Below are 58,371 nucleotides of genomic sequence, written 5' to 3'. Positions count from 1 at the left end.
TTTTTTTTTATATTTCCAATATTAGAGTTTGTTGAAATGTGAACACATGCCATCTTGTTTGAAAATGATTGTGTGATAGTTTTTATCAACTGCTGCTGCATCAAGCCAGACCCTAAGACAGAGACAGAGGGAAGTTAAGTAGTTAATGCCTGGCCCCTTACTACTCTGAGACACTAATCAGCTGGAGAGAATTCTTTGATGCCAATATCAGATTTGTAAATAACTATACAACCCACCATGCTATCTTCCAGTTCCTATATTCTTGCTGTCTGCCCCCCTGTAAAGGTCTCTGAGCTTTGGAGGATGAATTACCCAGGATTTTTTAGAGCAGTGGTTCTCAGCCTTCCTAATGTATGACCCTTTAATATAGTTCCTCATGTTGTGGTGATCTCCAACCATAAATTATTTTAAGTGCTGCTTCATAATTGCAATTTTCCTACTGTTATCAATAATGTAAATATCTGTTTTCCAATGGCCTCAAAGGAGTTTTCACCCACAGGTTGAGAACCACTGCTCTAGAGGAACAGAACTGATAGGATGAATCTATATGTATTAAAAAGGGATTTTACTAGAGTGGTTTACAGGCTGTGTAGCTAGTTCCAAAATGGCTGGCTCCTTATGGAAAATCGAAGATCCAGTAGTTGTTCAGTTCATGAGGCTGGAGGTCTCAGTTGTTCTATAGTATACATTGGAATCTTAAAGAAGTAGGGTTTTCTTTTTCTTTTTTTAAGTCTTTTTAATTGATAATGGATTTTTTTCATACAGTATGTTCTGATCACAGTTTTTCTACACCTAACCCCTCCAAGATCCACTTTTCACCCACCAAAATCATCACAGTTTCTTTTCCTCTCTCATTAGGCATCTGAAATGATGATGATGATAATAATAATAAACCAGAATAGGACAAGTAGTATGTTCTAATACCAGAGTAGGAGTGCCTCAGCAGCTGCATAGATGAACCAGTGTGTGAGAGTGGGGGCAAGTAGAAAAAAGAAAAAGCTTCCTTATCCCATGTCCATTTATATAGTCTGCCACTAGAAGTTGTGGCCCAGATTTAGGGTGGGTCTTTCCACCTCAAATGATCCTTCAAGAAAAGTCCCTCAAAGGTATGTTCAGCTGTTTGGGTTTTGATAGACCTCAGATATAGTCAGTTGATTAGCCATCACAGAAGCAGAAGTCTGGCTATGATCTTCTAACTCATGTTCCTTTTATTTACCTTACTGTTTCTATAGCATGGTTGATGATCAATAGAAGTAGTTCTTTCAAGTCAAGTGAGAAATAGAAAGGGGAACAGAATGATATCCAAAAGAACTCTAACAGCTATAATGGCCTGATGTTACAAAAATAATATTAGGAAGCAGCTTAGTCAGTATATTGTATAAATCACAGTTGTGTGCTGTTTTTACAAATGGGCTCCTGCCCATAGGTTTTGCCTAAGTTTACAGTACCAGGGGAAAAAAAAAAACAACAACAACAACAAAGATATATGAATGATTTCTACTGTACTCCTGCAAAATAGTCTTCGGTGTTGGGAACTTCTGTAGTCCCTTCCCTAACAGAGTGGCAAGGAGTATCTGCAGGTGAGAACCATGCCAAGTGCATGAAAAATCAGATGTGAATGTCCTCCTGGGGAGAAGGCTTTAAGTTTAATCAGACAACTAGTTCTGTCTATATCCACCTAACTACTACTGCACTAGCTGGCACTATTTGGCTCTTTCATTATGAAGCATGCAGAATCCATACCTGAGTAAGACTTTGGGCTATAATTCTCCCTAGCAATCTTAATAGCACCTGCTGGTACTATCCCGTTCTGGAATGTAACCAACATTAATGACATTGCCTGTATTCTTTTAGAGGCCACAGTAGCCTCCCTGGCCAACATCTTCTTGGGAGGTAACCTATTCACAGCAGTGGATTTTACACAAACTTAACAACAACATTCTGGTAACACTTGCTTTTATTCTCACAAGATATACTTGATAGCATTTATAAATTGATTTCTTAAAAATCCTTAGTCCTTTAGATACTCTTGTTTGTCTCTTTCATGGGTCTTTAAATCTAAAAATCGCTTAAAGGTTAGTATTATGTTTTGTGTATCTAATGAAACTTTTAAGAGAAGATTGCCAGGGCAACAATGTAAAGTCTAGAACCACCATCCCATAACAAATGGTGTGGTTATGAAAATGGCCTTGGTGAAGCACTCTGAAAATCAGCTATTGAACAAGTGTCAGGAGATCAGAAGCTTACAGCTCAGAAGATTCTAAACCAAACTGATAGCAAGGTTTAATACATGGGAAGATTTTATCCTTTGTTACAGTTTTTCTGACTGTCTCACTCTGCATACATTTACAAAGCCTCTGAATGTTTTTGTTATTTTTTTCAACCCTGATAAACTTAGTGTGTCTACCTATAGTGCACAAGGAAATAATCACCCAATTTTTTGGCTGTGCTGTACCTGTCTCCTTGCTTCTGCCTATTCCTCTCTCTTCAGCTGAATGCACTATCTGCATACTGCAGAGAAATGTATATGATCTACTCAGGAGACAGGTGACTACCATTTGTCAAGCTTAATCAATTTAGCATGTCTCGTTTTACACACAAGTGTACTAAGTGATGTTTATTATATTACTGATCCTGGGCCCTAACTGTAATCAAAGCACAGCTGCTTTCAGCATCAACCAAAGCCCAAATATTTTTAACATTAACGCAACATTGGTTTTTCGGTCACTGTGCATGGTTCTCACCTGTAGGTATGGCACTCTATACCACATAGAGGAAGACAGTCTCATTGGAATGTCCATATTCTTTTCTCAGACTTATTCTGAATAAAGCATTCAGCCTTAGTTACATGACTCCATGCCCACTTTGGGACCATGCAATTGCTGGCACAGCAGGGATGTGCATTATCCATACCACAGGGAAAGGTAGCCATGTAGTAACCCTGCTGCAAGTTTTTCCCCTGTCAGGCTGCTCAGACCATGCAATAAAATCACTACCAGTATCTTAATTAGAGCTTTATTGCTATAAGAGATGCTATGACCACAGCAACTCTTAGAAAACATTTAATTGGGGCTGATTATACAATGTTAAAAGTTTAGTCTATGATCTTCATGGCAGCACACAGGCAGACATGGTGCTTGAAAGGTAGCTAAGAGTTCTATATCTAGATCAGCAGGTAGCAGGAAGAGAGTAGGCCTTGTTTGAGCATCTGAAACCTCAAAGTATGCCAGTGACATACTTCCTCCAATAAGGCCATACGTACTCCAAGAAGGCTACATCTTTTTTCATTTTACATACCAATCGCAGATACCCCTCTCATCCCTCCTCCCGCTCCCACCACCACCTATCCCCCACCCCCGACCCACCCTGTCATCCACTCCTCCAATAGGATAAGTTATCCCATGGGGGACAGCAAAACCTGGTACATTCAGTTGAGGCAGGACCAAGCCCCTCCCCACTATCAAGGGTGAGCAAGGTGTCTGACTGTAGGTAATGGGATCCAGAAAGCCAGCTCATGAAGGCCACATCTTATAGTGCCTCTCCCTATGGACCTATGGGGGAACATTTTCGTTCAAACCACCACAACCAGTTAACTTGATCAGCCTAGTGTATCACTATAACACTGAAATATATATAGTAGTGTCAGATTCCCATGGGAATTTCAATCTCACCCATCATCCCTTATGTCTGCTTTCCATCTTTCAGTGCCTGGATCAGATATTCCATTTTTGTACTATTTTTTTCAGTAAACAAAAATGAAAATTTTCATTATGTAATGTCTTAGAATTTCTATTGCTATGAAAGACACCATGGCTATGGCAGCCCATATCAAAGAAAACATTTAATTGGGGTGGCTTACAGTTTCAGAGGTTTAATTTATTATCTTTATGGTGGGATGTGGTGAACAGGAAGACATGGTGCTGGAGCAGGAGCTGAATTCTACATCTTTATCCTCAATCAAGTTTCTGTCCACACTGGGTGTACTTTGAGCATAGGAGATCTCAAAGCCTGCCCTCACATTGACAGCCTTCCAACAAGGCCATACCTACCTTAGCAAGGATACATCTCCTAATAGTGGCACACCCTATGAGCGTAGGGGGTCAGTTACATTTAAACTACCACATGTCACAATAGGCAGATCTAAATGTATTGCTTCCTGAAACCTTAAGCTTCTGTCTCCAAATAGTTGGAAGATCTAAATGTATTGCTTCCTGAAACCTTAAGCTTCTGTCTCCAAATAGTTGGAAATATGGATGTGTGTAATCAACACAGGTATTGTGTAAGTTTCAAAGGTTAAGGGCATAAAAGCCATATGGGCACATACTGTTTGTAATTAAATATAATTTTAAATATATAGTATTTGAGTGGAATTACTCTGATTCCCCCAGAGATCAAAGTTAGCAAAGGAAAGTGTCAGGAACAGATGGTGAGATACGTACTTTGTTCTTGGTTAAGAAGATCACAGGGATTTCCCTGAAACTATATACAATTATTGTTTCTGGTTCCTATATTACTGAAGAAACCTCACATTTTTGTTACAAGACATAAAAATCAAGCTTCACTTGAGCTGGAAGCTCCTTCCTTGCTGGTGAGCTTTCATAGTAATGAAGTTCTGTGCAAAATACTAGTGGAGGAGTCATCAATGTTCTTACCCAGATATAAACTGTGCCTACCACTATACTCACTTGCCAAACAAGAACTGTCCATTGATACCATAGTATTGCATTATAGGATGCAGCATATTTCTTGTTGGATATGAGCCCTAATCGTTCACACATCATATTGAAGAATTAGTCAAATCTCCATTGTTGTTGCACTGAATGGGTTATCTTTATCTTCCCACCCCAAAGAACATTGTGAAAAGCCCAAAGAGCATTGTAAAAGAGGGAAAAAAATATGAGGCCAAATATTGGTAGAATTGCTGTCTCTTAAGTATGATCTGGTTACTGCAGTCATGACATCATAGCCACTGTTGTTACATGCACATGAGGGCCTCATAAGGCCTAAACACACTTAAAGGAGTTGTTAGCAGTTAATGGATAGTGGATGTTGGGGCATCAGCTTCTTCAGAAATAGAACTACATGTAAATTGCCAATTGTCTTCGAAATACCCTTTCACATATGTTTCTGCAAGCAATATGGATTATACTTTGTGCATCTCAACAACAGCAACAATGTATGAGAGTCAAAGAAAGATGAGAGAAAGAATGGATTCAGCAGGATAGAGGGGGATTAGAGAAGGAACTGGAAGATCAAAATAGATTATACATGTACATGAAATGTGTGAAAATCTAAGAATAAATGTGTTTAAGTAAAAAGGAATTGAAGAGCAAAGTGCTTAGAATCATATTCATTCCAAAACTGACTTGTTACATAAAAGGAAAATGAATTTTTGTCTTTCCCATATAATTTCATAGATACTGAATATTTGAGCCAGGCATTAAAGATGGATAGGAAGGTGACATAAGAGATGATAGGTGGAGTTCAGAGGGAAGAATGTTCTGACAAAGTATGTGTGGAAAGACAACAGAACATGACCCAAGTGTGGTATATGCTGCTTACTTATCCACTGTGATCATTTGTCCTGAGTGAGAGGCCTGGAGAGACAGCCTCTTTTATTCATTTTATTTTATTATTTTAATGAGGAAATAAGGAGTGCATACTGAGAAGTATTACAAACAAATGGATTATACCTCCTGAAAGAATACTTCACCTGTAGTCTAAAGGGTAAAAGTGGGGGCTATAAATTCCATAGATCCACAGAAGGGAGCCTAGCAGAGAGAGAGCATAGTAATGACCCTGTAATGCTGGACTGTCCTGACACAATTAAATATTTCTATGCAGGGTTGGAGAGAAGAATCAGTGTTATGAGTATTTATTGCTGTTCTGTAAGACTGGGGTTCAAGTCTCAGCCCCAAATTGTGGATAATGATCACAACCTCCTATCACTCCCGTTCCAGGGGATCTGACACTACTCTTCATGCCTCTGCTGGCACTGCAAAATGTGATGCACATCCTTGCAGTCAGAACACTCAGAAAGTAAATCTACTTTTTAAAGTTTCTATGCGATAATGGAGGAGCCATTTGATGAAATTAGAACATGGAAGCTCTTCCTTGCAAGTTTTTTTTTTTTTTTTTTTTGGTCAGACCCACTTTAATAAGGAGTTGCTTGCTAAGAATGGCAAGCAATTGTAGCCTCATCACAGACTACAATCTGTTTTTTAAAGTGACACCACCTACAACTAGCATGCATTAACTTCCAGTAGACACCTAGGGAAGGGTGATAGCCTCATGGGTCCCTACTGCCTTGTAAAATACTGATGGACATTGTATTATGAAGCCTTGTGCAGATGATCACATCAGCAGTGAGTCCATGAGTACAACAACTATGTCATGTCCAGATGAGTTTTTTAGTGTACTCCTTCCCAACTTCTGGCTCTGGCTTTTCTAATCTTTAACTTCTGTCTTTCACAATATCCTCTGAACTTTAGAAGGGGCAGTTCAGTGGTTGCACCTAGCACAGAGTCTTCTAGCATCAATTCTTCTCTTCAGGTTTTCCAGTTTGGAGTGTCTGCACTACCATGTGTCTACTGAAATGAGAAGCATCTCTGATGAAGGCTAATCACAACACTGTAATATAAAAATGAAAATTTAAGAGAATGGTTGACACATGATTTTGAGAAAAATAGCTGTACTGTGTCCCACTAACGCCCATGAAATTCCATGCACCATATACTTAACCATGCTTACAAAATCATGCATGAGTTTTCTCTGTGAAGGGAGCCTGAAATTCAATCAGAAAATTGGTTAATCACTGTATTAGTTAGTGGTGGGAAAGCATGGTAGAAAACAGACATGTCAGCTGGGGTAGGAGATATGACACCTTCAACAGCATGCAATGGAAAGAAGTGTAAGTTACTCAAGCCCCTTCCCCTTTAAAGCTTTCCCCTAATGATGTACTTTCTCCAGTAACCTGCACTACCTGAGCCTCTCAAAACAGCGCCACTAACTAGGGACTACATGTTCATATGCATGAGCCTATAGGGGACAATCTCATTCAAGCCAGTGTAGGGAAAAGGGGCTGACTAAAGAAACCCACCCGGACCCTGGAGCCCAGAACTAGGGAAAGATGGCTCAGATCAGGGCAGAAAGAAATACAGTTTGGCTCAGTAAGATCAGAGCCATCTTTGCCCCTGGCCAACTGACTTGTAAAACCAACCCATCACAGAGCAGGATAGTAGAACCCTGGGCCTGGGGTTGACTCCACCCCCAAGACTTTCCATGTAAACCTGCTCGGCCCAGTCAGTTAGAAAGAAGACTGTTCTCTCCACCCTGGTGGAAGCAGCTACTCTCCTGGACTCCTCCTTCCCAAATAAATCTCCTCCTCAAAAGGGTTTTTTTGTGTGAAGATCGTCATTCACTGGTGTAGAGAAGATCCTGAGACATCCCCAGTGGACAAAACAGAGAGAGAGGGAGGGAGGGAAGGAGGGAGGGAGGGAGGGAGGGAGGGAGGGAGGGAGGGAGGGAGGGAGGGAGGGAGGGAGGGAGGGAGAGAGAGAGAGAGAGAGAGAGAGAGAGAGAGAGAGAGAGCTGAAAGAGCAGGGCAAGAAGGAGCTGAACAGAAGATCTTTGCTGAGACATCTCTCAGTGGACAGAGAGAACTATAAATAACACTTTTCTCTGGAGCTGGAGGAGATTGCTCCATTTCTGCAGGGGTTTCCCCTTTCACAGAGTGAAGCAAAAGAAGCAACATCTTAGGCTGGAGAAGCAGAGCTCTGATAGGAAATCCCCTTAAGTGGGGGCTGAGCAAAGCTCAGCTGTAGAGGCTCTCCAGGGGGAGAGCAGGATTGCTATATCCTGCGGGGAGACCATCCCCCATCACACCAGGTATACCTTGACTTTCCCAGAGTCAGGATACCCTTCCCTGCTGAACCAGTTCCAGGCCTGACTCTCCCAAGAAGGCAGAAAATTTTCCCTTCCAGGGTTGGGCTGTTTCCTTGTAGTCCCAGCTGTCAAAGCTGTGCTAAACAGCTTTAGGTGTCCGGGAAACCTTCAGGGCGGAGTCCAGGATGGCTGGCCAGTAAACCCTAGGAGCCTATCTGTCTCTGCCTCAACACTGGATAATCTGATATAGTAGAAAAACAAATTTTAATAAATTACTCCATCTTTTACTGGCTATTAAATAACTTTGGACTGAATTATTTTGTTGTTGTTTTGCAGTTGATGCTGTTGTTGTTTTTGAGACAGGGTTTCCCTGTGTTGTTTTGGTGCCTGTCCTGGATCTCCCTCTGTAGACCAAGTTGGACTTGAACTCACAGATCTGCCTGGCTCTGCCTACCGACTGCTGGGATTAAAGGCATGCACTACTGCTGCCTGGCTCTACACTAAATTATAAGAACTTAAGTCTCTTAGTAAGTAAACAGTCATTTCTTCTATAGATTAGTAACTTGAATAGAGCCATAGTTTGGGGACTTTTCATGTTTGTTTACTTTGTTGTTTATTTTTCAGTGCCGGGAATCAAACTTAGGCCTCACACTACGACTGAACTATGTCACCACCACCACCACCCCCCCAGTATTTCATGTTTATGTGCAATTAAAGCAGCCCTTCTAAAAAACAGGCTTTGCAGCTTTACATAAGGGAAAGGATTTTCCCTTATGATCATCACCTTTCATTTTTAGGGAGCACAAAAAAAAATTAAAAGTGCTTGAAACCAGAAAAGAAGGATTAACTAGTTTATACATCCTAATGAAATAATGGTAAAAGACACAATGCACTGAAAATAATTCTGTAAGTCTAGCAAATGAGGTTGGTGGGTTCTTAACTAACATTTATTACAAATATTCATTTTTATTACAAAGTTTTTTGGCTATTTCAATAAAACAACTGTAGACTTTACAGTACTTCTATTCATCCATTCATTAATAAAAAATTGTTAAAATCCCTTACTTGGTAGTTCTGGAAAGGTCTAATCAAATACAATCATTAAAACTACAAGAAAAGCTTTGCTATACCGATTGCAGACTCATTTCAAAGTGGATTTAGTCACTTTCAGGATCTGTCATGTAAATGGTGAATACACTCACCAGATTCAAGTCTGAAAATATAAAGAATTTTAGCCAGTGCTGACTATAGTTAAACAGTACTGGTATTGCTTGAAAAAATGAAAATTCATTGTCAGCCATGCATTCCACAACTTCAAGAATAACTTATAAATATTGTTATGATGACTTGGAATGTACTCTGGTAAATAAAAGGATCAGGGAAGTAATTCTGTACACACATTGCCCAATGCTTGGCATCCAGGTTCCCACTTTTGATTTTGTAACTATTCTAGCATAACTCTTTTAAGAATGTTAAATGAAGTAGAAGAAGACACCTTTGGGAGGGTGTAGACAAATTTCTACACAGTCTTATACGAAACACAGGGCCAAATACAGAGGTAATAGCCAAAGAGATTGGAGCAATAGCCATGACTAACCTTAGCTTACCACCAGCAGTAGCAGCCACAGAGAGAGCTTCTTGCCATCTAACCTATTTTATTCTTGCCTTTCTGTTCTGTTTTGCCATTGGCTCTAAGCCCAGCCACATGACTTCCTTATCACTGCCTGTCTATACAGACCTCCAGGTCTCTATGGTTGGTACTGGGATTAAAAGCTCATGTCACTGCTTGGCTGTGTCCTTGACCACACAGAGACTCTGACTGCCATGTGATTGTATTAAGGGTGTGGGTTACCACTGCCTGACTTCTGTTTATGGCTTGCTGTGTGACCTCACTATGTGACCTCAGATCTACAGGCAAATCTTATTTATTAACATATAAATAAAATCACATTTTAGCACAATTAAAATATCACCACATTTCCCCCTTTTATTGTAATAAAAAGAAAAAAGTTATAACTAATATACAAAAAACTATATACAATAAGTACAATAACTATATACAATATATACAAGCAATAAATACCTCAACAATGTTTAGTCCATTTGCATTTGACAAACTCAAAGAAAATATTTCATTATCTATCCTCTTTTGGTAAGTAATGTGCCTGAATCACTTTTTATCCTAATTTGTATTATTACTAACAGAGAACTATCTTATAATGTCTTCTAAATTTATGCATTTTACACCTCTTTTGTGAGTTTCTTTTCTGAATTTCTTAACATGAAAAACTATAACTAATCTTCAACTAACTATAACTGTCTAATCTTTAACTAACTATAACTATCTAATCTTTAACTAACTATAATTATAACTAATCTTTAACTCCCTCAGAGACCCAGAAGGAAATAATAATACCTAATAAAACATGAAGTGCGAGCAAGCAGCTTCCAAAAAATGTGAGTTGACAGAAACAGCCAGCTGCCTGGACAGTCACCCAAGATTTCTCTACAATGTTGGGGCATCATCTTTAGCTTATTGGCTTAGTGTATCTGACAGACTCATTTGAGAAGTAGGATGTATACAAGGCCCAACAGTTTGACCTCACATTTGGTGAGTAGTCCATGTACTGGTAAACATGAATTCCAACAGTGTCCTGTCATGATTCAGGATTTTAAATTCTGGAAATGGCTGATGTTTTTAGTATTTGGCTGTCCATTGTTCTCAGCTTGTGGGTGGCTTCATCTCTTTTATTAAGTGCCATTGAGAGGTTAGACTCCATCACCCTACTTATTCTTTCAAGAATAACTGTTTCAGCTACTGTTCCACTGTACACCAAAAGCCGTCGGTCCATTGCTGGTTCAGCTGCCTTCAAAGAAAGGAGCACTGGACCTTTTCTGGATTGCAAAGCCACTTCAGCGATGGTGCCATATTGTCCTGGCCTCAGAGGATGTCTGTTGCTAAATCCACAACCACACTTGTCTTGGCATGGATTGGTAGTCATTTCTTTTGTGTCCTGTCTGTCCATTTTATCCTGTTTGTCAGCTGTCGATTTGAGGAAACTTTGTTGTCCAGTGGCTAACTTATGCCATAATGAAAGTTAACTCCATATGCTGTTTCTTCAATGCCCATATCTTCTCTGAAGTAGACTGGTGCTGCCAGGAGACTACATGTCTCATAGTCATAAAAAAAAAAGAAAGAAAGAAAAAAAACTCTAAGTTATTAAATCATTTTAAATGCCATATTCTGTAGATCTTTGAAAACATACCTAATATGACTACAAATTCGATTGTATTGTGTAACTACTAATTTTCATTTCTTTATATCCTAATACTTGGTAATAATAACATTTAAGCATTAGCAAATTGCATTACACTGTTAAGTGAACTAAGTACAATATCCTGAACAAAATTTTTAAAAAAACATGTAGCATTTTCTAACAATAGCAATCTCAATATATATAATTTGTATACAATATATAAAAATCCAATCCAATTTAAAGTATTTAGAACTAGTAATTGTCTTTTAAAGGTAGATTCCAAATCTACTTTTTAACCTATATCATAGCTATATCCTCTGTTTACTTTTTAGAGTAAATTTAATAATCTATTCTCTATTTTATTATTTTTAAATATTTTTTTAAAATAAGAACCTTAAATATAATCTCCTTTGCTTAGTCTTTTTTTTTAACCATTAACAACAACAACTTGTAACCAACCCTCCTAAACAATGAAAATTATCCCAGACCCGAAACTCTTTGATAGACCAAAAATCATCTGCCCCATAGCACCTTTTTGGGAATGTGGGCATCGTGTTCTTAAAATAGTTTCCTGCTGGTTGTCGGTGAAGGCACGTTTCTTCTGAAAAGAAAAAATTTGGCTTAATTATCAAGTTCTAGGAAAAGTAGCTATATCCTTTGTTGTCCAGTCTCTTCATAAAACCAAAATTCAGGGCTTATCTCAAGTCCTTGTTCAAGTAGTATATAAAACTGGATCATATCAGCTAGCCATCTTAAAATTGTTCTGAGCAGTTTTTAGTCCAAAGCTGATCTGTAAGTCATGTTTGTCAGTTTAGTGGTATTACTATTGTCCATGTGGAATCATTGTTGTGGGGCCCCATTATCTTTCTGGAGACTTTAAATTTGATGTTAGGCCTGGTTGTGATTCCCTGTAAAAAACTGATAGAGACTCAAACACAAAAACATGTATGGGCAGTTAATTGAAGCCCCCTTTTTTTAGAATTAGTTAGTACTCTATATGACCATTAGTATCATAATAAAAGTTTAATATATATATATATTAATCTTATAAATTTTGATATAAAATGCATACCTTAAGAAAAGTTTAAAGAATCAAAGAATTGAGATTAGTAACAATAGGTTAGTCCCTTAACTTTTTTCTTTTCTGTCCCATATCAAAAGATGACTCTTTCTTCTGGCATGATACAGAGATTTTGTATTTTCTTTTTAACAATATGCTTGGGTCTAAAGAAGGAGAAAGCCATTCTCCAACTCCAAAGCCAGCTTTAATTTTTAATTTAACTGGGACTACAAGACCATTTGTGTTAAGTGTCTTTAGAGAAGAGCAGAAATAACATTTAGAAAGACATGAAATTTTATAGATGATAAAACAATAGGCCAATTTACTTTTGGGGGGGGACATTTTTTTTAGATGATTTGTCCTTTTTTTTTTAAGATATCTCATTTAACCAGTGTTTTTAACATTTTTTTAGCCTTCATTCTCCTGAAAGACAAACCTTTCACCAAGACTAACTGGGGAGGCTCCCTTTGGGCAAGTTATATCTGATTAAATGAAAAGTATTTGTTAGTGATATAAGTTAAGTTAAACTGGATAGTCATGCTGGTTAATGAATTATCACCTCTTCTAATTAAGAAGTCTCTCTTGTTCAAATCAATCCTTTATGAATTTTGATGGTATCCACAGCTTATCTTTTTCTGTAAAAACAAAAGCAAAACCTTGCCCCAACGTAACACATCCTGGTTTCCATTCTGAGGTCAGCACATCCATATAATATATAGGTTGATTTAATTTTGTAGGGTTTTTTTTTTTTTATCTAATGTCTCTCTGTAGCTGTTGTTTCTTCTTTTAGTAGCATTGAGAAATTTTAAATTTAATAGAGCATCATGTAATCTATTTGGGGGATGTTACCACTTTCTCTTTATTTAGCATATCCTTTAGAGTTCTGTTTGATCTCTCTATTACTGCTTGGCCTGTAGGATTATGTGGTATACCTGTAATATGATTTATATTGTAATAAGCAAAAAAAACTATTTAATTTTACCAGAGACATATACTGGAGCATTGTCAATTTTAATTTGTGCAGGTATACCCATGATGACCATAACTTCTAGCAAATGTGTGATCAGCTTTTTTACAACTCAAAGCCATTGCCCATTGAAATCCTAAATAAGTATCAATGGTATGTGTAGCATGAATCTTAAAAGTTCTTATTGATAAAACAAACCTGAGGCGAGTTATTGGGGTCAATATTGGTAGATCAGAGAGACAGAACAAGCCACAGCTCTCTCACCTCACCAGTTCCTCAGCCGGTCCTGTTTCCTCAGACTGGAAGTCTCTGAGTCCTCATCCAGAATGGATCTCAGCTGAACTGTGCTGCTTCAAAGACTGAAAGCTTCGAATGCTTAACTAGCCACATGCTTAACCAGCCAAATGCTTCTAGTTTCTGGTCCTCACGCCTTATATACCTTTCTGCTTTCTACTATCACTCCCTAGGATTAAAGGCTTGCTTCCTGGGATTAAAGGCGTGAGTCACCATGCCTGGCTGTTTCCAATGTGGCCTTGAACTCACAGAGATCCCAGATGGATTTCTGCCTCTGGAATGCTAGGATAAAAGGCGTGTGCTATCACTGCCTAACTAGTGGCTCCTCTGTTCTCTGACCTCAGATAAGTTTATTAAGGTACACAATATTTTGGGGAACACAATACCACCACAGGTATGGTGTAAATATTTTAATTTTCCAAATTCTGCAAAGTGAAACATATGCATCTGCCGGATTTCATTCCTCTGAGTACCCTTTGGGTTACATCCTGCTGGTAATGGAGTCTGGTTGTAAAAGGAACAAGAAGGATATTTCCTTACAATTCCCTTGACTTGTTGCCAGGTTATGGAAAAATGCTTATTTAAACCTTTACTACTGACATGATGTTTTTATGAAATTCTGAGGCCTCCAGCACATTTCCTATGAATAATTTATTAATCTCATCATTACCTTGTGCTAGAGAGCCTGGTAGACCTGTATGGGATCAGATGTGAGTTATATATAAGGGATGGTTTTTAGTTTTGATTATATCTTATAACTGAATAAATAGTGAAGTTCTTTCTGACTCATCAGGGATGAATTCTGCAGTCTCAATATGTAATACCACTCTTTCAGCATACTGAGAGTCAGTAACTATGTTGAGAGGTTCTGAAAAATCCATTAATACCAACAGAATAGCATACAATTCCTATTTTTGAACAAATTTGTAAGGACTTTGAACCACTTTACTTAAATTTTCTGATTTGTAACCTGCCTTTACTTGTTTGTTTGCATCTGTATAAAATGTATGAGCTCCGGATATGGGTGTTTCCCATACAATACAAGGCAAAATCCAATCTGTTCTCTTTATAAGTCCAATTCTATCACTTTGGGGATGTTTGCTGTTAATCTTTCCAAAAAAAAAAAAAAATACTGCAAGTTTTTTGCCAAGGTTCACTTTCTGCTCATAGTTTTTCCAATGTTCTCCTTAATTAAAGGTACTACAATTTCTGCTGGGTCTATTCCTGCTAATTGACAAAGTCTCGATTTTCCTTTTAAAATAATGTCAGAGATCTTGTCCACATTAAGTTTTTAATTTTTTACTCTGTTTATTTGGTTGAAATATTTATTCCAATATAATATATTTTCTCTGCATTAAAATGCCTGTAGGAGAATGCCTAGAGGGTAGAATAACCAAAATGAAATCCAGCTTTGGATCAACACCCTCCACGTGTCCTTCTTGTACTTTTTTTTCTACCAAGGCCAATTATTTCTCAGCTTCAGATGATAATTCTCTTGGACTATTTAAGTCCTTGTCACCTTCTAAGGTTTTGAACAAATTACTCAGTACATCATTTTTTACCAGAACAATAGTTTGTAGATGAGAAATATCTCTGAATATTCTTTGAAAATCATTAAGAGCATGTAATTGATCTCTCCTAATTTGTACATTTTGGGTTCTAATTTTTGTAGACCTATTTTATATCCTAAATAATTAATAGAGTCTCCTCTTTGTATCTTTTCAGGAGCAATTTGTAATTCCCCATGAGGCAAAATTTTCTTTACTTTTTCCAACATTCTTTTCTAAAGTACCTGCATTTGAGTCATCTAGTAAAATATCATCCATATAATGATAAATTATAGATTTAAGAAATTTTTTATGTATCACTTCCAATAGCTATTGTACAAAATATTGGCACTGGGTTGGGCTTTTCAACATTTCCTGTGGGAGAAGCCTCCATCGATATCTCTTAACCAGTTGAGAATTATTATAAGTAGGCACTGTGAAGGCAAATCTTTGTCTGTCTGTTTCTTGTAAGGGTATTGAAAAAAAAGTCTTTTAAATTGATACTATAAGAGGCCTTCATTTAGGTAACAGAGTAGGCAAAGAAATTCTGAATTGCAGAGAGCCCATTGTCTGAATTACTTTGTTAATTGCTCTAAGGTCTGTTACCATTCTCCGTTTACCAGGTTTCTTTTTAATAACAAATACATGAGAATTTCAAGGGCTAGTTGATTCTTCAATAGGCAAGCATTAACCTGCTCTTGTACCAGCTCTTCTAAAGCCTGGAGTTTCTCAGTTGTTAAAGGCCATTGCTGAACCCATATAGGCTTGTCTGTTAACCATTTTAAAGGTGGAGCTGTTGGTGTCTTTGCAAGATCATTAGTTGTTGTGCCCTGTTCTTGTATAATCTGGAATACTGGTGACCACTCATTAGAATAATACCTTCTAATATTTCTCTCAGAAACATGTGCTAGTTTATGATTTGTTTCTGAGGTTGGAGGGATGTTAATCTGAGTATTCCATTGTTGTAATATACCACAGTCCCATAAGTTCATAACTATGTTAGCCGCATAAGGCTTTAATTTTCCTTTCTTTCCTTCTGGACCTATACATTCAATTCATCTTGTACTCTGTTTCACTTGAGATAAGGTCCAATTCCTAATAGTTGAACATTGCCTCCTGAAGGGGCCAAGTTGAATGACAAAATTTTGGTGCATTTATTTTCATATCTGCACCTCTGTCTACTAAGCCAGATAACAAAACATTATTTATTTATGTTGTTGATGTTGGTCTTTGTTCATTCATAGAAGTTTGCCAAAAAATTTTCTTTATGGTTTCTCCTGAGTTTCCTATTCTCTCTACCTCAGCTCTTCTATTGCCCCAAGCAGCATAGTATATTCCAACAGGCATTTGCTTATTTAATTGCTCTGAGTAGGGTTTTCTTCTATGATGGTAGGAAAGGTCTGAACGGGGTTTGCTGCAGTGGCCTGCCTGAGGTCCCTCTGGGAGTTTCCCAAGGACAGAGGCAAAGGATCACCTTTCTTGTTCCTTGTTGATCTACATTCTTTGGTCCAATGTTTACCCTTACCAAACCTTGTATTCTGTTGCCATTGCTCCTTGAAGAAACATTGTTTCTAGGAATGCCCTTGTTTACATTCCCTTTTCAAATTACCTTGCTTCACACATTCAAAATTTCTGACATTCCTCCAACCTTTTGAAATTGTTTCTTCTATCCACATATCCTCATGACCATGAGACTCAACATTATTTGTGTCCCTGATCCAATCCTCCAATGCTGCAGATCTTGCCTTTAATGGCCCGATTATTCTCTTGCATGCTGCACTGACGTTCTCAAAATTCAAAGATTCAATTATTATCTGGATAGCTTTCTGAATTTGGGACCATTCTATTTAGTGCTGAAGACAGTCTTTGTAAGAAATCCGTGAATGATTCTTTTGGGCCCAGCATATCTTTTGTGAATGACTCAATTTTCTTTCCTACTTCCTCAATTCTGTCTTACGCACTCATGGCTGCCATTTGGCACAGAATTAAGGTTTTGTTATGATATAAACATTATTTTTGTATTTCAGCCTTCTCCAAGAAGCTGATCCTAGGAGATTTGCACACTTCTAGCCCTCCATTGACTTCCTATCATCTTAGCCTCATGTTTGAACCACATGCGCCACTGCAGATGTGCTCTAGGTTCCAGGACAGTGGTTTCTAATTGTTTCCAGTCTTGAGGGATAATTGTATTAAAAGTTGACCAGAAGTTTAACATTTGCTTTATAAATGGGGAATGCATGCCATAAGATACAATAGCCTCCTTAAACCTTGTTAAATCTAACATTTCAACTGCAGTCCAATTAGTGTGTACATGCCCTTAATCAGGTAGCTGCTGCATGGTTACTAGATAAATTAAGTTTGATTGTTTGAAAACAGCCTGTCTTTCTGTAACCCTATAATCCAGTCCTGAAATTATTTCACACTTAAATTTTTCTGTCTGAGTCTGAATTTCTTTATAATTCATTTTATCAGGTTTTTCTAAAGCTTTTATCCTGGCACTTAAATTGACTATCTTTTTAAATGGTAAAATAAGGATAAGTAAACAAATATGTATAATTGATGTGACATACATCCCATCAACATTAATCCTCTCATGTAATTGTTCCATTTTCAGACTGTGTAATGTTTTAATCAAATGAAGACCAATTTCCTTCTTTTGTAAAGATATTTCCCATTTTTTAAGGCGGGAAAATTTTTTCTCTTTAAAGCAGTTTTGTAGCTAGAGAGCTTCTCTCCAGGTCCCACCAAGCCCCTGCAGTCCCACAACCCACATATAAAATAATCACTCACACATTTATATTACTTATAAACTGTATGGCTGTGGCAGGCTTCTTGCTAACTGTTATTATATCTTAAATTAACCCATTTCTATTAATCTATAAGTTGCCACATGGCTCGTGGCTTACCAGTACCTTATATTTTGTTTGTTATGGTGGCAGCTGGCAGGTCTCTCTCCTGCCTTCCTGTTTCCTCTTTTTTCTCTTCTGTTAGTCCCGCCTATATTTCCTGCCTGGCCACTGGCCAATTAGTGTTTATTTATACAGATCAATATCCACAGCACTTCCCCTTTTTTCTTTTTCAAAAAGGAAGGTTTTAACTTTAACACAGTAAAATTACATATAACAAAACAATTATTAAGCAAGAATTACAGTTACAATATTAAAGAAGAAATCCTATCTATCTTATATTTGTGAGTCTAAGGTTTTATATCTAACCCATCTTTTATCATAACTGAGGAAATTATAACTATCTAGTCTTCAACCACATCAAAGACCTCAGAAAGATATAATGCTACCTGAGAAATGGGAGAAGGATGCAAACAACTTTCAGGAGTCTTGCAGGGTAGACAGAGACAGCTAGAAGCATGGACAGTTGCCTAATGTTTCTCAGCATTGTTGGTGCATTCAAATTGGCTGCAGACCAATTTTCAGACAGACCATTTTCAGAAGCAGGAATTTTGAAAGACCATCTTACCGTCTTAGCAGAGTACAGTGGTTGCTTTTTTTTTAATGACCCGCTTGTCCAGAAAGGACAGCATTCATACTGTTAGCAGTTGAGGCAAGGGCAGTTCTTCGTCCAGTAGGCCATTTTGTGCCAAGAAGACAAACTTCCAAATGGAAATGTCTTAGAAGGCCAACATTCTCTCGGGATCAAATTGGTGCTGCCAGAAGCAATTGTGTCTCACGTCAACAGAATTCTAAGTTATTTAAATGCCATATTCTCTAGGTCTTTGAAGTATTTGAAGATTACTTATCTATCTGAAATATATCTGTGTATACCTAGAAGACTTAACTAACATGGCTATAAGTATGATTATCTTAGATGACTAATTCTTAATCTATTTCTTAATTATCCATTTTAATCTTAATGAGTTACATAAACATAATACCTCAAACGAGAATAGAAATATATATACAGTATAATAAAATTAAGTTTAAACTTGTATCAATAAACTAAAATCTATACCGAATGTAAAACATTTTAAACAAGTTGTTCTTTAATAGTAGGTTCATTAATCTATCCTTTTATCCTATCATATCTATATCCTATATATCTATATCATATCCCCTTTTTTACTTTAGAAAGAGATTGTATTTATAATCAACCTGGTTTAAACAAAAATATTGGTTTCATTCTGTCCCACACCAGAGGGCTCTTATGATTTGGGACACAAGAATCTGTTAACCATTTTTCAACCCTACGTACTTTTTTACATACATTGTAAACTATTTCATGTGAATCAGTCTTATTGTGAAGCTATTGCTTTAAACTGCAGCCTTTTGGCTCTGCCCACTTCAGCTTCCCAACATGGTGGTGGTTATAGGGAAAAGGGGCTGGCTAGAGAAACCCACCCTGACCCTGAAGCCCAGAATTAGGGAAGGATGGCTCAGATAAACCCAATGAGAGAAACACAGTTTAGCTCAGATCAGAGCCATCTCTGCCCCTGTCGAACTGACTTGTGAAATCAACCAATCATGGAGCAGGACAGCAGAATCCTGGCCCTAGAGCTCAGGACCAGGGAAAGAAACACAGCCAGTGTTTGGGACCTGGGCCAGAGAAATGAACCAAGGAAACATGCCCTGACTCTGAAACTAGTACCAAAGAAACACTCTTGGCCCCTAGAATCAGAGTCAGTGAAAGAAATGTGCCCTGGCCTTAGAGGTAGTGACAGAAAGCTAAGTAAAGCCAGTGAAAGAAACACAGTTTGGCTCTGAAATCAGGGCCATCTCTGCCCTTTCCTCACAAAACTGGCCAATCCCTGGGCAGAAAATAAACTAACCAATCACAGTTGACTCTGCCCCCTAGACATCCTATATAAACCGCCCTGCCTGGTCAATTGTGAGCTGTTCTTGCCACCCTGGTAGAGGCAGCTACTCTCCTGGACTCCTCCTTCCCAAATAAACCTCTTTCTCAAAAGAGTATTCGGTGAAGACCTTCATTGATAGCTGAACAGAAGAACCTTGCTGGGACGTCCCATAGTGGACTGAGCAAGGGGGAGCTGAACAGAAGAACCTTGCCGGGATGTTCCATCGTGGACTGAACTAGAAAGAGCTGGTAACAGTGAGCCAGAGTTTGTGGCTCTCCAGGAGAGGAGCAGGATTACTGTGTCCTGCGGGGAAACCATCCCCCATCACACCATCATACCAGATATATCCTGACCTCCCTGAAGAGTCAGGATACCCTTCCTTGCTGAAGCAGCTCAAGGCCTGACTCTCCTAAGAAGTCAGAAAACCTTCCTTTCCAAGGTTGGGCTGTTTCTTTACAGTCTCAGCCATCAGAGCTGTGCTAAACAGCTTCAGGTACCCGGGACACCTTCAGGGCAGAGCTCTTGTCCTAAGTAGCTCTGAGGTGTCCGGGATACCTCGCTCTCTAGGACAGAACTGTCTCCAGTTCTGCCATCACTGCTGTGCTAAACAGCTCCAGGTGTCCAGGACACCTTCAGGACAGAGCTCTTGTCCTAAGTAGCTCTGAGGTGTCTGGGATACCTCACCCTCTAGGGCTGAACTGTCTCCTCACAGTTTCAGCCGTCAGTTTACTAACATTTGGTGCTGAAACCCAGGACACCAACCCAGAGTCTTTGCAGTTTCTTACACTGTTACATTTTACGACAGCTCTGGGAGCTATCAACTCTCAGAAATAGTGGGTCTATGTTTCTATCAAAGCAGGGTGTAGCTCAAAAACCTCTTTTTTTATATAGTAGTAAAGACTAAATCTACTGCACTGTGCCACTGGCAGATGCGTCATTCCCGTCATACTGCAGGTTACAAGCAAATGCCAGGAACCCGCCAGTAGCACAAACCTGTGTTTTGCAGCGTCTAGCTGTCCATATGAGACATGAAGCAGGAACCTGGTTTTGGCTCTGTTTAGAATTAGTTATTATATATTCTCAGATTTAAGGTAGAAATTCAAGGCATTGGGCACCATTTGTAGCTGGAGAACTCTCCAGGTCCCACCAAGCCCCTGCAGTCCCACAACCCACATATAAAATAATCACTCAGACATTTATATCACTTATAAACTGTATGGCTGTGGCAGGCTTCTTGCTAACTGTTATTATATCTTAAATCAACCCATTTCTATTAACCTATAAGTTGCCACATGGCTCGTGGCTTAACAGTACCTTACATTTTGTTTGTTATGGTGGCAGCTAGCAGGTCTCTCTCCTGCCTTCCTGTTTCCTCTTTTTACTTTTCTGTTAGTCCCGCCTATATTTCCTGCCTGGCCACTGGCCAGTCAGTGTTTATTTATACAGAGTGATATCCACAGCACAGGTTCTCTATTTAAGATATCTGATATCTTATTGACTTACCAAGTCTGAATAAAAGAGTAGAAGTCAGAGGAAATTTCAAAACAGCTACCTAGCATCCACGATGGGAATCCAAAGACAGAGACAGAGAGAAAGAGATGGAAAGGAAGAAGGAAGGAAGGGAGGAAGGATAGACACCAGGAAATTATCAAATTGAGAGCTGAAATCAATAAAATAGAAACAAAGAGAACAATACAAAAAATAATGAAACAAAGAGTTGGTTCTTTGAGAAAATCAAAAAGATAGGCAAGCCCTTATCCAAAATAACCAAAAGGCAGAGAGAGAGCATCCAAATCAACAAAATCAGATGAAAAGAAATACATAACAACAGACAATGAGGAAATCCAAAGAATCATCAGGTCATACTTCAAAAAACATCTACTCCACAAAACTGGAAAATCTAAAAGAAATGTATAATATTCTGGATAGGTACCACATACCTAAGTTAAATCAAGACCAGATAAACTATTTAAATAGTACAATAACCCCTAAGGAAATAGAATCAGTCATTAAAAGGCTCCCAACCAAAAAAAAGCCCAGGACCAGATGGTTTCAGCACAGAATTCTACCAGATCTTCAAAGAAGAGTTAATACCAATACTCTTCAAATTGTTCCACACAATAGAAACAGAAGGAACATTACCAAACTCCTTCTATGAGGCTACAATTACCCTGATTCCTAAACCAAACAAGGACGCAAAAAAGAAAGAACTACAGACCGATCTCCCTCATGAACATTGATGCAAAAATACTCAATAAAATACTGGCAAACAGACTCCAAGAACACATCAAAACAATTATCCACCATGAATCAAGTAGGCTTCATTCCAGGGATGCAAGGGTGGTTCAACATACGAAAGTCCGTCAATGTAATACACCATATAAACAAACTCAAAGAAAAAAAAACACATGATCACCTCACTAGATGCAGAAAAGGCATTTGACAAAATCCAACACCCCTTCATGATAAAGGTCTTGGAGCGATCAGGAATACAGGGAACATACCTAAACATAATAAAGGCAATTTACAGCAAGCCAACAGCCAACATCAAATTAAATGGAGAGAAACTCAAAGCCATTCCACTAAAATCAAGAACAAGGCAAGGCTGTCTGCTCTCCCCATACTTATTTAATATAGTACTTGAAGTTCTAGACAGAGCAAATAAGACAACATAAGGAGATTAAGGGGATACAAATGGGAAAGGAAGAAGTCAAGCTTTCCCTATTTGCAGATGACATGATAATATACTTGAGTGACCCCAAAGTTTCAACCAAGGAACTGATACAGCTTATAAACACCTTCAGCAACATAGCAGGATACAAAATCAACTCAAAAAAATCAGTAGCCCTCCTATATACAATTGACAAACAGGCTGAGAAGGAAATCAGAGATACATCACCCTTTACAATAGCCACAATTGATATAAAATACCTTGGGTTAACACTAACCAAGCAAGAGAAGGACCTGTATGACAAGAACTTTAAGTCCCTGAAAAAAGAAATTGAAGAAGATGTCAGAAAATAGAATGATCTCCCATGCTCATGGATAGGCAGGATTAACATAGTAAAAATGGCAGTCTTACCAAAAGCAATCTACAGATTCAATGCAATCCCCATCAAATACTAACACAATTCTTCACAGACCTGGAAAGAATAATACTCAACTTCATATGGAAAAACAAAAAACCCAGGATACCCAAAAGAATCCTGTACAATAAAACAAACTCAGGAAGAATCACGATCCCTGGCCTCAAGCTCTACTATAGAGCTACAGTAATAAAAACAGCTTGGTACTGGCATAAAAGCCAACATGTTGACCAATGGAATGGAATTGATGACCCTGATGTTAATCCGAACACCTATGAATATATAATTTTTGACAAAGAAGCCAAAAGTGTACAATGGAAAAGAGAAAGCATCTTCAACAAATGGTGCTGGCATAACTGGAAATCAATGTGTTGAAGACTTCAAATAGATCCATATCTGTCACTGTGCACAAAACTTAAGTCGAAGTGGATCAAAGACCTCAACATAAATCCAGCTACTCTGAACCTGATAGAAGAGAAAGTAGGAAGTAGTCTTGAATGCATTGGCATAGGAGATCACTTTCTAAATATACCACCAGTAGCGAAGACACTGAGAGAAACAATCAATCAATGGGACCTCTTGAAACTGAGAAGCTTTTGTAGAGAAAAGGATACAGTCAACAAGGCAAAGTGACAGCCTACAGAATGGGAAAAGGTCTTTACCAACCCCACATCTGACAGAGGACTGATATCCAGAATATATAAAGAACTCAAGAAATTAGACATCAAACTGCCCAACAGTCCAATTAAGCTATAGAACTAATCAGAGAATTATCAATTGAGGAAACTCAAATGGCTGAAAGACATCTAAGGAATTGCTCAACATCCCTAATCATCAGGGAAATGCAAATCAAAACGACTCTGAGATAACACCTTACACCTGTAAGAATGACTAAGATCAAAAACACTGAAGACAGCTTATGGTGGAGAGGATGTGGAGCTAGGGGAACTCTCCTCCACTGCTGATGGGAATGCAAGCTTGTACAACTACTTTGGAAATCAATATGGTGCTTTCTTAGAAAATTGGGAATCGCTGGGCGGTGGTGGCGCACGCCTTTAATCCCAGCACTCGGGAGGCAGAGGCAGGCAGATCTCTGTGAGTTCGAGGCCAGCCTGGTCTCCAAAGCGAGTTCCAGGAAAGGCACAAAGCTACACAAAGAAACCCTGTCTCGAAAGAAAAAAAAAAAAGAAAATTGGGAATCAATCTCCCCCAAGACCCAGCTATACTACTCTTGGGCATATACCCAAGGAATGCTCAATCATACCACAGGGGCACTTGCTCAGCTATGTTCATAGCAGCATTATTTGTAATAGCCAGAACCTGGAAACAACCTAGATGCCCTTCAACTGAAGAATGGATAAATAAAATGTAGTACATATACACAATGGAATACTACTCAGTAGAGAAAAACAATGACATCATGAGGTTTGCAGGCAAATGGATGGATCTAGAAAAAATCATCCTGAGTAAGGTAACCCAAACTCAGAAAGACAAACATGGTATGTACTCACTCATAGGAGGATACTAGATGTAAAACAAAGATGACTAGACTGCTACTCACAACTCCAGGGAGGCTACCTAGAAAACAGGTGCCCAAGAAAGACACAGGGATGCCCCAATGACAGAGAAATGGATGAGGTCTACATGAACAACCTGGACATGAGTGGGGGTAATGAAGGGCAAGGGTTGAGGGAAAGGGAGCTTAGGCGACCAGGAGATCCTAGCTAAATCAAGAACAGGGAGGGAGAACAAGGAATAAGAAACCATGATAAATGAAGACCACATGACAATAGGAAGAAACAAAGTGCTAGAGAGGCCCACAGAAATCCACAAAGATACCTCCACAATAGACTACTGGCAATGGTCAAGAGAAAGCCCGAACTGACTTACTCTGGTGATAGGATGGCCAAACACCCTAATTGTCGTGCTAGAAACCTCATCCAATGACTGAGGGAACCGGATGCAGAGATCCATGACCAGGCCCCAGGTGGAGCTCCAGGAGTTCAATTGGCGAGAAAGAGGAGCATTTGTATAAGCGAGAATTGTTGAGACCAAGATTGGAAAAAGCACAGGGACAATTATCCAAACGAATGGAAACACATGAACTATGAACCAATGGCTGAGGAGTCCCCAACTGGATCAGGCCCTCTAAATAGGTGAGACAGTTGATTGGCTTGATCTGTTTGGGAGGCATCCGGGCAGTGGGACTGGGACCTGTCCTCAGTGCATGAGCTGGCTGTTTGGAACCTGGGGCTTATACAGGGATACTTGGCTCAGCCTGGGAGGAGGGGACTGGACCTGCCTGGACTGAATCTACCAGGTTAAACTCAATCCTCAGGGGAGTCTTTGCCCTGGAGGATATGGGAATGAGGGGGGTGCTGGGGAGAAGGCAGGGGGGGCAGGAGGGGAAGGACAGGGGAATCTGTGGCTGATATGTAAAATTAAATTAATTTATAAAATAAAAAAAAGAAAACCAAAAAAAAATGCCATTCCTCCTAGACACTATTAAAAGAAGTCTCCTAGAGTGGTGAGTGGTTGAGCAGGTAATCCCATTTCCCAGGAAACATTGCAACCTAAGTTATTGCACACTAACAACAGAACTAACTTCTTCAAGTTTTCCTCCAGTTTCTTCATGACAACTCTTTCAATAAGAAAATGCACAGGGAACAATGGGAGGGTTGAAATGAAAATGACAAGGCCCAAACAGTATTTGATCCCTTTGAGTAGGCAAAATCAATGAGACCACTGCTCAGTTGCTGAATATCATATATGTACTATTTTTGTCTTTAAAAAAATAATTCTTCATATTCTGTATATGACTTTTTTTAATCTATGAATAAAAACTAGTGTAGGTGGACACAGTAATTACAACACTGGGAAAGCTAAAGCAGGCAGATCTCTCTGAATTCAAAGCTACCCTGATGACATAGCAAGTTACAGTCTAGCCAGGGTTATATACTGAGACTGTATCTCAAAACAAACAAACAAACAAAAAATCCACTGAAGCCACCAAGAACCAGAAAATACCAGATTTAGACAGTGACCATTGGCAATATAAACAAAAGCACAATTTCTGACCAGCGACTTAAACATTGGCTGTGATGCTCAATATCTCAATTAAATGACCAAATCACTGAATGTGTTCATTATGAATGCTCATAAGATCTATGGAGAAAGGAAATTTTAACTGCCTTAGAGAAATCCAAGAACACTCAGGAAATTCTGTAAAAACTTGTTAATGACTCTATACATTATCAAGCCAGAATAAATGTAGATGAAAAATAAACCATAGAAAGGCCACATGTATATTTACATTGGTAAAACTGAAGAGAGTAAAAGTAGATAATTAGAACATGGAATAACAGGAGTTGAGTTTTCTAATAAGGGAAGCAAGTTTTTTGCTTGGAAAGAGGTCAAACCAAATCTGTGCTATGATGATTTCCTAGTATTTAAGATACAGCTTTCATAATTCCATGATATTATTATCTCCTTTTCAAATAAAAGGAAATTTTTTAAATGGCAGAATTTTTTTTCTTTTTGTATAATAACATGGGAGAAAAGGAAGAGCATCACTGTAAGAATATATATTGTAAAAATTCACTATAGGATTTTAATAGTTTTATATAATTCTCTGAGCACAGATAATTGTCACAAAAGACTCATTGAAATTCAGGACATAGCCATAGAACCAATGTTTCATGACCTTAGCCAATTAAAAATCTTCCATGAGTTCTCATGTAAAATTACCAGGTAAATAGTTTAATTAAAAGGGAGATTCTCTTACCATCAAAATGGGTTTGCTTCTTAATTTCCATGCATAACAGACAAGTGATTTTTGCTTTATTATTAGTGAAATTATTAGTTGTTCACTTAACTGTCAACTGTTTGTTTGGGATCCTGCATGAATTGCACAACCTTATAAATTTAATACTTTATACCTGGGGCAGTAGTCTTGAGAGGTGGGGTAACTTAGGAGTGATAAGTAGAAAAGGGTGAGTTGATAGCATCCTAAGATAGCCAGAAGTAGATTCCAACTATAAAGGAGGTCCCTCTTAGTCTTTGATGTGATCCATATTCTCCCACCACTCTTAAATTCTGCAACAAGATAATCCCAAACAATGAATCTTTCCAAGTCTGCTTTCTGCTGTTTTAATAAGACAGTATGACCAAAAGCAACTTGAGTAGGAGTTTATCTTACATTTCCTGGTAACAGTTGATCAGTGAGGGTAGTTAGGGCAAGATCATAGGGACAGGAAGTAAATGAGAGACCATAGGGTAATGCACCGTTATTGGTTTACTTTCCAAGGCTTGCTCAATTGCTCTTATACATTCCAGGAGGGCTAATGGGGTCCTTCAGGTACCAGCTCGTATGGCCCCTTTCAGGGTCGAGAAAAGATGCTAAAACAAGCAAGGGAAACCTAAGGATCTGAGGGCAAAGGAATGAATCAGCTCACAGTGTACTTCTTTGCATGTCTTTTTATTCTGTCTTTTTTTTTTTTTTTTTTTTTTTTTTTTGGTTTTTCGAGACAGGGTTTCTCTGTGTAGCTTTGTGCCTTTCCTGGAACTCACTTGGTAGTCCAGGCTGGCCTTGAACTCACATAGATCCGCCTGGCTCTGCCTCCCAAGTGCTGGGATTAAAGGCGTGTGCCACCACCGCCTGTCCCCTGTCCACCTCTTAACATTTCAAATCTTCTCTCCCAACCATCACACTCATTCACTGAGACTCTAGAAGAGTTACTACCCTATCCAATACATATGCAGGAAGGAGCACTACCTCGGGCCACTTATACATGGTATATAGATGGTAGCGCCTTCCTATAGGAAGGAGTACATGGAGTAGGATATGCAATCATCTCAGACACCATAGTGGTCAAAACACAAGCTCTTCCAGCCCATACCACAAATCAGCAGGCTGAATTGATAGTTCTAACCCATGCTCATCAATTAGGAAAGAGACAACCTCAAAAACTATATACAGACCTGTCTGCCTCTGGTCTCAGAATAATGAGACCTCAACAACCTGTCAAAGCTCATGCCCCACCCTATCAGGTCATGCTCTAACTTCTTATCCTTCTACTTCTTCCCACTCACTCATATTGCTGTCAAACTCTACATTTGGAGATTTAAGGTTCAGGAGACATATGCCCAGCAGTTCAACCAGACCACTCATGTGATAGGGTCTGGAGATTGCTAGAAACATAATGTATATGCAGGAAGACACTCTGCCTGTTATGAAGAATGGGGAATCTTTTACATTCTGATTAAGGGCCCATAGCACCCCAACTGGAAAATGGGAGGCAGTGGGAAGCTTTACTATAGCATCTATCAAACCCATCCACCAGATATGCTCAAAATATATAGAGCACACATTCCACTCTCTCAACCCCTAGGAATAGATAGAGAAGTGGTCCAAGCTCCTCAAAGGTTCTTACACCCTTAATGTCACCCTTTCTTGATCCTACCTCCTTGTTCTATTCACTTGATATCTCTATACAGTGGATCACTAATAGTCAGATATGGAAATGGATTCTACCCTTCTTATCCCCTCTTTTCTTCCTTTTCTTGGTCCTACTCATTGCACCCTGCCTCATAAACCTCTTGGCTAGATTTCTTCAGCAACAGACCCAAAATATTTCTAACCAACTCTGAACCAGTTAATATTACAGAATTACCAGGCCCTATCAACAAAGCCAGAGATCTGCAGAACCTAGTTAAATCCTGAAGAAGAAGATCAAGATTGTCCCAAGAAACTCGACAGCCCAATTCAGCAGGAAGCAGTCTAATGATAACTCCACTCCCTTTCCAAATCCCAGCTGCTTATTATTAAACAAAAAGGGGGAATGTAGGGAAAGGGGTCTGGCTAAAGAAATCCACCCTGACCCTGGAGCCCAGAACTAGAGAAAGATGACTCAGATAAGGCCAGTGAAAGAAACACAGTTTGACTCAAATCAGAGCCATCTCTGCCCCTGGCCAACTAACTTGTGAAACCAACTAATCACAGAGCAGGACAGCAGAATCCTGGCCCTGGGGCCCAGTACCAGGGAAAGAAATACAACCTGGGTTTGGGACCTGAGCCAGAGAAATGAACCAAGGAAATATGCCCTGACTCTGAAATCAGTACCAAAGAAACACTCTTGATCCCTAGAATCAGAGTCAGTAAAAGAAATGTGCCCTGGCCTTAGAATTAGTGTAAAAAAAAAAAAAAAGCTAAATAAGGCCAGTGAAAGAAACACAGTTTGGCTCAAATCAGAGCCATCTCTGCCCCTGGCCAACTGACTTGTGAAACCAATCAATCACAGGACAGGACAGTAGAGCCCTGGGCCCCAAGTCAACCCCTGGTTGACTCCACCCCCAAGATATCCTATGTAAACTGCCCTGCCTGGTCAGTTAAAAAGAGCTGTTCTCTCCACTCTGGTAGAGGCAGCCACTAGGAAATCCATCAAGTAGGAATTGAGCAAAGCTCAGCTGTAGCAACTCTCCAGGAGAGGAGCAGGATTGCTATATCCTGCAGGGAGATCATCCCCCATCACACCAGGTCTAGCCTGACTATCCTGAACAGTCAGGATACCCTTCCCTGCAGAGCTCTCCTGGCAGCTCCAGTCCTGACTTTCCCAAACTGTCAGGATACCCTTCCCTGATGAAGTAGTTCCAGGCCTGACCCTTCCGAGCAGTCGAAAAATTCCCTTCCAGGGTTGGGCTGCCTCTTGGCAGCTCCAGCCATCAGAGCTCCAGGTATCCAGGACACCTCCATGGCAGAGCTGTCCTGAGCAGCTTGGGGTGTCAAGGATACCTGGCCCTCTAGGGTTGAGCTGCCTCTTTGCAGCCACCAGAGCTGTCCTAGGCAGCTCAAGGTGTTTCCAGACTCCCAGGTAGTCAGGACACCTTTACCCAGAGTTGCAAAACTCACATTTTGGTGCCAAAACCTGGGACCAAACCCACAGAGTTGCAAAAAAAATTTACTTACATGACTTAATCTAAATTGAAGTATGTTATGAAATATTAAGATAAAGATCAAAATATAATCTAAGAAGTATCTGAAAGGTAAAACATACTATAAAAGATTAGAGGATGCTTGTCAGCACCAAGACAGGTGAATATGTCAAGGCAAAGTTACTTAAAATGTTGTTATATGTGATGAATTCCAAGTTTTGTTTTATTAAATTAGCATGTGGATGTCAAGAAAACAAGTCAGACACAATGAAAAACATACCTGAATTGAATAAGAATAAACAATAAATCATGAAAGAAAAATAGTCTTACCCACAGAGACCAGGTTGCTATAGTTCTCCAATATCATATCCCTGTACAAAGCCCACTGTGTAGAGTCCAGACATTCCCATGCCTCCTGAGAGAAGTCGATGGCCACATCCTCAAATGTCAATATGCCCTGTCATGAAAGATAACAGTTTTATCATGTACCTAGGTGTAAGGTTCTTTACTTCACCTAAGGAAACATAAGTAAAGTACAGAAATTAATCTGTTTTTATGTAAGCATTATTTTAAAAGATATACTCTAAATTATAGTCTATACTAACAAAACTGTATACTGGAAATATGAAAGGTCAAATGATGTAAGACCAAAATAGCTGTTAGATTCATTGGCTACAATGGGATCTGTGAATGAGAGGCAAATTATTTTTATGTGTTATTCTAGGCAAACTCAATGTAAATCAACAGTTAAGGCCCTCCATTCCTCTCAAAAAATTGTTGCTGGTAGAACAGGTGAAAATGACCTGTATCAATGCAACTATAGCTAAATACACTGCCCAGATCAGGATGTGGAGCAAGAGGCAGAACTGCCATATCAAGATAGAAGGAGAGATTCTTCCTGCACATGGTTCCAATGACATCAGTGGGAAAGACCAGGAAAGGACTGTCTCCTATGCCCTTACAATGACACCACATGTGAAGTGAGCTGGAGAGAGACCAGGTTCTAAGGTCTGATTACATGCTGGGTTCACTTTGGGTAAACAGATAAGGGACAAGTGCAGGCAGTAGATTGAGTAGATGATGCATGCCATGCAATTCTGAAGTTGACTCCCCTGAAGTTTCAGTGTTCCATGCTTTAAGGAAACAAGAAGAGTATGAGAACTGATGTCCACAAGTTTACTCACCACAAATGTACCAAGAAATCAACAACAACAACAACAAAAGAAATTTATTAAATTGCTCTGTAGACTGCAATCCCACAGTCTGGTTTTCTAGATTTGATCCAGAGTTACAAACTACAACTTTTGCTTCAGCACAGTTTGCTATGTGAAGCTACACAAGGATAGAAGGAAGCAAAAAAGAGGACACCAATGGCATGCCCTGATTAACAGTGTAATACATTATTCATTGTACTTTCCATATTCTCTATCTCTCATAATTCTCTAACATATTAACTAATATACACACATATCTTAACTATTTTCTTTTACCTTTTATGTTGGTATATTATTTACTTAGGTTTTATGGCTTTTCTGTGTTCTGTAATGCACTGTTGTCTTTATTCTTACTCTTTAAACCTTGTTGTTTCCCTCTCGTTTCAATATTATCTTTTCTGTCCCTCTTTCCCATCCTCTGCTCTCTCATTTCAGGTGTAGCCTCCTGTAGCTGGAAGTTTTCCTGTGTATCAGCCAGCTAGTGGTCAGGGCAAATCTTTCCCACTCATGGCCTGCTTATAAAATAATCACTCAGAAATTACATTGATTATAACTGCTTGGCCATTAGCTCAGAATTATTACTGACTAGCCCTTACACTTAAATTAACCCATAATTCTTACCTATGTTTAGCCACATGGCTTGGTGACTTTTTTCAGTTCTGCCATGTCGTCTTGCTTCCTCTGTGTCTGGCTGGTGACTGACTGACTCAGCCTTCCTCTTCCCAGAATTCTCCTTGTCTACTTATCCCACCTATACTTCCTGCCTGGCTACTGGCCAATCAGCATTTTATTTATCAACAAATCAGAGCAACACACATTCACAGCATACAGAAGGAAATTCCACAGCAGCCTCCAATAGCTTTGGTAATGTTAAACACTGTAGATCCTAATAATATTGCTAGTTTACTTCTATCTATATTTTCTCTTTGAATTATCATTAGTTGGTTTAATACTGATTTCTGACATCAAACAAATGATCTTCCATTCAGATCATAAGTTATTTTTAAGGTATACTCTACTCTCCTTGTCATTTTATCAATTCAAAGTTTCATAAACAAACTTGATGTTTTTAAAGAATCCTTTCAGTGTTTGTGATTTTCTATAACTTAATAATTTCCACTTATAGTATCTTGAAGAAAAAAGTCACATAGTAACTGGTTTTGGAAAGCTCAGTCCTAAGTGGGACACCTTTATCACCAAAATGAAGGGAATATTGCAAGAGAAGTATCAGAATGTTTATAAGAGCTAGAGGAGGCCCCAGCTGACTGGAAGACAGCCACCCAGGGTCCCCCACATCCTGGTTGGTAGGAAGGCAGCCACCCCTGCCTGATGCTTAGCTGCTCAGATTGGGGCTAGCCAGCCAGGGCCCCCAGGAAGACAGCCACTCAGTGTCCCCAAGACTCCAACTGGTGGGAGGACAGCCACCCAGGGCCCTTAAGGCCCCTACTGGCAAGAAGACAGCCACTTGGGTTCCTCCAGGCCACAACTGGCTGGAAGACAGCTACCTTGGTCCTCAAGGCCCTAAATGGCAGGAAGACAGCTGCCCCTAGTGAAGCTTAACTGCTCAGATAAGGGCTAGCCAGCCAGGGCCCCCAAGACCCTGCCTGGCAGGAAGACAGCTACCTCTAGATCCTGGTTGGCAGGAAGACAGCCACCCTGCCTGTTGCTTAACTGCTCAGATGGGAGCTAGTTGGCCAAGGTCCCCAAGGCCCTGGCTGGTGGGAAAATAGCCACCTGGGGGACCTCCAGGCCCTGGCTGGCAGGAAAACAGCCACCCAGGGTCCTTGGGCCCAGGCTGGAGGGACAGCCACACCTACCTGATGCAGGTTCACTCAGCAGCCTGGGTCTTTGGGCATGTGGGCCCCTCATTTTGAGAAAATAAGGGGTGGAGAATTGGGAGAGTTAAAGAAACAGAATGGTTCATACGCCAAGGAAGGACACATAAAGCAAGAAGGTAGATGAAGACTGGGCAGATGTTGGAAGCCAGCTTGCCACCTGGGTCTATGGCAATGACAGTGAGGAGCAGACTGAGGAAGGAGGTCTACTTACCACCTGGGACCATTGCGATGTCCGGATCAGGCTGCTACCAAGGGCCATGTGTGGGTCTTGGGTCCTAAAGTGGCCAGGGTCTATGTTGATTGATATCCCTGCCTCCTGTTGCTGTCAAGTGTCATGCTGACTCCAGGGTTTCTGACCACCTCCTGGGTCTGATTTCAGGTCCACAAGCCATGCTGCTACTGGGCTGTACTGATCTGGGTAACCTTTTCAGTCACCTGGCGACAACCAGGCCTAGGCTGATGCCAAGGACCATGTCTTTGCCCTTGGTCCTACACCAGCTGAAGTATATGTTGATGCACATGTCCCCACAGTGCCACCAAAGGCCACATGAAACCTGGGGTCTGGGCTAAATCTTGAGGCCTTGTTGGTCTCCAGGATCCATGCTGCCATCAGAGCCATCCTGATCTGAGTTCACAGAGCTACCACTGGGAACAAGGATTTTGACCAGACTAAGCTGCTGCATGAGGCCATGTCTGGGTCCATGGCCCAACAGCAGCTGGGGTCTACACTGAACTCTGTAGTTGCCATTGGGATGCAAACAGAGCCAAATATCTAGGCTGGAGCCTGTGGCTTGGGTGGAGTCAGGGAGACCATGCCACAGCAGGGGCCATTCAGATGTGGGAAGCCTGTGCTTCCACCAAAGCAAAAGTGTCATCTGGGCCTAGGTTGCCTTCCAGGGCCATATGTCAGGGTCTATTGCCCAACTACAGCTGATGTCCAATGCTCTTGTTGCCATTGAAGGCTATGCAGACATGCAAGATCAAGGGCCAAGTTAGTGTCTAAGGGCCATGCCTCTACTGGGGACAATGGTGATGTTCAGATCAGCTGCTGCTAAGGATAATGATGGGGTCCATGGTACCACTGTGGCTGGGGGTCTGACCTGAGGTCTGGGTCTTGCATTGCAACTAATGGTCATGCAGAGTCCCAGAGTTGGGGCCACAACCTGAGGCCTTGGTGGTATCTGGTGACCACATGGCTACTGTAACCATTCCCATCTGGATGGCCATTAATTCCACCCAGAGCCAAGATGTCCTACAGGCCTAAGCTGCTGCCAAGGGCTATGTCTGGGTATATGGTCTAGCCACAGCTGGGATCTGTGTTGGTGTCTGTAACCAGTGTAACCTCAGGAGACCTTAGGAACCATGAGAGATTAAATCGGAGGGCTCTATTGAGCCAGTCCCCACCAACACCACTGCCCTGGAAAAGCTGGACTAGCCTCTTGTAGGCCACTACAGCAAGAGAGCTGGCCCTTGCATTCAGGAGAGAGGGCCCTCACCCCTAACCATAGGCAAGGATGAACCTAAACAGGGGGCATGCATGTAAGGGAGCTAACTCTGCCAGCACAACCAAGTGACTCAATATGACCTGCCTGGCTGACATCCAGGCCCACAAATGGGCTTTGTTTTGATCCTGCTTAGCATCTACCCCATCTAGGTCCTGATGAGGCTTGTGAAGGGACTGGTCCTGCTGAATGATACCCACAAGATCTCCAAGACACAGGATATCCAAGAAGAGCTCTAGCAAGGATCTGGTGAAGATACTGTACCAAAAACTAGAAGCTTTAAACCAGACCAATGACTCACTGCAAGGAACAGTTGTCACTCAAGCTGATAGAACAAAGGGGGTATACCAAATGACACACTGAAGCCTCCAATGCCATCAGGACAGATAAAGAGGTGATGGAGAGTCAAGAGAGAAGGAAAAGAAGAAGTTTTTCTCTTTCTGGTGCAGTTTTCATTCTGTTATGGTTTATTAGTTCTTTGTTGTTTTTGTTCTTGCTTTTATTTACTTGCTTGCTTTTTTTTGCTTTCTTTCATGAGGAGATGCAATAGGAATGAGGGGATGATGGGGGTTAGGGAGGTGAACAGAATTGGGGTACATGATGAAAAACCCCCAAAGATTCAACAAAGAATGTTAAAAAAAAATAGTGGGAATACTTGGCATGTGTTTATACCTTCTTATACGTTTAACAAAATCCTAAAATATTGAAAAATATAAAGAATACAATAAACAAAAACATTTTAAATAAAAAAAAATAGCCAGAGGATTTGGAGGTAAATTCCGTGTTTTGGATATGAGACAGCCAATATAAATATGAACTTAAAACAGATGCATATAAATTCAAAATACCTGTAGAAAATGGAACTGTTCAGTGTTCCCTTCTGGAGAGAAGAGGGTCTTACAAGTCTTCACATTTCTTTGAGAAGCAAGCAATTAGCCTTAAATGGTTGCTTGTAGAGGAGAAGTCATTTTCTTCAGTGTAGTAAATTGGTAAATTGGAGATGCCACAGTCAATAGTAACTTAACCAAGTTCATTCAAAGAACCTTAAAATTTTCAGTGGGTCCAAATAAAAAGACAAAAGCATGTGAGAGGTACTAGTTGTGTAAAAGAAAATCAACTGGATTTGAAAGTAAATAAGAAAATATATAGAGGTGAATATGATCAGAATAAATTATGTACATGTGTGAAATTATCAAAAACAGAAATTGTGTGTTTAAGATCTAAGTAAATAAAAACAAAAAGAAAAAAGAAATAAAACAATCCTACAAAAGTAACTGTAAAATCCTGTCTCCTGGACATGACATAAGTAATGTACACATCAATTAGTGGCAGCAATGGTTGCCTATACAAAACCTATGTAAGATCAAGCCAATATAAGATTTCCTGTGTAGGTGAGGAGGTTACCCTTGAGGTCCCTCACCTGGGTAAGGAGCTACTGAAATTTGGTTGCCACTGGGAAAATGGGGTAAATGTGTCCAATACCAACTCACCATGTCACTGTGGATAGCCCTCTATGAATTTGCACATGAACTGTACTACCTAGATTCACTGGTCTATTACTAACAATAACAAAAAGAAGAAAATTAGACTTTATAAGAAGGAAGGTAAATGAATTGGGGGATCATAGGGTCAATTCATGAGAGAAAGTGCAGTATAGATAAGATTGAAATACATTGTAAAAAAATGTATGAAATTCTCAAAGACTACATAGAAGGATTGTTTTTACAAAGATTTGCCTCCATGATACCACACCCAACCTATCTACCTAGCAAAGTATCTTTGTACAGGGTCTAGCTAATTGACTTTGCCCACCACAAACCTAGATCACTTTGCAAAGATTCAAACGTGGTGAGTAATCAAGCCTCTATCTGCTCTCCAAAACTGACTAACCTAATAAAAGTTTGCCAATGAGAATTACTCTGATGAAACACAGGAAATAGACTTTAATGAACAGTCACGAATTTCATGGAATAATTCAAGGATGAAAATGAAAATACAAAGAAACAGATCAAAGAAGTGAAAGAGATAAATTTAAGTCATCTAAGTGATGCCCCAAAGAAACACAACGTTAAGGCTGATGAAAATAACAAAAACAATACACAACCTGAGAAGGGGATTTAATAAAGTGATAGAAACACTGAAGAAGATGCAAACTAAAATAAAGATGGAATGGGTAAACTCAATAATACAATTAGAAGACTAAAAGAAAAATCTTACAAGTATTATAGTTCAAGAAAAACTAAAGAAAAGGGCCTAAAACAAAGAAAGAAGAAGTGTGAAAACTTTTAAAAAGCAGAAAAAAATATACAGGAAATGTGAGACACCAGGAAACACTCAAACCTTAAAATTATACGTATAGATGAGGGAGAAGAATCCCAATCAATGCACACACAAGACTTCAACAAGATTGTAGGATAAAACTTCTCACAAACTAAGGAAATTTATATCCATACAGATAAATAATGCACAGGGAGCATCTACCAGATAAGGCAAGGATGGAAAATCTCCATGGCATATCACAGCTAAAATACTCAAATCAAAATAAGAAAAGTATACAGAAAGCTGCAAGACAAAAAAAGATCCCTTGCCACATAATAATCAAAACACCAAACACATAGAAAAAGACAGCATATTAAAAGCTGCAACAGAAAAAAGGCAAAATACATATAAAGGCAGACCTATGAGAATTACATCAGATTTCTCATTGGAGACACTAAAAGCAGAAGGGCCTGGACAGGTGTAATGCAGACTCTAAGAAACTACAGATGCCAGTCCAACAAAACATTCAATCACCATAGATGGAGAAAACAAGATATTCCATGATAAAGTCAAAATTAATCATATATACACAAATCCAGCCCCATAGAAGGTGCTAGAAGGAAAGCTACAACCCAAGGAGGTTAACTACATCCATAAAAACACAAGCAATAAGCTGGGCAGTGATGGTGCATGCCTTTAATCCTAGCACTTCAGAAGCAGAGGCAGGCGGATCTCTGTGAGTTCCAGACCAGCCTGGGCTACAGAGTGAGTTCTAGGAAAGACTCCAAAGCCACACAGAGAAACCCTGTCTCAAAAAAATCAAAAAGTAAAAAACCACAAGCAATAAATAATCTCAATTTGGCACAACCCAAAGAAGAAAAACACATACACATGCATTGCACCACATACTACCACCACCAATGGCAACAAAATAACAGGAATTAGCAATCATTTATTATTGATATCTCTTAATATCAGTGGACTCAAGAAAAAGACACAACTAACAGAATAGATGCAAAAACAAGATCCATCTTCTCCTGAATACTAGAAACATACCTCAATGCCAAAAGTAGATATTACCTCCGTGTAAAGGGCAGGAAAAAGAATGTCTGACAAAATATTCTCCAAAACCAAGCTGGTGTAACTATTCTAAGGGCTAACAAAATACACTTCAAACATAAATTAATCAAAAGAGATAGGGAAAGACACTTCATACTCATCAAAGGAAAAAATCCATCAAAATGATATCTCAATTTTCAACATCTATGCCCCAAACTCAAGGACACCCACATTTGTAAAGGCAACACTGTGAAAGCTTAAATCACACATTGACAGTGGGAGAATTCAATACCCCACTCTCACCAATGGACAAATCATTCAGACAAAAACAAAACAGAATAGTGGAGCTAACAGAGTTCATTAACCAAATGGCTCTAATAGATATCTACACAACACTCCACCTGAACACAAAAGAATACACTTTCTTCTAGGGACCTCATGAAGCAGTCTCCAAAACTGACCACATAATCAGTCACAAAGCAAGTCCCAAGAGATATAAGAAAATTGAGATAACACCCTGCATGCTATCAGACTATCACGGGTTAAAGCTGAAACAACAGAAAGCCTAAAAATTCATGGATACTGAACAACTCTCTACTAAGTAACCACTGGGTCAAGAAAGAAGTAAAGAAGGAAATTTAAAGACTTCCTATAAGTCAATGAAAATCAATGCACAATAACCAAACTTATAAGACACAGCAAAAGCAGTGCTAAGAGAAAAGTTCATAACACTAAATGCCTGCATAAAGAATTTGGAGAGATCAAGCCGGGCGGTGGTGGTGCACGCCTTTAATCCCAGCACTCGGGAGGCAGAGGCAGGCGGATCTCTGTGAGTTCGAGGCCAGCCTGGGCTACCAAGTGAGTTCCAGGAAAGGCGCAAAGCTACACAGAGAGACCCTGTCTCAAAAAACAAACAAACAAACAAACAAACAAACAAAAAAAAAAAGAATTTGGAGAGATTTCATACTGGCCACTTAAAAGCACACCTGAAAGCTCTAGAAGAAAAAGAAGCAAATGCACCCAAGATGAGTAGACAACTGGAAATATTCAAATCAATAAAATAGAAACAAAAAGAACAGTATAAGATTCAATGAAACAAAGAGTTGGTTCTTCAGAAAATCCACAAGAAAAGAAAGCCTAGTACTGTAAGACAAATTGCTAAACGGTCTTATTAATTAAAAAAAAAAATACCCTGAGCCAGGTACTGGGGTGAAAACTGAAAGATCAGAGGAATAGGACAAGCCACAGCCAACCTCACCTTACCAACTCCTCAGCCTCCAGAGAGAGCTACTTCTTGTATACTCACACCTATATCCTTTCTGTGCCCTGGCATCTGACTTCCTCTCTCCACCCAGCTACATCACTTCCTCTTTCTGTCCACCTCTATCACTTCCTGTCTGTCTGTACAGACCTCCAGACCTCTATGGTTAACTAGTGCTGGGAATTAAAGGTATGTGCCACCATACCTGGCTCTGTTCCTAGTGTGGCCTTGAATTCACAGAGATCTGAATTAATCTCTGCCTCCCAAATGCTAGGATTAAACGTGTGTGCTACCACTGCCTGACTTCTATGTTTAATATAGTGGCTGGCTTTTTCCTCTGATTTCCAAGAAAGCTTTATTTATTAGAGCACAAATAAAATATCACCTCATTTCCCCTTTTTTATTCAAAATTTTAAAAAGTTATAATATAGGAAAAACCTATATTATACAATAAGTACAATAACTATATACAATATATATAGGCAATAAATGTCTAGTCCATTTGCATTTGACAAATTCAGAGAAAATATTCCATTATCTATCCTATCTTTGTGAATCCAAAGGATTGTATCTAATTTACCTTCTATCCTAATTTGCATTACCAGAACTATCTTTTGATGTCTTTCAAATTTATACACTTTATACCTCTTTAGTGAGTTTCTTTCCTAAAATTGTTAACAAGGAAAACTAGAACTAGAACTATATAATCTTCAACTCCCTCAGAGATGCAAGAAGAAAATAATATTTCTAATTAAACAGGAAGTACAAACAAGTGACTTCCAAAACATGTGAGTTATGACAGAAACATCCAGCTGCCTAGACAGTCACCCAAATTATTCTGCAATGTTGGGGCATCCATTCTTTGGCCTACAGGCTTAGCATATCTGACAGACTCATCTGTGAAGCAGGATTTTCTAAAGAGCCTTCCAACCTTGTCTTGGCAAGGATCAGCAGTCCTTTTGTGTCATGCTTGTCCATTTTGAACAGCATACTGTCAGCAGTACAAAGGCACTTTCCTGCCCAGTAGCTAACTTTTGCCACAAAGAAAGTAAATTCCATATTAAGTTCCTTCAATGCCCATCATCTTCTCTGAAGTACACTGGTGCTGCCAGGAGTATGCCAGGATTTATGACATATCTCATAGTCATAAAAAAAGAATATATGTTATTAAAACATCTTAAATGCCAGATTCTGTAGATCTCTGAAGTGTTTTAAGATGACCTGTCTATCTAAAATATATTTGTTTGACCTTGAAAACATACCTAATATGACTACAAGTTCAATTGTAATAGGTGACTAAATAATTGCTTGCATTTCTTTTTTCTAATTAGTTGGTAATAGTAACTTTCAAGGACTAGGAATTTGCATTACATTATTAAATGAGCTGTATAGGTACAATACCTTGAAAAAGATTAGAAATATATGTACAGTATTTTCTAACAAATTAATCTCAAATTTGCATCAATATATAAAATTTGTATATAATATATAAAAATCTAATCCAATGTACAATATTTAAAACTAGTAGTTACTTTTTAAAAGTAGATTCAATAATCTACCTTTTTTTTTATCTTATATCCATATTCTCTTTTTTCTTTTCAGAGTAGATTCAATCATCTACCCTTTATCCATCATTTCTATATCTTTCTTTTCAGAGTAGATTCAATGATCTACCTTTTATTTTACCATACCTCTATCCTCTTTTTTTCTTTTCTTTTTTTTCAAACAAGAATCCTAAATCTAATCTCCTTTGTTTAGCCTTTTTCCTGACCATTAACAATATCAACTTGTAACCAACCATCCTAAACAATGACAATTATCCATAACCCATTGAAGGACCAAAAGCCACCCCCACCTCTTGGGAATGTGAGCATCGTGTTCTTAAAATTACTTCCTGATGTCTGAAGGTGAAGGCATCTTTAGGGGATCCTGAAAAGAAAAATTTTGGGCTAACCGTCAATCATGGGAGAGGTAGCTGTATCACTTATTGTCTAGTCTCTGCATAAGGGGAAGATGCAGGACTTGTCTCAAGTCCTTGCTTGTGTAATCTGTGAGGCTGGATCACCTCAGCTAGCCATCTCGAAATTGTCCTGAACAGTTTGTAGTCCAAAGCCAATCTTTGAGTGGTGTTTATCAGCTTAGTGGTATTATCATCATCCTGGTGGAATCATCATGGTGGGGTCCCATCATCTTTTTGGAGACTTCAGAGATTGCATTAGGAGTGGTCATTGTTCACTGTAGAAAATCTTTCCTGGGACAATTTTTCTAGATGATTTGTCCTCTTTCTCAAGATGTCTCATTTGTCTAGTGGTCTTCAGATTCCTTAGCTAGATGCCTTCATTCACCTGAAAGACAAAAACAAAACCCTTCCACAACTCGAACTTTGGAGAGTTTCCAAATCTAATCTTTATCAATTTTGATTAATGGTTTCTCATGAATTTTTTGTTCTCTCTTTTATAGCTGTTCTGTCACCCCGAGCAGTATTTTTTTATAATAGGTATTTGATTCTTTAATTGCTCTGGGAAGGGGTTTCTTCCATAATAACAGGAAAGTACTGAACAGAATTTGATATGGCAGACTGTGAGAGGCCCATGTTGATTCATTAGTTCAATGTTTGCCTTTACCACACCTTCTATATAATTCAGAAGGGGGAGGGGCATTCTGTTGCCATTGTTCCTTGAAAAAACATTGTTTCTAGGAATGCCCTGTTTATAGTCCCTTTTTAGGTGACCTTGTTTACTGAAATTAAAACACCTGACATTACTATTTTTCTTCAAACCTCTGGAAATCACCTATCCTATCCAAATATCATCATGGTCATGAGATTCAATTTTAATTGTATCTTGGATCTATTCCTCTAAGGGTGCTGATCTTGCCTATAACAGCCTAATTATCCTTTTGCATTGTGCATTAGCATTTTCAAAAGTCAGAGATTCAATTATTATCTGTCTAGCTTCTGAATTTGGTATTATTCTATTTACTGCCAAAGACACCTTTTATAAGAAATCAGTGAAGGTTTCTTTTGGGCCTTGTATAACTTTTGTAAATCACTCAATTTTTTTTCTTCTTCAATTCTGTCCCAAGCATTCAAGGCTGCCATTTGGCATAAAATTAAGGTGTGGTCATCATATATAGATTATCTTTGTATATCAGCATGACTGCCTTCTCCAATAAGTTTATCTCGAAAAATTTCCATACCTCTAGCCATACATCACTACCTCTAAGACCTCTGTAACCAAATCTTTCCCGTCTTGAGGGATAATTCAATTACAAGCTGACCGTGAATTTAACATTTGCTTCAGGAACAGAGAATGCACATCATATGACACTATAACTTCTTTGAATCTCCTCAAATCTAACATTTGCACAGAGGTCCAATCAGCTCGTACACAGCCTTGGGCATTTGGCAGTTCCTATATGGCTACTGGATAGATTAAGGTTGGCTATTTGAAAGCTCTAGGCTGTTTCTCTGTAATTGTATAATGTAATGCTAAGATTGGTTCACCTTTAAATTCCTCTATTTGGGTTTGAATTTCTCTATGATATGTTTTAACAAATTTTTCTAAAATTTTTATCTTGGTTAATAACTTTTTTAGTGATAAAACAGAAATGATCAAACAAATAATATTTATAATTGACATTACATCTATCCCATCAACATTAATTACCCTCTCATTTAGTTGTTCCATTTTCAAACTACCTAATATGTTATCAAGCAGAGATCAAATATCTGCCATTGTAAAAATGTTTCCCATTTTTTAATGGGGAAAAAATTCTCTTTTAACTAATTTCTCCCTTTAAGAAATCTTAACTGACTTACCAACTCTGCCAATTGCATAGCACAGCAGAAGCCCAAGTGGGTTTCAAGTGGGTAGCAGCCCGAGATGGGGATGCAAGGAAAGCCCACAAACCACTAGGAGAGAAGTGAAATATCCAGCCATGTGGGCTATGCAAGAGGAATAGCAAGCAGCTTTGGAGATCAGTCAACACAGATTGCCAGTCAGCATAAGCATGCCCAGTGAGCCTTGGAGAGGCAGAGCCCTGAGGTCCTGAGGTCCTGAGGACCTCGTGCTGTTATTGAGCATAGCTATACTTATTAAGCTCATGGTTACCACATCCCTCATAAACTATGACTTGTCTGAAAACTCTCAGGGGGTTTCAAGCCTATTATTGGGCAGTGTTACTGGAACTTAAATAATAGTGATTGACTTTTTCCAACCATTGCTGCTGGACAAGATGAATGATTCAACCACCACTGTTAGAAAGAATTTAAAAATGTATATTGTTAGTAAAGTTAGCTTAAGATGTTTTTGTTAATGGCTTTGATATAGAATATCATGGGGAAAAATTCAACTTTAGAAAGCTACACTTTTCTTACTTGAGCAATGGATTGTTAAGTTCAGGGAACAAAACAATGGCATTTAGGCTACTGTTGACTTCTTGTTCAGAAGGGTTGGTAATCAAAGGCAATGATTGATTCCTTGTACTTACTTTTGCCTTTGCCTGCCAGATATGATTTGATAAAAGATTGTTGATGAGTGGATACTCATTCTGAGGAGTTGAAGTAGAAATGACTGATTGTTTTTATATATACAAGTTTATATTTGTGATTCTTTAAGATTTTTATATTACCTTTTGATATAAATAATAAAATGACTAATCCTTTCTTTTTTTTTCCTTTTATTTTATTTTACAATACCATTCAGTTCTACATATCAGCCACGGATCCCCTTGTTCTCCCCCCTCCCGCACCCCTCCCCTTCCCCCAAGCGCACTCCCCATTCCCACCTCCTCCAGGGCAAAGCCTCACCCGAGGACTGAGATCAACCTGGTAGACTCAGTCCAGGCAGGTCCAGTCCCCTCCTCCCGGACTGAGCCAAGCGTCCCTGCATAAGCCCCAGGTTTCAAACAGCCAACTCATGCAATGAGCACAGGACCTGGTACCACTGCCTAGATGCCTCCCAAACAGATCAAGTCAATCAACTGTCTCACCTATTCAGAGGGCCTGATCCAGGTTAGGGGCCCCTCAGCCTTTGGGACATAGTTCATGTGTTTCCATTCGTTTGGCTATTTGTCCCTGTGCTTTATCCAACCTTGGTTTCAACAATTCTCACTCATATAAACCCTCTTCTTTCTCGCTAATTGGACTCCCTGAGCTCCACTCAGGGCCTCACTGTGGAGCTCTGCATCCAGATTCTCAGTCCTTGGATAGGGTTTCTGGCACAACTATTAGGGTGTTTGGCCATCCCATCACCAGAGTAGGTCAGTTCCGGCTGTCTCTCGACCATTGCCAGCAGTCTATTGTGGGGGTATCTTTGTGGATTTCTGTGGGCCAATCTAGCACTTTGTTTTTTCCTTTTCTCATGTGGTCTTCATTTACCATGGTCTCCTATTCCTTGTTCTCCCTCTCTGTTCTTGATCCAGCTGGGATCTCCCACTCCCACAGGCTCTCTTTCCCTCAACCCTTGCCCTTCATTACTCCCACTCATGTCCAGGTTGTTCATGTAGATCTCAGCCATTTCTCCGTCAAAATGACTAATCCTTTCAATAGAGCCTGACAGTAAAGAACTACCTGAGAAAAATATCTTGGTTGCTTACACTTTTTTTTTCTTACACTTTCTAATCTATAGCAAGTTCTTTAGACATAAATGCATGTGGATCCTTGGGAAAAAAATTTTCATCTGTAATGCATAAAATGTTTAATCATGTAAGGGAAATGAGAAAACACTCTATTTTTTACTTGTATTCACTGTAATCATCCACTTGCAATATACAGTTTAAACAAATTGTTATTTTTATATTGCTTAAACAGTTTTGCTGGGGTATAGAAACTGTAAGAAAAAATAAAGTTAGAAGGAAGACATCAGAAAAATACTAGAAGAAAAATATAAGGAAAGATGTAAAAGACAAACATCAGGAAAGAGGTAAGGGGAAAAAATAAAGAGAGACCCTTACATGTTGAAGATGTTTATGTTTATGTGTACTCGCACTCTTGCGTGAGTGTGTGCAGGCAAGGGTGTGTATTTTCCCCTTTTTTGCTGGTCATGAGAATTAGGTTTTGATCTGCTCATCAGCCCCAGAGAATTAGCATTTATTCTCTCAGATAAACAATTCAACTGTATAATCAGTTGCTGACTCCATACTTCCACTTCAGTTCCTGAGCTGCTGAGACCTGTCTCTTATCAGCAGTAGTGACAGAGTCCTGTTGCAAAGGCTCTCAGGGATGAGAAATATAGAGAAGAAAGAAGATAGCAAAGATAAAAGCTGGGTCAGGAGGTCCTGCCAAAGTCTTTCCTTATGTCAAGCATGTTTATTAAGAAGTACAACGTCTTATATACTATTTGAAGGAGAAAAAAACCAAGGCCAGAGGAAGCTAGGTCAGGCAATGTTGGTGAATAGAACATAGGATGCCTCAGACACAGCTGCCAAAGAACAGATGAATATGTAATATCTTTCCCTACCTATTCTGATTAGTTTTTGTTTGAAGCCTATTTTGTCAGATATAATATAGGTACATCTGCTTGCTTATTAAGTTCATTTGCTTTGACTATCTTTTTCCATCCTTGTAGCTGGAGTTTTCCTGGTCCCACCTAATTCTGTGGTTCTACAGATCTGCAGCCACTCAGACGCAAATGCAAACAGAGGCTTAATATTATTTATAACTGCATAATCATGACTCAGGCTTCTTCCTACCTAGATCTTACATCTTAAATTAACACATTTCTATAAATCTATACTTTGCCACATGGCTCATGGCTTACAGTATCTTTACATCTTATTTCTCATGGCGGCGGCTGGCAGTGTCCTCTCTGTTCTCCCTTTCTCCTTCCTCCTCTCTAGTTAGAATGCTCCACCTAACCCTATTCTGCCTCACCATTGGCTAAACACCTTTATGTATCAATCAATCAGAGCAATGTATTTTCACAGCATACAAAAAGACATTCCCCTATCACATCCTTTTCTCCTGAGGTGATGTCTATCCTTGATAACAATGTGTGTTTCTTACAGACTCCAAGAACACATCAAAACAATTATCCACCATGATCAAGTAGGCTTCATCCCAGGGATGCAAGGGTGGTTCAACATATGAAAGTCCATCAATGTAATACACCATATAAACAAACTCAAAGAAAAAAAAACCACATGATCATCTCATTAGATGGGGAAAAGGCATTTGACAAAATCCAAAACCCCTTCATGATAAAGGTCTTAGAGCAATCAGGAATACAGGGAACATACCTAAACATAATAAAGGCAATTTACAGCAAGCCAACAGCAAACATCAAATTAAACGGAGAGAAACTCAAAACAATTCCACTAAAATCAGGAACGAGGCAAGGCTGTCCACTCTCCCCTTCAGGAACATAGCAGGATACAAGATCAACTCAAAAAAATCAGTAGCCCTCCTATATACAATTGACAAACAGGCTGAGAAGGAAATCAGAGATACATCACCCTTTACAATAGCCACAAATGACATAAAATACCTTAGGGTAACACTAACCAAGCAAGTGAAGGACCTATATGTCAAGAACTTTAAGTCCCTGAAAAAGAAAATTAAAGAAGATGTCAGAAAATGGAAAGATCTCCCATGCTCATAGATAGGCAGGACTAACATAGTAAAAATGGCAATTTTACCAAAAGCAATCTACAGATTCAATGCAATCCCCATCAAAATACCAACACAATTCTTCACAGACCTAGAAAGAATAATACTCAACTTCATATGGAAAAACAAAAAAAAAAAACCAGGATAGCCAGAAGAATCCTATACAATAAAACAACCTCAGGAGGAATCACGATCCCTGACCTCAAGCTCTACTATAGAGCTACAGTAATAAAAACAGCTTGATACTGGCATAAAAACCGACATGCAGACCAATGGAATCTAATTGAAGACCCTGACATTAATCCACACACCTATGAACATATAATATTTGACACAAAAGCCAAAAGTGTACAATGGAAAAAAAGAAAGCATCTTCAATAAATGGGGCTGGCACAACTGGATATCAACATGTAGAAGGCTGCAAATAGATCCATATCTATCACCTTGCACAAAACTTAAGTCCAAGTGGATCAAGGACCTCAACATAAATCCAGCTACTCTGAACCTGCTAGAAGAGAAAGTAGGAAGTAGTCTTGAATGCATTGGCATAGGATATCACTTCCTAAATATAACACCAGTAGCACAGACATTGAGAGAAACAATCAATCAATGGGACCTCTTGAAACTGAGAAGCTTTTGTAGAGCAAAGGATATGGTCAACAAGGCAAAGTGACAGCCTACAGAATGGAAAAGGTCTTCACCAACCCCACATCTGACAGAGGACTGATATCCAGAATATATAAAGAACTCAAGAAATTAGACATCAAAATGCCCAACAGTCCGATTAAGAAATGGGCTATATAACTAAACAAAGAATTCTCAACAGAGGAAACTCAAATGCCTGAAAGACATTTAGGGAATTGCTCAACATCCCTAATCATCAGGGAAATGCAAATCAAAACAACTCTGAGATACCACCTTAAGCCTGTCAGAATGGCTAAGATCAAAAACACTGAAGACACCTTATGCTGGAGAGGATGTGGAGCCAGGGGAATTCTCCTCCACTGCTGGTGGGAATGCAAGCTTGTACAACCACTTTGGAAATAAATATGGTGCTTTCTTAGAAAATTGGGAATCCATCTCCCCCAAGATCCAGCTATACCACTCTTGGGCATATACCCAAGGAATGCTCAATCATACCACAAGAGCACTTGCTCAGCTATGTTCATATCAGCATTGTTTGTAATAGCCAGAACCTGGAAACAACCTAGATGCCCTTCAACTGAAGAATGGATAAATAAAATGTGGTATATATACACAATGGAATACTACTCAGCAGCAAAAAACAATGACATCATGAGGTTTGCAGGCAAATGGATGGATCTAGAAAAAAATCATCCTGAGTGAGGTAACCCAAACTCAGAAAGACAAACATGGTATGTACTCACTCATAGGAGGATATTAGATGTGGAACAAGGATGACTGGACTGCTACTCACATCACAAATAATCTTCAGCTGATAGAGAGAAGTAATAAAAATGAAAGCAATCAGTGAAATACAAACTAATAAATAGTACAAAGAATAAACTAATCTGATAGCTGGTTCCTGGAGAAGACCAAGAGCCCCAACTAGACCAAGAGTTCTCACTGGACCAAGAGTGTCAATCAGACCAAGAGGGGCTCCCTCAGACATAGACACCACGTGCACCAAGTGGAGAAAAAGAAGGATAGACGCCAGTGCAAAAATAAAGTCAGCAAAGTAAATACCAACATGGCTCCATCAGAACCTACATCAGTAAGACCTGAACATCCCAACATAGAAGAAACAGAAGAAATTGACCTTAAAAATGTCTTTAAAAAGATAATAGAGATCTTTAAAGAGAAAATGAAAAATTCCCTTAAAGAAATTGAGGAAAAGTCAAATAAAAAATGGGAAGAAATCAATAAATTCCTTAATGAAAGGCAAGAAAAAGCAATTAAGCAGGTGAGAGAAACAGTTCAAGATTTGAAAACTGAAATAGACACAAAAAAGAAGACACAAACTGGAGGGAATGCTGGGAGTAGAAAAACTGAGTAAATGAACAGAAACTACATATGCAAGCATAGCCAATAGAATGCAAGGGATGGAAGAGAGAATCTCTGGCATTGAAGATACAATAGAGGAAATAGATTAGTCAGCCAAAGAAAACACTAATGCCAACAAAGTCATAAACCAAATTGTCCAGGAAATTTGGGAAACCATGAAAAGACCAAACCTAAGAATAATAGGGATAGAAGAAGGGGAAGAATACCAACTCAAAGGCACAGAAAATATATTCAACAAAATCATAGAAGAAAACTTTACCAACCTAAAGAAGGAAATGCCTATAAAGATACAAGAAGCTTACAAAACACCAAACAGACTGGATCAAAACAAAAGTCCCCTCACCACATAATAACAAAACCACTAAACATACAGAATAAAAACAAAATATTAAGAGCTGCAAAGAAAAAAAGCCAAGTAACATATAAAGGCAGACCCATCATAATAACACCTGACTTCTCAATGGAGACTGTAAAAGCCAGAAGGTCCTGGACAGATGTCATGCAGACACTGCAAGACCATGGATGCCAACCCAGACTATTATACCCAGCAAAACTCTCAATCACAATAGATGGAGTAAACAAAACATTCCATGACAAAACCAGATTTAAACAAGATCTTTCCACAAATCCAGACGTACAGAAAGCATTAGAAGGAAAAATCCAATCTAAGGAAGTTAGATACACCCATGAAAACACAGGCAATAGATAATCCCACACCAACAAATACCAAAGAAAGGAAACATACAACACTACAACCAAAAAATTAACAGGAATTAACAATCACTGGTCATGCATATTCATTAACATATTCATTAACATTGATGGTCTCAATTCACCTATAAAAAGAAATAGGCTGACAGAATGGATATGAAAACAAGATGCATCCTTCTGCTGTCTACAAGAAACACACCTCAACTTCAAAGACAAACACTACCTCAGAGTGAGAGGCTGGGAAAACACTTTCCAATCAAATGGATTTAAGAAGCCAGCTGGTATAGCTATCCTAATATATAATAAAATAGACTTCAAACTAAAATCAATAATTTTATTTGAGAAAGATATTACATATTTATCATAGGGAAAATCCGACAAGATGAAGTCTCAATTCTGAATGTTTATACCCCAAATACAAGGGTACCCACATTTGTAAAAGAAACATTACTAAAGCTTAAATCACACATCAAACCCCATACACTAGTAGTGGGAGACTTCAACACCCCACTCTCACCAATGGACAGGTCTGCCACACAGAAACCTAACAGAGAAATAAGGGAACTAACACACATTATGACTCAAATGGACTTAATAGATATCTACAGAATACCCCACCCTAACACAAAAGAATATACCTTCTTATCAGCACCCCATGGAACCTTCTCAAAAATCTACCACATGGTTGGTGACAAAGCAAATCTGAACAGATACAAAAAATTAGAATAACCTCCTATATCTTATCAGACCACCATGGCTTAAAGTTAGATTTCAACAACAACAAAAATTACAGAAAGCCTACAATCTCATGGAAACTGAATAATACCCAACTGAATCACCAATGGGTCAAGAAACAAATAAAGAAAGAAATTAAAGATTTTCTAGAATTCTATGAAAATGAGTATACAACATAACCAAACTTATGGGACACTATGAAAGCAGTGCTAAGAGGGAAATTCGTAGCACTAAATGGCCACATAAAGAAAATGGAGAGTTCTCACACTATCGAATTAACAGTACACCTTAAAGCTCTAGAACAATAAGAAGAAAACTACCCAGTAGGAATAGATGCTGGGAAATAATCAAATTGAGAGCTGAAATCAATGAAATAGAAACAAAGAGAACAATACAAAGAATCAATGAAATGAAGAGTTGGTTCTTTGAGAAAATCAACAAGATAGACAAGCCCTTATCCAACTTAACCAAAAGGCAGAGAGAATATCCAAATTAACAAAATCAGAAATGAAAAAGGGGACATAACAACAGACAATGAGGAAATCCAGAGAATCATCAGGTCATACTTCAAAAACCTGTACTCCACAAAACTAGAAAATCTGAAAGAAATGGACAATTTTCTGGATAGGTATCACATACCAAAGTGAAATCAAGACCAGATAAACTATTTAAATAGACCAATAACCCCTAAGGAAATAGAAACAGTCATTAAAAATCTCCCATCAAAAAAGCCTAGGACAAGATGGTTTCAGTGCAGAATTCCACCAGATTTTCAAAGAGTTAATACCAATACTCTTCAAATTGTTCCACACACTAGAAACAGAAGGAACATTACCAAACACTTTTTATGAGTTACTCAAACCACACAGAGATGCAACAAAGAAAGAGAATTACAGACCAATCTCCCTCATGAATATTGACGCAAAAATACTCAATAAAATACTGGCTAACCGAATCCAAGAGCACATAAAAAAATTATCCACCATGACCAAATAGGCTTCATCCCAGGGATGCAAGGGTGATTCAACATATGAAAATTCTGTCAATGTAATACACCATATGAACAAACTGAAAGAAAAAAAACCACATGATCATCTCATTAGATGCTGAAAAAGCCTTTGACAAAATCCAACACCTATTCATGATAAAGGTTCTAGAGAGATCAGGAATACAAGAAACATACATAAACACAATAAAAGCAATTTACAGCAAGATGAGAGACAACATCAAATTAAATGCAGAGAAATTCAAAATGATTGCACTAAAATCATGAACCAGACAAGACTGTCCACTATCCTATAGTCGAATTTCTAAGCAGTCGTTAAATAAAGAACATGGAGCCAAATATAGGGGTGAAAGCCTTAGTGATCAGAGAAATAGTGAGAGCTACCAACCACCTTACCTCATCAGTTCTGTAGCTTTCATAATGCCATGACTTCCTATCTACCCAGGTTTTTATTACCTTGTTGTTCTGCCCTCTCATTGCTCTTAGCCCAGCTACCTCACTTCCTTGTCACAGCCTGTCTGTACAGATCTCCAGGTCTGTACAGTTGGTTCTTTGATTAAAGGCGTGTGACACCACACTTGGCTCTGTTCCCCAGTATGGCCTTGAACACACAGCGTTCCTACCTGCCAAGTGATTGGATTAAGGGCATGTGCTACCACTGCCTGACTTTTGTGTTAATGGCTTGCTATTTCCTATGTTCTCTAGGCAATCTTTATTTATTAACATACAAATAAAATATCACCACATTTCATTATAAATAAATTATCACCATATTTCCACTTTTTTGTCTAATAAAAATAAAAGAAAATAAAAAGGTATAACTCACATAAGAAATACTATATACAGTAAGTGCAATAACTATATACAATATATACAAGCAATAAATACATCAGCAATGTCTAGTCCATTTGCATTTGACAAATTCAGAGAAAATATTCCATTATTTATACTATTTTGGCGAGCCCAAAATATACCTAATTCACTTTTTATCCTATCTTGTATTACTGACAGAAAACTATCTTATGATGTCTTTCAAACTTACACACTTAACACCTGTTATTAAGGTGGGTTTTTTTTCTGAATTTCTTAACAGAGAAAACTGTTACTATGACTATCTAATCTTCAACTACCTCAGAGACACAAGAAGGAAATAATATTACCTAGTAAAACAGGAAGTGCAAACAAGGGACTTCCAAAAAAATGTGAGTTGACAGAAACAGTCAGCTGCCTGGACAGTCACCCAAGGTTCCTCTGCATGTTGGGGCATCATCTTTGGCCTACAGGCTTAGTGTATCTCACAAACTCATTTGTGAAGTAGGATGTACACAATGCCTACAGCTCAACCTCACATTTGGTTCGAGTATTCCAAGTACCAGATAAACCTGAATTCCATCAGTGTCCTGTCATGATGCAGGATTTTAAACTCTGGAAATTGCTGGCGTTTTTGGAATTTGGCTGCCCATTCTTCTCAGCTTGTGGGTGGCTTTATCTCCTTTACTAAATACCAGTCTACTGTTAAACTCCATTCGCCTAGTTACTTTTGCAAGAATAACTGTTTCAACTACTATTCCACTGCACACCAGAAGCCATCTGTCCACTGCCTGTTTAGCTGCCTTCATATAAATGGATACTGTACCTTTTCCAGATTGCAAAGCCACTTCAGTGATGGTGCCATATTGTCCTGGCCTCAGAGGACACCTGTTGTTAAAGCCACAACCACACTTGTTTTGTAAGGATCTGTAGTTCTTTGTTTTGTGTCCTGTTTGTCCATTTTGAATAGCATACTGTCAGCAGTTGATACAGGGCACTTTATTGCCCAGTGGCTAACATTGGCCACAATGAAAGTTAGCTCCATATGCATTTTCTTCGATGTCCATATCTTCTCTGAAGTAGATTGGTGCTGCCAGGAGCCAACATGTCTCATAGTAATAAAAAAAAAAAAAAGAAAAAATGCTAAGTTATTAAAACATTTTGAATGCCACAGTCTCTAGCTCTCTAATGGGTTTGAAGATGACCTGTCTATCTAAAATATATCTCTGCTTGACCTTGAAAACATACCTAATATGACTACAAGTTCAATTATAATGTCTAACCACTAACATTCATTTCTTTATATCCTAATAGTTGGTAATAATAACATTCAAGGATTAGCAAATTGCATTACATTGTTAAATGAACTGTGTAAGTACAATATGAGAGCAAGATTGAAATATACATACAGCATTTTGTAACAATATCAATCTCAATATATATAATTTGTATACAATATATAAAACTCCAGGGGCTGGAGAGATGGCTCAGAGGTTAAGAGTACTGGCTGTTCTTCCAGAGGTCCTAAGTTCAATTCCCAGCAACCACATGGTGGCTCACAACCATCAATAATGTGATCTGGTGCCCTCTTCTGGCTTGCAGGCATACACGCAGGAAGAACATTGTATACATAATAAATAAATAAATTTAAAAAAAAAAAAAAAAACAATGCGAAGTATTTAAAACTAGTAGTTTCTTTTAAAAGTAGATTCAGTAATCTACCTTTTATCTATATCATTTCTATATCCTCTCTTTTTTCTTTTCAGAGTGGATTCAATAATCTACCCTTTATTCTATCATTTCTATATCTTTTTATAGAGTAGATTCAATAATCTACTTCTTATCTATATCCTCTTTTTTTTTGTTTTGTTTTGTTTTTTTCAAACAAGAACCTTAAATCTAATCTCCTTTGTTTGGCCCTTTTCCTGACATTAACAACAACTACTTGTAACCAGTACTCCTAAACAATGACAACTATCCGAAACCCCAAAACCATTAAAAGACCAAAATCCACCCACCTCACCCCACCTCTTGGGAATGTGGGTGTCATTTTCTTCAAATTGCTCCTGCTGTTTGTTGGCAAAGCAATCTTTAGGGAATCCTGAAAAGAAATTTTCTGGGTTAATTATCAAGGGAGAGGTAGCTATATCATTTGTTGTCCAGTCATAATGCCAAAGTGCAGGGCTTATCTCAAGTCCTTGTTCAAGTAGTCTGTGAAGCTGGATCATCTCAGATAGCCATCTCAAAATTGTTCTGAATAGTTTGTAGTCCAAAGCTGATCTCTGAGTGAGGTTTGTCAGCTTATGATATTATTATTATTATTGTCCATGTGGAATCATTGTTGTGGGGCCCCATCATTTTTCTGGAGACTTCAAATTCACTGATAGGCTTGGTCATGCATAATTCTCTGCAGAAAACTGATAAAGATTTGAATACAAAAACATGTATAGGTGGCTAAATGAGCCTTTTTCTAGAATTAGTTATTACTCTATATGACATTAATATCATACAAAAGTTTAAAATATATATATTAATCTTATAAATTTTGGTATAAAATTCATACCTGAAGAAAAGTTTAAAGAATCAAAATAGAACCAAAGAATTGAGATTAGTGGCAATAGAATAGTCCCTTAATTTTTTTTATTTTCTTCTGTTCCATATCAGAAGATGGCTCTTTCTTCTGACATGATACAGAGATTTTGCATTTTCCTTTTAACAACATGTTTGGGTTTAGAGAAGGAGAGAGCCATTTTCCAACTCCAAAGCCAACTTTAATTTTCAATTGAACTGGGACTACAAAAAAAAAAAAAAAAAAAACATTTTATGAATTCCTGCCCCACAGTTGGATACCAAATGTAGTCAAATTTCTAAGCAATCTTATTAAATAAACAACATGGAGGCCAAATATAAGGGTGAAAGCCTTAGAGATCAGGGAAATAGTGAAACCCACCAACCACCTTACCTCACCAGTTCTGTAGCTTCCAAAATGCCATGACTTCCTGTCTACCCAGGCTTTTATTGTCTTGCTGTTCTGCCCTCTCATTGGCTCTTAGCAAAGCTACCTCACTTTCTTGTCACTGTCTGTCTGTACAACCTCCAGATCTCTATGGTTGGTACTGGGATTTTAATTTAGGCATGTGTCACCACAATTGGCTGGGTTCCTTAGTATGGCCTTGAATACACAGAGACCTTGGCTGCCAAGTGATCAGAATTAGGACGTGTGCTACTACTGCCTGACTTTTGTGTTAATGGCTTGCTATTTCCTCTGATCTCCAGGAAAACTTTATTTATTAACATACAAATAAAATATCACCACATTTAAGCACAAATAAAATATCACCACACTCTGCCCATATTTATTCAATATAGTAGTTGAAGTTTTATCTAGAGCAATAAAACAAAAGGAGATCAAGGGAATACAAATTGAATAGGAAGAAGTCAAATTTTCACTATTTACAGATGATATGATAGCATACATAAGTGACCCCAAAAATTCTACCAAGGAGTTCCTACAGCAATAAACTCCTTCAGTAAGGTGGCAGGATACAAGATTAACTGAAAAAAAAAAAATCAGTAGCCCTCCTATATACAAATGACAAATGTGTTGAGAAAGAAATTAGAGAAACATCACCCATCACAATAGCCACAAATAATATAAAATACCTGGGGGTAACTCTAACTAAGCAAGTGAAAGACCTGTATAATAAGAACTTTAAGTCTCTGAAGAAAGAAATTAAAGAATAGATCAGAAAATGGAAAGATCTTCCATGCTCATGGATAGGCAGGATTAACATAGTAAAAATGGCAATCTTACCAAAAGCAATCTACAGATTCAATGCAATCCCCATCAAAATCCCAACACAATTCTTCACAGACCTGGAAAGAACAATACTCAACTTCATATGAAAAAACAAAAAACCCAGGATTGCTAAAACAATCCTGTTCAATAAAGAAATTTCTGGAGGCATCACAATCCCTGACTTCAAACTTTACTATAGAGCTATAGTGATAAAAACAGCTTGGTACTGGCATAAAAACTGACATGTAGACCAATGGAATTGAATTGAAGACCTGGACATTAATCTGCACACCTATGAACACCTGATTTTTGACTAAGAAGCAAAAACTGTACCATGGGGGAAAAAAGCATTTTCAACATATGGTGCTGTATAACTGGATGTCAACATGCAGAAGATTGCAAATAGATCCATATCTATCACCATGCACAAAACTCAAGTACAAGTGGCTCAAAGACCTCAACATAAATCCAGTTACACTGAACTTGATAGAAGAAAAAGTAGGAAGTAGTCTTGAACACATTGGCACGGGAGACCACTTCCTAAATATAACATCAGTAGCACAGACACTGAGAGCAACAATTAATAAATGGGACCTCCTGAAACTGATAAGCTTTTGTAGAGCAAAGGACATGGTCAATAAGACAAAACAACAGCCTACAGAATAGGAAAAGATCTTCACCAACTCCACGCCTGACAGAGGGTGGATCTCCAAAATATATAAATTCAAGAAACTATACATCAAAATAGCAAACAATCCAATTAAAAATGGGCTACGGAGCTAAACATAGAACTCTCAACAGAAGAATCTCAAATGCCAGAAAGACATTTAAGGAATTGCTCAACATCCTTAGTCATTGGGGAAATGCAAATCAAAATGACTCTGAGATACCATCTTATACCTGTCAGAATGGCTAAAATCAAAAACAACGATGACAGCTTATGTTGGAGAGGATGCGGATCAAGGGGAACACTCTTCCACTGTTGGTGGGAATGCAAACTTGTACAGCCACTTTGAAAATAAGTATGGTGGTTTTTCAGAAAATTGGGAATCAATCTACCTCAAGACCCAGCTATAACACTCTTGGGCATATATACTCAAGGAATACTCAATAATACTGCAAGGACACATGCTCAACTATGTTCATAGCATTATTATTAATAATACCCAGAACCTGGAAACAACTTAGACGCCCCTCAACTGAAGAATGGATAAAGAAAATGTGGCACATATACTCAATAGAGTACTACTCAGCAATAAAAATAAAATGATGGGGCTGGAGAGATGGCTCAGAGGTTAAGACCACTGGCTGCTCTTCCAGAGGTCCTGAGTTCAATTCCCAGCAACCACATGGTGGCTCACAACCATCTGTAATGAGGTCTGGTGCCCTCTTCTGGCCTGAAGGGACACATGCAAGCAGAACACTGTATACAAAAATAAATAAATAAATCTTTAAAAAAAAAATTTAAAAAAAAGTAAATAAAATGATATCATGAAATTTGCACACAAATGGATGGAACTAGAGAATATCATCCTGAGTGAAGTAACCCAGACTCAGATGGACAAACATGGTATCTACTCACTCATAGGTGGATGCCAGACGTAAAGCAAAGGATAGCCAGACTTTGACCCAGAGCTCCAGAGAAGGTAGCTAACAAGGAGGACCTTAAGAGGAAAGTATGGATCGCTCTGAGAGGGCAAATAAATGAGATCTACATGAACAAACTGGGGGTGGGAGGTAATGGAGGGCAAGGGATGGGGGATGAGAACATAAGGGAATGGGGATGTTCCATCTGGAACAGGGACGGAGGGGGAGAGCAAGGAAAGAGATACCAAGATAAAAGAAGACATCATGGGAATAGAGAGAAACAGAGTGCTAGGAAAGTTCCCAGAAATCAACAAGAATAACCCCACCTTAGACTACTAGCAATAGTCGAAAGGGTACCTGAACTGGCCTACTCCAGTAATCAGATTAGTGAATTCTGTCATCATAGAGCCTTCATCCAGTAACTAATCGAAGCAGATGCAGAGATCCATGGCCGGGTGCCAGGCTGAGCTCCAGGAGTCCAATCAATGAAAGAGAGGAGGGATTCCATAAGCAGGAGACATCAAGATCCTGATGGGAAAATGTACAGAGATAGCCAGCCAAACTAGTGGAAATTCATGAACTATGGATCAATAGCTGTGGAACCCCCATGGGACTGGTCTAGACCCTCTGGATAGGCAAGACAGTTGTTTAGCTTGAACTGGCTAGGGGGCTCCCAGGCAGTGGAATCAGGATCCATCCCAGGTGCATGAGTGAGCTTTTTGGAGCCCAGTTCCTATGGTGGGACACCTTACACAGCCTTGGTGCAGGGGGGAGGGGCTTCAACTAAATGTACCAGGCTCTGCTGACTCTCCATGGGAGACCTTGCCTTGGAGGAGATGGGAATGAGGGGTGAGTTAGAGGGAAAGGCTGGGGGGCAGGAGGAGGGAGAAGAAGGGGATCTGGTGTCAGTGTGTAAAATGAATAGAAAATTTCTTAATAATAAAATGTTTTCTAAAAAAAATTAGAAGATCAAAATAATAGTAGTAGTAGTAGTAATAATAATAATAATAATAATAATAATAATAATAATAAAACATGACTCATTCAAAAAAGGGCCCTGTGATCTGAACACAGAATATTCAAAAGAAGGAAAAATGCCTAAAATTAGCTCAAGATGATTGTTA

The 58,371-nt window shown here is 38.8% G+C and overlaps 1 protein-coding gene and 1 long non-coding RNA gene across 3 annotated transcripts; both read right to left on the bottom strand.

Annotated features, from left to right (window-relative positions):
• Positions 1-9,845: 9,845 nt before the first annotated feature.
• Positions 9,846-53,791, bottom strand: LOC107402936 (zinc finger protein 54-like). 2 transcript variants are annotated; one of them, XM_076559044.1, is made up of 6 exons: positions 52,688-53,791; positions 40,821-41,310; positions 33,096-35,429; positions 30,163-30,289; positions 11,673-11,742; positions 9,846-11,056 (listed from the first exon to the last, which is right to left on the bottom strand). In XM_076559044.1, the coding sequence occupies exons 3-6, from the start codon at positions 33,141-33,143 to the stop codon at positions 10,966-10,968; spliced, it is 336 nt and encodes a 111-aa protein (XP_076415159.1). In that variant the 5' UTR covers positions 33,144-35,429; positions 40,821-41,310; positions 52,688-53,791; the 3' UTR covers positions 9,846-10,965. The 2 variants fall into 2 exon arrangements, with proteins under 2 accessions (XP_076415159.1, XP_076415160.1); XM_076559045.1 differs by having other exon boundaries at positions 9,846-11,048.
• A 116-nt stretch (positions 53,792-53,907) lies between these two features.
• LOC143270167 (uncharacterized) lies at positions 53,908-57,770 on the bottom strand. Its single transcript, XR_013047147.1, has 2 exons — positions 57,605-57,770; positions 53,908-53,962 (listed from the first exon to the last, which is right to left on the bottom strand). It is a non-coding gene; the product is annotated as an uncharacterized LOC143270167 (long non-coding RNA).
• Between the last annotated feature and the right edge of the window lie 601 nt (positions 57,771-58,371).

Source organism: Peromyscus maniculatus, chromosome 22 (genome assembly GCF_049852395.1).
Source record: "Peromyscus maniculatus bairdii isolate BWxNUB_F1_BW_parent chromosome 22, HU_Pman_BW_mat_3.1, whole genome shotgun sequence".
In the NCBI taxonomy this organism is placed as follows: domain Eukaryota; kingdom Metazoa; phylum Chordata; class Mammalia; order Rodentia; family Cricetidae; genus Peromyscus; species Peromyscus maniculatus.
This window is presented reverse-complemented; position numbering and strand designations above follow the sequence as displayed.

Coding starts and splice junctions, on each gene's coding strand:
- LOC107402936 (XM_076559044.1), bottom strand. CDS start 33,143: ATGGCCCTTGGTAGCAGCCTGATCCGGACATCGCAATGGTCCCAGGTG. Junction 11,743..30,162: donor TAGCAACCTGGTCTCTGTGG/GTAAGACTATTT, acceptor TTTTCTTTTCAG/AAGAAACGTGCCTTCACCGA. Junction 11,057..11,672: donor ATGCCCACATTCCCAAAAAG/GTGCTATGGGGC, acceptor TATGACTATGAG/ACATGTAGTCTCCTGGCAGC.